Consider the following 72,089-nt stretch of genomic DNA (forward strand, 5'->3'; position numbering starts at 1 on the left):
GCACAGCTGATTTTGTAAAGAAAGAATGAGAGAAAGAGAGGAAGGGAGGGAGGGAGGGAGGGAGCAAGGGAGGAAGAAAATGTAATTTAATTTGCAAGTTTCATGTATCTGGTTATGTGAATTGAGCTACTAACTGAGCTATCCAGGAGCCCCTAACTTTCTGATTTTAAATTCCTTGTTTAAATCACTTAAAGCTGGGTGGCTTAGTCAGTTAAGCACCGGACTCTTGATTTCAGCTCTGGTCATGATCTCAGGGTCATTAGATCAAGCACTGCATGGGGCTTGGCGCTGGGTGTGGAGCCTGCTTAAGATTCTCTCTCTCCCTTGTACACTCACATGCTCTCTCTAGAAAGAAAGAAACAAAGAAAGAAAGATAGCAGTCTTTGACAAATTTAGTTAATTTATTCAAGTATTTTTAATCACTTATTATGTAAATGATACACAGATGCTATAGGGGATGTGGAGAAGATAGAATCTTTGTCAGATTTAAAATTTAATGAGAGATAATAAAAAATCAAAAGCTAAGTAGTAACATAATATGTGTATATTAAAATACCATCAGACCAAACACAGAGATTCCAACTGCAAGTGATTTATCTGTGCATAAAGTTTGAGAATCATTTTTTAATAAAGTGAAGTAACATGGTATTTCCAGATTATATCAGATAATTATGTAGTTTTCTGATAATTAAAATGCTTTCCTAAATAAGTATTTATTGCCATTAATAACATGTATTTTCCCAGGGATAGAATTTTTCCCAGTGGTGGAATTTCTAATAGGCTTGATTGGAACACAAGCCAGACTAGAATTCAATATTATGCACAGATGATCTTCATGCTAGTGGCATCTGATTCAACATCAGATAAATGGTCCAACAAAAAATTCAACAAAGGGGGCACCTGGGAGGCTCAGTCAGTTAAGCAACTGTCTTCAGCTCAGGTCAAGATCCCAGGGTCCTGGGATCGAGCCCCACATCAGGATCTCTGCACCTCCCTCTTCTCTGAGGGAGCCTGTTTCTCCCTCTCCCTCTGCCACTCTCTTCCTCTCTCTGTATTTTTCAAATAAATGAATTAAACAATCAAAAAATTTTTAAAAAATAAAAGAATTCAACAAAGAATTAAGTGAAGAAAGATGACTTCATGAATGTGTGATGGGGGAAGGCATCATAATAGATATGTACCATAAAGAATGATCTCATAGAAAGGAAAGGAGAGGACCTTCCAGGTAGGATAGTATAGGCCAAACCTTGAAGATGGGACTGCCCGATGGATATATGTGGAAGTATGCCATGGGGACATGGGATGGAGGTTAAGGAGGCATTAGGAAATAGAATTCCAGATTTGAGGAACTGCATGACACTTACAATACACAAAGCATGTACATACACATGCACATACATATGTATAATGTCTTCATTTATTTATGTCTGCAATGAAACTAGGCTACATCACTGATTTGCTAATGCATCAGGAGTAAGTAGGGAACTTGTTAAAATAATAGATTTCTAGGCCCTACTTTGTAGGTGATAACTGCTGGGAAGGGGTCTGTAATCTTATTTGGATATTGTTAAAATTTAATGAGTTCTTTGATATTTTCAGATTTTATGTTTGGGGAACCATAAGCAGAATGCTGGAACTGAAAATCTGACACAATTTTGATGAGATTAAAAAAGGTGGTTGAGGCAGGTTTATAAAATAAAACCAAGCTAAAACCAACTTTACTCTTGATCTTGGGGTATGAGTTCAAGCCCCACATTGGGTGTAGAGTTTACTAAAAAATAAACAAGTAAACCAAAAAAATAAGCCTAAGAGGTTGTATGTATTTTGGAACCTATAGAAAGCCAAATTCTGATAGAAATTCTATCATTCCTAATATACATTTTTATATAAGCATATAAAGTCAGGCTGCCTACTGTTTAAGATATGGGAGAAAAGAACATAATATAAAATTATGTTTATTTTGACTATTGGAGTGGACTACTTAATATTATCTGTCCAACTTGTGCATTTATATATAGCAATCAAGGGTATTGTGTTACATGCCATCCGAAACATTTTTTAAAATTTTATTTCAACACATTGGGTTGTAAGTTTTTTTGAAACCACTTAGCACATATCATGTGCATAATATTGTATCTATATATTTCCTAAAGACTTTCTGAGAGAAAATATATATGACAACTACCTCGAGTGCTTTGTAAACCATATTTTCCAAAGCTAGACATGATTTTGTCAGTGAAAATGTGGTTTAATGAGTGCTGTCTTCAAATGGCATTCTCAAGCGGATGTCATGGAGATATGCAAATGAAGTTAAAGACATTGTCCTCATTCTCAGGAAATTTACAATATAATAGGGGAACAAAATGCAGATGAAAAGATATAACAACACATGCAAAGATGACATGAAAACAGGTACAAATTAATGTAACACAAAACATCAGCGCTAAGAGAAATGGAATAATGGAATGATCAGTGTGGAGAAGAACTATTCAAGTGGACTTGATGAAGAAGATTTATTTTAACTAGATGCTTGATAGAGGCACAAATATGGATCAAGAAATGAGTAGTAAGAAGGATATCCTATTCAGAGTGCATGGCCAAGACCTTCGGAGAACAAAGGGTTAGAAGAAAGCAAGTAATTTGACTGCTTAAAGATACAAAACTTGAGCCCAAATAAAAATGTAACAAGTAACTCCCTTTTGTTCTGTTTAGCGTGGACCCTTATTCATCAAGTCACCTATTTTCCATTTTATGTAGGAGTAGGAGGCCTATTACCAAGGATTCCATGGGATTTTAATTGGTTTCAGCATTCATTGAAAACAAGTGGGTAAAAGGATATGCAAACATTGATAAAGTTTTGGAAAAAACAGGAACTGGAGTTTGGCCAAAGATGAATTCTTTTGAAGGTTTAATGTCCATTTATGGTATCTTAAAAATACAGCTCTTTTGCTGTTCCTCTTATAATTGGATCGCATTGCAGTGATCGGTTCTGAAAACATAGATAGTAGTTTTAAATTTAAAAGATTATTTCAAGGAAATTTCTGGAAATTCAATGCAAAGTATGAATATTCATGTTTAAAATTAATTTTTATTTTATTAAGAAATCAACACTCATTGTTTAAAAATAAAAAAGCATTGGAGACAGTTGAAGATTCAGCAATCTCATAGACACATATCCCACCCTAACTCCTCCTTTCCAATATATTGATTCTACAATTGTTCTGTGAAATCAGTCAAGGTTTACAGTGTTGTGACTTTGTAAATATTGTTTGTTGCCAAGTATACCACAATTACACTGGTATTTCACAGAATTCTTTTCCTAGTTAATAGTTTACTGTTTATTTATTTATTTATTTTGAGTTGGCCTGTTATGTGCCTATCTCCAATTTTCCCCAGATTCAGACAGACCTAGCAAAAAAAAAAAAAAAAAAAAAAAAATCTGAATTTTCTAGTACTTCAGAGAATCTGTCCTGGGGATGTCAGTCAGCTCCCCCATTCTCCTGTTCCAGCAGTTTGGATGCTCTCGGGATCCGGTACACAACCATCATCCTGATAATTCAATTCACAATGTCTTCCCCTCTTTTCAGGATTCTGCTTCTTCCTTTTTCTCGGTTTGTTTTCTCATTTTAGTAGAACAGATCCTCGAATCAATTCCCTAGGGTGGGAGGGATGAATGGGAGGTCACTCTTTGAGATCCTGAAAGTTTGCAAATATCTTTATCCTCACACTTAGCTGAGTGGGAATTTACTTTTCTTTAATTGTGTGGGGATGGCCCTATTTTCTTTACATTTCAGTTTTGCCTTTGTGGTGCTTAATGCCATTCTTATCTTTTATTCCATGACCTGTTTTACTTTAAGGAAGCCTTTAGGACTTTTTTTTTTCCTTATTCCTATTCTGAAAGTTTATGATGATATACCATGATGTGGATTTTCATGATGGTAAGCACTCTGCTTGGAAAGAAATTCAAATTTCACTACTTCAAAATGTTTTCTTAAGAGTCATTCAGAGTTTCCTTTACACGTTATTTCAGAAGGTCTAGAAATAAAAGAAATGATGAAGGATCCCATAGTTCGGTTTGAACTTTCACTAAATACTGTTTCAGCCCTACATCTCACCCTTATAACTCTTAAATGACAAGAGTACTGGATAAAACTCTCATCTCCTGAGACATGAGAAAGGGTATATTGATATCCTCCATAATACCTGGTACCTTTAGTTGATGAAGCTCTTATAGGTTCTGCATGGGCATTAGCTACATCAGTAGAACCCCAACTATAATTATTTAGATGGTAACTCAGCTAGTTCAATTACTACGCCTCCACCCAATTTCTACTTCCAAAAATTTATTGAAATGTCCCCTGTGTTACTATCCCATCTCCAATTCTTTTGTCTTTTGTTTTAATATTTTTCTGAACTTTGAACTAATTTGAGGGTTCTAGAAGAAAGAAGAAGAGGTGGTTAATCTCTCAAGAATACAGCAAAACAGTGGAAATGGCAAAAATAGTTAGATAGTCTCCAATACTTACCAATTTCTCCTTATGGTTTAAAGTTGTAGATTTTGGATTTTTGTGTCCTTATTAGTTCCCAAGTATAAAAGCTATTTAGAATCATGGAGTTATAGGACTAGAAGTGGACTTGGAAATTAATTTTACAGATGAGTGAGTGGCAGAAGCAGAAAGAATATTAGTGTAAGGATTCTCATTAATGGCATTATACATATTATCATATAATGTTTTATGGAGTAAAGTGAAGGAATGCTGGGTTATGATGCTGATATGATTGAGAAATTTAATTGCCTAAGCAGAATTTGAAGGCAAGTGAAATTATATACAACAAAGGACTATTAGCTTTAATGTATAAGGAGTAATTTCAAACCCATTTTGCACAAAAGAATAACTTTGCAATATAAATTCAGCAAATAACTCAAAACAAAATGAATTTATAAATCAGGGTGAAGGCTAGGCTGCTATAATAAATGGGCCCCAAAATACAGTGGTTTAAAGAACAAAGTTAATTTTTCTCTTTCACAGGAGTCATGGGTATTCTCAAGTGGGCCTCATAGTTTTGTTTCACACTACCACTCAGAAACCCCTTTTTTTCCATCTTGTAGTTCTGCCATTACCAAATATATCACCACAAGTTTGTTCCTGCCCCAGCTCAAAGACAGGGAAATAAAATATGGGAAAGCAGGCATTCGATATTTTAAGGCCAAAATCCGTAAGTAGCCCATGTCCTGCTCACAATACTGAGAGCCTAGCCACAGAGGGAAACCCACTGCAAGGGGTCGGGATAATGAGGCCCGTAGCTGAGCGGTCATGTGTCCAAGAGGGAAGTATGGATCCCTGCTGTGGAAGTAGGGAAGAAAGGATTTGGGTGGTCACTGACTGCCTCTGACTCAGTGAGATGCTATTTTTCATAATTCAAACAAATATCCCCAAATGATAGTATTCCATGTTAGCAACTGTGAGCTGAAATGAGCACATGCACATATGGCGGAAGGTTATGTGGTGCAATCTTTCTGAAAATCAACTTGGCAATGTTTACCAAAATCTTCAAAAATAATCGTGTCAGTTGAGCCAGTAATTAATCTTGGGAATTTGGAGCAATGGGGGAAAAAAAATCACCTCAAAGGATATTCATTTAAGAATTGTTTATAATAGTGAAAAATCTGGGAGATCATGAAGAAATTTGCTAGTTACCTTCATCTAAGATTACAAGCTCATGCATCATATAAATGTTTCTGGTCATAAGTTAGCAGCTGCTTTTGTGACTTCCACCTGCCAATCTAACCACCCCTTTGCTTTGAAGAAAAACTTGCAATGTAAATTCGAGTCTACTTGAACATCAACCATTGAGATTTATTTACCTAATAATGTAGCTTAAAAATATAGAAAACAAACAAACAAAAATCCCATAGAATCTCAAAGAGAATCTCAAAGAGTCCACAATTATGGTGGAAAATATGACTACCTCTCCTTCAAAAACCAATTGGATTATAACAATTGTTGATTTTTTTTGCACTTAAAAAAATGGTGACTTTAATAAGATAATTACTAAGCTTAATCTAATGTATATGTAGAACTTTTTCAAACACTAATAGAACATTTGTAAAGATTGTCCATGTGTTAGACTAGAAAATGTAAGCCAACTAAAATCAAGCTATATTATCCTTAGGAAACTTAGTTTAATACTTATTTTCTTTTGATTAAATAATTTGGAAAATAGAGAAAAGGCATAAAAGAGAAGATGAATCCCTCACACAATGTTCTAGCTTTCTAAAATGTACACATACATTACCCAAAAATACAAAAATACCAATTCAAAGAGATGCATGTACCCTGGTGTTTATAGCAGCATTATCTACAATAGTCAAATTAGGGAAACAACCCAAATGTCCCAAACTGATAAATGGATAAAGAAGATGAGGTATATATACATATTCAGCCATAAAAAGAATGAAATCTTGCCATTTGCAATGATGTGAATGGAGCTAGAGTGTATAATGCTAAGAAAAATAAGTCAGAGAAAGAAAAAGACCATATGATTTTACTCATATATGGAATTTAAGAAACAAAACAAGTGAGCAAGGGAAAAAGAGAGAGAGAGAGAGGCATACCAAGAAGCAGACTCTTAACTGTAGAGAACACAAAGATATTACCAGAAGGGAGGTGGGCCGGGAGGATGGGTTAAATCAGTGATGGGGATTAAGGAGCACACTTGTGTTGAGCACTAGGTCATGTATGGAAATTGAATCACTATGTTGTACACCTGAAATTAATATCACAGTGTATGTTAACTAACTGGAGTTTAAGTAAAAACTTAAATAAAATAAAAGGTACACATACATATTGATGTATTCCCTCCTCTAAATTAGAATCATACTGCAAGTTGACAGTTCTCTATGTGACAACGTGGTATCTGTCATTAAATACTTTCTGAAACTTTGATTTTTCAAAAATGTCTGCATAAAAGTCCATCATGTGGATGTATGGTATCATATATTAGCCATTTATTTTTGTAGACATGAAAATATTTCTAATTTCTGTACTTTATAAATAAATGACATGATCTTAAAAAGAAAAAAAGGCTCAGCAAATCCAAAAGCTAATACAAATAGAAATAAAAACAAAAGGTAAGGGTGCCTAGGTGGCTCAGTAGGTTAAACCGATGCCTCTTGATTTTGGCTCAGGTCATGATATCAGGGTCTTGAGATCAAGTCCTGCATCAGGGTCCACACTCAGTGTGGCAAGGAGTCTGCTTGAGGCCCTCTTTTTCCCGTTCCCTTTGTCCCCACCCCCTTCCAAATACATAAATAGATCTTAAAAAAAAAAAAAAAAACCCACAGCCTCCCTTCACAAGCCAACACACACACACTCCCCAAAAAAGAATCCTTTACATTCAGAAATGTTAAAAACTTCTAAAAATCAACACACTAAATAGAATATCAAAATGAAATTCTTAACAGAGTTATAACCAAACTAGAATCAAAGCACTTCATATTAAATGTATTGGAAGGGATTCCTGTTTGAAGATAGCAGCATTTATTTTGTCATTCCTTCCTCTCCTATACGTTGCTCAAAAGTAACAAGAAGGATGTGAAAGAGAAAACCCATCTTTACGAACTAAACAGTAGGCACTCCAAATGACAAAACTGATAGAAAGTCTGCAGAAAGCAGTGACAATCAGATAGGGAAGGGACTTCAGAGAAGAGGAGCCTATGGCGTGCTCTCAGCAGGGCTGATCCTATAGAGCTTTCTCAAAGCTGAAATACCTACTCCAAGATCCAAAATCAGATCCCTTTTTCTAATAGTGGGAAGAGGGAGTATGTGGGCTGGTGACAGGATCCTCCTTGGGCCAGATTCAGTGCCAGGAGCAGAAGAGGAACAGCTGAATGAGAGGTCAATTAAATAAGGCAATAGATCAGAAAGCAGTCTTTGCATAGCTGTTTCCCACCTCTCTCCTTTGCATACCCTTTTTCCCTTTGTATACCTTTCCCACCTCTCCATAGGCTGGCTAGGAAGGAAATGGCTGTGAGAACTCAAATTTATAACCTTTCCTTATATGAAAATCTCTTCTAGTCTGTTACATAGCACTATATTTTCCAATACACTAATCTTCTACAAATAGTAATCCAAGAGAAACCCGTATGAAAATATTTTAAAGTATAATGTAACATTATCAAAATATTACCCCAAAATGCCTGTCATATTACCAAAAGTCTAAACTAACCTATTAAAAGAAGAAAAATCTTTCAAAAATTTTGCTCCTGAATTTGTATTTTTCACTTTGGGTTATTCTTCAATTACACCTTTTTCAAAAAGTCTTACAAAGGTAGTACGGACATACCATGCTAAAAGCTATATAACATGGCAAGTGAAAGTATATGTGTATGTGCTTGTGTGTGTGTGTGTCTTTCTGTGGATACAAAAGGTCATGCTATGTGTGTGATATGACCTTTTTTATAATATTGTTTTTTGGACACAAGTAAATTTTGCTTAAGAACCATATATGTTCTTATGCTTGAGGGAGAAGACTTTGGCCTAGAAAATTGTCTCTGTTTTAAAATGAGCCATTTTGTATACTCCGCATTTTTATCCATGAGCTACATATTTTAAGAGCCAGTAGAATTTATTGCTGGTCATGGGAAAACTTTGGCAATAAGCTCTTTTGGGTAATATAGATGTGGCATTCAGAGAAGTATCTAAAGCCATGTTGGATGTGTATGGTCTGTATTGTCTGCCCTTAGTATCATGGCGCTGATTTTCATCATGGCAATAATCTTGGCCCATCATTCCTAGTATTCTTTATCAAATCTGGAAGATTAGTTCTCATGGGTAACTGAGCTCAGTCAAATGGCCCTGACTTTTGGCCTTTACGAATGCCAGGTGATTAATGTGAAATACCATTTAAAACAAAAAGTCCAAGTATTTCCTTTTTTTAAATTTTTTATTTAAATTCCAGTCAGTTAACTTACAGTGTAATACTGGGTTCAGGTATACAATATAGTGATTCAACACTTCCATACAGCACTGGATGCTTACTACAAGTGCACTCCTTAAACCCCATCACCTATTTATCCCATCCCCCCAAATATTCCCTTCTAATACCATCAGTTTGTTCTCTATAGTGAAGAACCTGTTTCTTGGTTTGCCTCTCTCTATCACCCTGATCACTCCAGATCTCATCTGATCTCAGAAGCTAAGCAGGGTCAGACCTGGTTAGTTACTAGTTAGTTACCCTTCTAAAGAGGCTTAGCTACATGAAGAAATCTTGGAGCGGCCCTGAGTTAATTTGCTCTGAAGATTTATTTCTTTTCCATTAAAAAGGCTGTGACAACACCATGTGGGTGGTAAAATTTGTTTTTTGCTTAATGGATCACTGATCCCTCATGGTCTTTGCAAATCCACAGCACCTGTCTACTTTTCAAAAACAGGTTCTCGAAACATCTGCATACAAATGCAAATGTGAACCTTCAAAGGAAAAAAGACAATAATTACAGAATTTCATGCCCCAAATGGGCATAAGAGTGAGGGAATGTAAGTCACAAATTGGAATTTGTGTCCAGGACCTATTTTATCCAGAGCTCTGATTCATGTTGCAATTATTTTTTCAGGAAAAAAAGTAATAAAGGTGCCTCGTATTAACATTTTTGACCCAGGTTTGTCATGTTAAAGAGCAGTATTTTATGGTTTTCTTAAAGAATATATAAATAGATAGGTCATCAGTATGAACAATTGAGCCATATCATGTGATTTTTTTTCCTGTCGTTGATAAAATTATGAGTATACTAGTGAAAAATACATATTGGCTTTATAATTAGATCAGCAGTAAGTTTTCCACCTTGAAACTTACACAGTTTTCTACCCTGTACTCATGTTTTATATTTGTACTTTCTGGACTTATCAAATAAGGATCTTTTATCTCATTTACTTCTTACACAGTCTTGTGAGGCCCACAGAGCCAATGTTATTTTCTGCTATTACCAGTGAGTTGGGGGGCGTCTGTCTCTCAGTGCTCTGGAGATAAAAGCAAGCTCCCTGAACCTTCCCACAAGTCCAGGAGCTTTGTTTCTCTCAAAGCTCATGTGCTTGCTAAGGTTTATCCAGAAAGTTAATACAGAGTACACGTTTGAAACAATTCTCAGGTCCCTCAGGAAAAAGGAGAAGCGAAGAAAAGCAAAATAAAGTATTGTTCCTGATCAAGAAGGAAATTCAGTACCAAAGAACCTTTGAAACACAGACTCTCATAGACAGAATCGTTTGTAACCTTGCCATCAATGGTATCCAGGCTACTTCCTGCTAAAAATCCACAGAGTGTGAATCATTGCAACTCACTGAGGGCTGTAGCATTTCTAGGCTGTTCACTTTATGCAGAAGGTGACGTAAAAGATCTAACCAGCGACAAACCTGCATCTACACATGAATATATAGGTGGTTGTTGAAATTTTCTGGCAGATACCTGAATACACATACTAAGACAGGTATATGGCTTGCACTTACAGCCTACCAAACATTTGTTTTGGTTTGCTTATTTTCAGTTCCAATTTCAGCTTCAGAATGGGGAAGTAAGGGGCACCTGGGTGGCTCAGTTGGTTAAGACCCTGCTTTCAGCTCAGGTCATGATCACAGACTCCTGGGATTGAGTCCCATATCGGGCTTCCCCTGCTCTGCAGGGAGCCTGCTTCTTCCTCTCCCTCTGCCTCTCCCCCTGCTTGTGTTCTCTCTCTCTCTGTCAAATAAATATATAAAATCTTAAAAAAAAAAAAAAAAGAATGGGGAAGTAAGATTTTCCTGTCAAATTATTATATCTAACTAACAATTCTGTATTTCTTTACTTTTATTTCCTATATTGACTTCCTATAAAAAAATGGCTTCAAGTTTATCAAACTGTTCAAATCAGGGTAACAGAGTGTCTATTAAGGTGAAGATTATATTAAATGCTAGTTGAGGGAGAAATTTTAAATTTAGAGCAGCTTCTCTTTTTTTTATTTAATTTATTTTTTTCGTTGTCCAAGGTTCATTGTTTATGCACCACACCAGAGCAGCCTCTCTTATGTCTAAGGATGAGAACTGGGGATCACATTTGACCAGACCTTCTTTGTTTTGGGTTGAGATATTTGAATGGCACATTGAGTACAGTGTGACCCTACCTTTTATCCTCCAGGACAGTTGTAACCAGACTATTTGTTCACTTAGTGTTTTAGGCCAAAGCTACCTCAGTAGAGTTGGTTACTAGGAAGAAGTAAATGAATTTGTGTGAAGAGGTTTCAGCTTCCTGGGACAGGAAAAAAAAAAAAAAAATGAAAAAATGAAGTTTCAACTCCTCCTGTCCCTGTTCTCAAAATTCAGAGTCGAGGAGGCTTGCTGGTAGAGAATACACCACAGTGGCACAGAGTATGGCCCAGCTGTAAGACTGATGAATGAATCAAGTAAAATAAATTTACACTGCGAAAAGCAGGATTCTGGACCAAAGACCAGAGCGCCACAAAATGGCCAAAGATTTTGTCAAGAAAAATCTGTCATGGGAAGCACTTTTGGATGATATTGGCAGCTTCGCTGTACATAGTCTAGCATGGTTTCTGGGCAGAACAGAGCAATGGCTGAGTGTGGGAATGTGAGTTGCCATGTTGAAGTTCAATGTGACAACAATGGCCTGGGAAGATCTGGATCAGCAAGGACCACCCAACAGCAGTGGACCCGCACCTGTTCAAGCCCATCTTTAACAATGACCGTTCTATGGCAGGAAGAAGTAAAAGCAAGAGAAGACTGATCAGACACCAGCTTTTCCTCCTTAACAACATCTGGAAGAGGACCGAGCTCTGATTGGGAAGGCAGCCTGGGAATTCTTGGACAATTCACGAATAGAAGGAGATGGGACAGAAACGCTTGAATCGGTGCAGAAAGACTGATTCATTACTAACTTTTAAAAATAAGAGTTTTCACATAAAATTCACTTAGAGAAAAAAAAAGTGCTCTTGAAATAAACATCTGAGACTCTGCAACACTGAGCGCACGTTCTGGGTATAAATAACAAGCAGAGTTAAATACCAGCTACACTCTTTCGACGTGGTGTGTATACTCTAGGTCCCCACACCGTGTTTCATTTTAGACTTTCAGCCAGAGGGACACTTGCCATTTTCATCACAAACTGTGTTTTTGATCATCATAGTGTCTTTTTTTGGGGGGGCACCCACTCCACTCGTTTATGTTTGCCTAGCACTGGAGCCAATGTGGTCTGTCCTCATCTCTGTCCCTCGACTGGTATTTGCAATCTCAATTCCTAATATATATTTTCTAGTTCTCAGCAGCAGAATGTCCTGCTGAATGAAGCCCATCTGGTTTCTTCTCTATTCTACTCCTCTTCTGTCTTCTACTCTAGTTTATAATTGTTACAACTGGGTAACTAACACGTAAGTGGTCCAGTGATTTTGAATGATCCCCCCAAATTCTGCAGAAACTACAAAGCTGAACAATATGAAGTAATTGTTGGAGAAGCCCAGGAAAAAGAGCTGCAAGTCTTCTCTTCAATTAAACACAGACTCTTATTTCCTTTCCTTGGCCATGCTCTGAAAGTGGGAGAGGACCCAAGAAATACCAATAGTAGTAGTTGAAATTTAACTTTTCACATTTTATTCTAATGCAGAGTAAAAATTTTCTTTTCTGTAAGAAGTTGTGACTTCAGGTTGAAGGATACTAAGGAGATGTGAGGACTAAATACAACACGGGATCTAGAATATATAATTGAAACAGGAAAAGGGTATTGATAGAGAAAATGGGGACATTTAACTAAGGCTTTTAGCTTAGTTAACATTAGCGTACTGTCACTTCCTGGTTTAGATCATTCCACTATGTTTATGTAAGATATTTCCTTTGAGGGAAGTTGAGCAAAGGTTATATAGGAACTCTGTACTGCTTTTGCAACTTTGTCTAAAATTATTTCAAAGTCAAATATTTTAAAAATTTTAAAGAATTTATGTATTTTTTCTTTTGATGCATCTATTAAAATATATATATTTATGATTAGGAAAAGAGTGAAGATACCAAATGTAAACCCCTATACAGCACTGCAATAATTAGGAAAAGACACCTGTACCTTTGTCTAGAAATCCTTCCATGACTGCCTATACCATTCTTGTGGCATGCATTTTGTTAAGAGTTGTCGGATCACCCATGGACTGACTGTCTGCCTGGATTTCCAAGTAGCTCTACAGTCTAACCACATGTTGGATGGTTGTATTACTCCATTTAATCTCCTACTATTGACTGTTTGCCAAGTCCTACGATGGCCAAGAGCTCTTGAACACCATGCCTTTTGTGTTCTGTAACTCTTGCCATGGGTGAGTTGCCCAAGCATCTGTGTCACCTTAATAGGAGGATGTAGCTGAGTCTGGCTGGTTTCATGTACATGACACTCTGAGGGACACTACTTTCCTCTAGGAGTCCTCACTCCACAGTTAGCCAAATCTCTTTGCTACCGACATTACCATCTGTTCCCCCTATGTCTTCATTCGCTCAACAAATACTTACTGAGCACCTATTATGTGTGATGCACTAGGCTAAGTAACGAGAATACAAAAGAAAGTATGGTAGATATTGATCTTGTTCTTAGGGAACACAGGCACCAAGTATGCATGTGTGCTCCATGAGTAAACAGTTGGCTATTTTTTCTCTCTTTCTTCCTTCTTTCCTTCCTTACTTCCATTTTTTTTTCTTTCATTTCAGATCTTAAGTGATAATTTCTATTTCCTAAAAATATTTTTAGGGATTTATTTCAGATCACTAAGTTATTATGTAAAAGAATCCTGATTGTAAACAAGGTCCACTCTGCTATATCAGTATCTATAACATTTATTCTTGAAAAGTATTGCATGGTCCACAAGTGCTATTTTATATATTTTGCCATCTAAAATGAAGGTTTGTATATTTATGAGGATTGGCATAAACATGCAAAGCCTTTGAGGCCTTGAGTCTTGCTCTTTTCAACAGCCGGCTTCCATGGCAACAGAGCCTATTAGAAGCAACCTTGTCACCACAACTGTAGGTCCAAATAATTTCACAGAAAGATAAAAAGGTATGTGGCAACTCTATCTTGCTCCATTTTTTACATAAAGTAATTTCTCAGAAATATGATCAGCATTTGATACAAGTGATTAAAAATTAAAAGGCCCTGAGAGAGAGAAAAAGTCTATTCATAACAAGGATTTTGAAAGCTTAATGAAAGGTGGAAGAAAATATTTTTTGCACAGCAAGCAATTGATCCAAAGTTGTAAAATGTGAAGATTTAGATCATCACTGGGAAACTAAAATGTTCATCCATAAGAGTTTGTACTTTGAGGCCTGTGATAAACAAAAAATGTTGATCTGTTCAAGTTGAAGAAATCCTATACTTATAGTGTCATTTATTACTTAGACCAGAAAATCAAACAGGAGTGCAAATACTTCATTATGTTTTTTGAACTTTGAACACTTTTCCCAAAACTGTTGTACTAACTTGCTAACAGCAAACAAAGGCAAATTATTTGACCAATGTGCTCCCTTCAGAGAGAAGGATAGAATAGTTTCTGTAAATGGGGCCCCTGGGTGGCTCAGTGGGTTAAAGCCTCTGCCTTCGGCTCAGGTCATGATCCCAGGGTCCTGGGATCGAGCCCCATATCGGGCTCTCCGCTCAGCAGGGAGCCTGCTTCCCCCTCCCACACTCTCTGCCTGCCTCTCCGCCTACTTGTGATTTCTGCCTGTCAAATAAAATAAATAAATAAATCTTTAAAAAAATAAAAATTAAAAAAATAAAATAGAAATTAAATAATAGGCAATTGACATCTAATATTGTCTGATGTCTACAGCAATATCCATACACATATGCAAATTTGTAAATTGTTTCTTATTCTGAAAAATTCATATTCATTTTAGGGAGCATTTAGGACTCTCTGTTTTTATTTTGTTACTTTCAAAATACATGAACAAATTTTAAGGAGTTCAAGTCTATAATAAACGAATAATTATTTAACATTTTTTGTGCACTAGGTGCAAAGCAGGGGAAGATGCAAAGACAGAAGAGAAAACTCATCTCATCTCTTACTGGCCTGTTTGGGGAGATGCCCTTGTAACCTAAAAATGAGGAGGTAAATAAGGGATAATGAATGCAGAGTGAATTGGTAGACTTAGGATTTAAAATTAGAGTATCAGGACTTAAACTTATAAGATTAGAACCAAAATTGCAGTACTTTTAAATTCTGCCCCAGCAGCCTAGTTCATGGTGAAGAGCTTTTAGTGGCAGAAAAATCTGTTTGTATTCTTATATTTTTTTAATAAATGTCTCCCCCCTCCCCACAGAATGTAAACTTCAGAAGCACAGAGACTGTGTCTGCATCTAACTTACCATAATAACTGGAAGAGAGTAAATATTCCATAAATAATTGTAGACTGGCTGAGGAGAATAAGCCAAGTGCAAGACCTACTTTTCTGTTAAATTTCTGTTAAATTGAAATTTGAGAATTTTTAAAACTTTCACTTTAAAATACTAGATTTACAAAATAGTTGCAAAAGTAGGACAAAGAATTCCCATACACCTTTTACCTATATTTTATAAATGTTATCTTATATAGCCACAGCACTATCATCAAAATTAAGAAATTAATGTTAAAAATTAGCTTTAATATTAGGTAAGACTATTATCTAATTTATAGAACTCATTCAAATATTATCAATTTACCCATAAATGTTCTTTAAGCCTTGAGGATCTAATCCACCATTACAAGATACAATTAGTTGTCATGTCATTTTACTCTCCCATAATCTGGAACAGTTCCTTAGTCTTTCTTTGCCTTTCATGACCTGGACGCTTGTAAGAATGCTAGCCAGTTGTTTCTTAGAATGTTGCTCAATTGGGATTTCCCTGATGTTTTTTCCTCAAGACTAAATCCAGAATATTCATTGTTGGTAAGAGTACCTACCACAGGAGTGATGTTGGGCCTTTTTCAGTGCATCATATCAGGAGGAGTATGATATCAACTTGCCTGATCATGGATGACATTAATTTTGATTGTGTGCTAAAGATAGAGAACAGCTACTTTTCTAGAAGAAAATCTACTGATTCTAGCAGAATTGGAGAGTCTTACCTAGGTCTAGAGACATGCTCTACTTAATTTTTCAGATTCCTCTGCAAACCTTTGAAAAAAAAAAAAGGCATGGTGCTTGCCATAGGATGATAGACTCATAAGTATTTACAGCAAGCTGTGAAAAGTACCTTGCCAAACATCTAAGATGATACAGGAGTAAAGAAGAAAGTATTTATGCCTTGATAGGAAAAATGATCAAGGAACATATCACTAAAGTGGTGACAATTGAAGAAGAGACTTGAAGGACAAATTAGCTTTTCTCTGGTGAAGGAGAGAATAGGAGTTGGCAGACTTTGGTAAGCAAGAATGAAGCAAGGTAATCATGAAAATATTTGCAGTAATCAAGGACTAATGAGAGGTTTGATGTAGCAATTGCATGTGAAAGAGTGACTAAAAGAAAGTAGAGTGAAGCCAGGAAGTCTTTCATGCTCTAATTATAAGTTTGGAGCTTACCACACAGATATTTGGTGAACTTTGGAAAAAGTGTTCATGGCAGGAGAATAAAGTTTTGGTGGTGGTCCTTGCTGTTGTTTTTAAGAAGAACGACCATGTTGGCAATGGAAAAAAAAACAGTCTACAAGGAAGACGAACAGGTGTTCGAGAATTTTCAAGATGTGGACCAATTGTAGTCATCCCAGTAAACAAAAAAGAGGTCCTCACCTGGAAAAGAGGCACCCTAGAATGAAAGGCAAACCACAAACCCATACATTTTCAAGGGGCAATTGCTGCTCCATTCAGAATCATCTCAGTCCCTGAAATTGGATTAACTGGCTAAACTGGTACCAAGAACTAACATAGTCTGATGGAAGTTGAAAATGTGAGAAAGAATAAAAAGTAACAAGACTGTATTTGAGTTGCTATCAGCGAGAACCATTCAAAGATAGGCTCCCTGTAGGTAGAGCTCAGTTTTTCTTCACAGACATAGTGGTAGCAATGGACTCCGTGCATCAACTAAAGGTGAGCAAACGGAGTCCTTCACTGTAAATGGTTAGGACTCATGTAACTGCTGATAATGTCCAGGAACATCTATTACTTTCTAATGAATTTCTTCTACTGAATAAACTATTACCAACTGAAATAATTCAGATAATTGTAGTTATTCTTGTCATTATTTATTAATAAATAAGGAAACTCCATGCTTTAATTGCATATTCATTTCCTAATAGTTAATGGGAGCATACCCAGTTTAGCTATTCAAAAGATGAATTATTAGCAAACTGTAAGCAATCCATTCTGTTTTAGGATATTCTGGTATTGTCACCCAAATAATGGGGAAAATAATATTATTTGAGAGAGAATAGAGAGGCTTTCTGCAAGCCTTGAGAAGTAAACTATCTTTTTTTTTTAATTTTTTATTTTTTCAGCATAACAGTATTCATTATTTTTGCACCACACCCAGTGCTCCATGCAATCCGTGCCCTCTACAATACCCACCACCTGGTGCCCCCAACCTCCCACCCCCCACCCCTTCAAAATTCTCAGATTGTTTTTCAGAGTCCATAGTCTCTCATGGTTCACCTCCCCTTCCAATTTCCCTCAACTCCCTTCTCCTCTCCATCTCCCCTTGTCCTCCATGCTATTTGTTATGCTCCACAAATAAGTGAAACCATATGATAATTGACTCTCTCTGCTTGACTTATTTCACTCAGCATAATCTCTTCCAGTCCCGTCCATGTTGCTACAAAACTTGGGTATTCATCCTTTCTTTTTTCTTTTTTTTTTTTTTTACAGCTTTATAGACATATATTTTTATCCCCAGGGGTACAGGTCTGCGAATCGCCAGGTTTACACACTTCACAGCACTCACCATAGCACATACCCTCCCCAATATCCATAACCCCACCCCCCTTTCCCAACCCCCTCCCCCCATCAACCCTCAGTTTGTTTTGTGAGATTAAGAGTCACTTATGGCTTGTCTCCCTCCCAATCCCATCTTGTTTCATTTACTCTTCTCCTACCCCCTCAACCCCCCATGTTGCATCTCCTCTCCCTCATATCAGGGAGATCATATGATAGTTGTCTTTCTCCGACTGATTTATTTCGCTAAGCTTGATACCCTCTAGTTCCATCCACGTCGTCGTAAATGGCAAGATTTCATTTCTTTTGATGGCTGCATAGTATTCCATTGTGTATATATACCACATCTTCTTTATCCATTCGTCTGTAGATGGACACCTAGGTTCTTTCCATAGTTTGGCTATTGTAGACATTGCTGCTATAAACATTCGGGTGCACGTGCCCCTTCGGATCACTACGTTTGTATCTTTAGGGTAAATACCCAGCAGTGCAATTGCAGGGTCATAGGGTAGCCATCTATGAAAAACCCACCGCAAATATCATTCTCAATGGAGAAAAACTGAAAGCTTTTCCGCTAAGGTCAGGAACATAGCAGGGATGTCCGTTATCACCACTGCTATTCAACATAGTACTAGAAGTCCTAGCCTCAGCAATCAGACAACAAAAGGAAATTAAAGGCATCCAAATCGGCAAAGAAGAAGTCAAACTATCACTCTTCGCAGATGATATGATACTCTATGTGGAAAACCCAAAAGACTCCACTCCAAAACTGCTAGAACTTGTACAGGAATTCAGTAAAGTGTCAGGATATAAAATCAATGCACAGAAATCAGTTTCATTTCTCTACAGCAACAACAAGACAGAAGAAAGAGAAATTAAGGAGTCCATCCCATTTACAATTGCACCCAAAACTATAAGATACCTAGGAATAAACCTAACCAAAGAGACTAAGAATCTATACTCAGAAAACTATAAAGTACTCATGAAAGAAATTGAGGAAGACACAAAGAAATGGAAAAATGTTCCATGCTCCTGGATTGGAAGAATAAATATTGTGAAAATGTCTATGCTACCTAAAGCAATCTACACATTTAATGCAATTCCTATCAAAGTACCATCCAATTTTTTCAAAGAAATGGAACAAATAATCCTAAAATTTATATGGAACCAGAAAAGACCTCGAATAGCCAAAGGAATATTGAAAAAGAAAGCCAAAGTTGGTGGCATCACAATTCCGGACTTCAAGCTCTATTACAAAGCTGTCATCATCAAGACAGCATGGTACTGGCACAAAAACAGACACATAGATCAATGGAACAGAATAGAGAGCCCAGAAATGAACCCTCAACTCTATGGTCAACTCATCTTCGACAAAGCAGGAAAGAATGTCCAATGGAAAAAAGACAGCCTCTTCAATAAATGGTGTTGGGAAAATTGGACAGCCACATGCAGAAAAATGAAATTGGATCATTTCCTTACACCACACACGAAAATAGACTCAAAATGGATGAAGGATCTCAATGTGAGAAAGGAATCCATCAAAATCCTCGAGGAGAACACAAGCAGCAACTTCTTTGACCTCAGCCGCAGCAACATCTTCCTAGGAACATCGCCAAAGGCAAGGGAAGCAAGGGCAAAAATGAACTTTTGGGATTTTATCAAGATCAAAAGCTTTTGCACAGCAAAGGAAACAGTTAACAAAACCAAAAGACAACTGACAGAATGGGAGAAGATATTTGCAAATGACATATCAGATAAAGGGCTAGTGTCCAAAATCTATAAAGAACTTAGCAAACTCAACACCCAAAGAACAAATAATCCAATCAAGAAATGGGCAGAGGACATGAACAGACATTTCTGCAAAGAAGACATCCAGATGGCCAACAGACACATGAAAAAGTGCTCCATATCACTCAGCATCAGGGAAATACAAATCAAAACCACCATGAGATATCACCTCACACCAGTCAGAATGGCTAAAATGAACAAGTCAGGAAATGACAGATGCTGGCGAGGATGCGGAGAAAGGGGAACCCTCCTACACTTTTGGTGGGAATGCAAGCTGGTGCAACCACTCTGGAAAACAGCATGGAGGTTCCTCAAAATGTTGAAAAAAGAGAAGTAAACTATCTTAAACTTTCCTAAGGAAAGGGCTGGGGGGGCCAAGCACTGTGGGCAGCCTCTAGGAACTGAAAGCAGCCTGACCAACAGTAGGAAAACGGGGAAGTCCACAGGCACGAGGACAAAAATCCCACCAACAACCTGAGGGAGTCTGGAGTGAATCTTTGCTTAGTCGAACCTGTGGTAAGACTGCAGCTCTGGTCAACAGATGGATTCCAGCTTGGTAGAACCTAGAGTAGAGGTTCTGGCCGTGCTCTCCCTGGACTCCTAATCCCTGGATACTATGAAGTAAGAGATATGTATTGTTTTAAGCTATCAGCCTATCATAATTTGTTACCCAGTATAGAAAATTGATACCTGGTGAAGTACAATGATACTGTTAGAAATACCCAACACAGCGGAGCGGCTTGCTTTGGAACTAGGCAGTCATGTCCTTGCAAACTGGAAAGAGGGAGAATCTGTGTAGTGGTCAGTTATTTAGTGATAGTCTCTGCAATTATATGGAAAACAGGAATTACAAGTAGTAAATTTGGTTATATAGTGAGGGAGACTTTCCAACAGACTGTTGAAGATAGTAGCTGGTTTCTTCTTACTACTTAGAGTAAGAGAAAAGAGATAGATTGAAGAAAGAAGTGTGAACAAAAAGGAGCCAGGTCTGGATGATTTGAAATGTTCGATCTCTCCAGATTGCAAAAGGTGCTAAAATTTTCACTGTCAGGAAAGCATGTTCTAGAAAAAAAGCTAAGGTTCTGACTCCACAACATTTTGCCAAAAACCTCAGATCAAAAAATCATAGTTATTCGGTCATGCTAAAGGCTATTTCAAGAAATTACTGTATGGTATCCCAAACAGAACCTCTCTGACCATATGGTCTCTAGGAAGCTTAAGGCCCTCGTCCCTTAGCCATAGGCATAGGAGGTAGAGAAAAGATTATCTGAAAAAGTTCTGTAGATATGACCTGTGTTTAGTGGTGAGAACTCCTTTAAGATCTAGAGAAGACCCGCTAAGTTCTTGAGAAAAGTATTTAAGCAGAAACACTTCCAGCTTAGACCAAAAGGGACAGAAAGTATAAAACAAAAGGAGGCTGTTAGATTCCTTGAATCCTCCTGCCACAAAGTAGGATGATGAAACAACCCAGCTACAAACATGTGCAACCTGTCATGAAAAAAGGGCAGGACCTTATTCAAAGGGCAGGACCAAGAAACCAGAGGATGGAGCCAAGAGCCAAGGAGGTCTGGAAACCCAAATCTTGAAGCCTTAACGAAGGAAATCTGGCTGGAGTTTGGCCATCTGGATTTCAGCGCTGCTTTGACCATGTCTCTTTTTTACCTCCACTGCCATTTTTTTGAACTGGAATGTCTTCAGTTGTTAGCTATGCTTATGCCACCATTGTATGTTCAGAGTGTCCAAGGCAGATAACATGATTGTGTCTTTAGTTTCACAGTCCCAGAGCTGGAGAAGAATTGTGCCCAGGAACTGTACTTAATGGATCACACAGGTCAGCCATACTTGCACCTAATTTCTCTGGACTTTGAGCTGAAGACATAATGGGATGAGATTCTTGGGAAACTTGGATAAGAGTGGACATACTTTAAATATGAGAAGGACATGAATTATTGGAAGCCAAAGGGACAATTATAATGGAGAGACCCAAGGGACCCCCCAGGTTGACATCCTGTAAATCATCTCTCCTTGAATGTGAGTGCTTGCTTCTAACCAGTAGGATATGACAGAGGTAATGGGGGAAAAAAGAAAAGTCACTTTCAGATTTCTTCTGTATGCTTGATTAAAAAAAAAAAAAAATCTGGGGCACCTGAGTGGCTCAGTGGATTAAAGCCTCTGCCTTCAGCTCAGGTCATGATCCCAGGGTCCTGAGATTGAGCCCTGCATCGGGCTCTCTGCTCAGTGGGGAGCCTGCTTCCCCCTCTCTCTCTGCCTGCCTCTCTGACTACTTGTGATCTCTGTCAAATAAATAAATAAAATATTTTTTTAAAAAATCTAAGAAGAAAAATTAACTTCTGAAAACTCCCCTATTCATTTGCTACTTATTTTGCTTTCATTTAAACCCTCTAATTTTATCTCACTAGATGATAGAGCCTATGTTCTTTATTTTTTTATATTCTCTTCTCCACTTTCAATGGTAGCCCCAAACTCTCTTCAATAGAAACAGGGTTGTGTAATCTTTTGTTAACATATACATTTTGACTAGGAAAATTCCTATGTGTGAAGGTATCTATAGACTCAATTAAATAAAGAAGGTCATGTAGCTATTGCTCTGCATACAGTTATGCCAAGTCAGAAAGCATCAAAATCTGGTAGGACATTCTACCTGATTTGATCTCATCTCTTCCTTTTCCCCTAAGCTAATAGAAAATCAGCTCAAAGATCTTCTTGGTGTTTTAACTGAACTTGAGTTCAGCTATACCTTTCATTTTATTGTTTATTTTCTGTTTTATATTCAAATACAACCCATCAATGTTCCATCTTTTTTTCCCCTGACTTCCTTATAAACATTCAGGCCCATGCCCTGGCAGACTTGAACTCACCAATAACCTGAAAAAGAGAAAAACTGACCTTCTTCAAAAGAGGCATATCTAGGGGAAACAAAGACCCCACATATCTGTACAAAGCAAATCCCTTGATTAATTATGTAATAAACAAATTATAGAAAGGAGAACACATTTTCCTTTGATGTATTCCAAAAACCCCATTCTAGAGGGGTTTTCTTCCATTGGAATAATATGTTAAAAAAATCCAACCTTTGATTGACTCATGTTTTGTGTATCTCCTGTGCCATTTTTCATCTTTTTTATCTTTTGTCTTCTTCCTCTTCGAGCAGTTTCATCCATCCTACTTTATTCCTCATTCAAAGATTTCTCTACAAAATGCAAATAATAGCAACTTGATACACCTAATTCACCCAACTTTCCTATTCCAGAATATAAATCTGCTCCTGCTTTTCAAACAGGCCTAAATTCCTTACGTGAAATAAAAGCACAATCCCCAGATCGAATCTTCTGAAACTCCCACAACAGTTTAGTAATCTTTTTTTTTTAAAGATTTTTATTTATTTATTTGACAGAGAGAGACAGCCAGAGAGGGAACACAAGCAAGGGGAGTGGGAGAGGGAGAAGGAGGCTCCCTGCAGGGAGCCCGATGCGGGACCCCAGCGGAAGGCAGTCGTTTAACAACTGAGCCACCCAGGTGCCCAACAGTTTAGTAATCTTATGCAGACCTAATTTCCACCACTATTTTAGGAGCAAACCAAAAAGATAAAGTAAAAAATAATAACTGTTACTAAGCATCAGTATGGGTAAGATCTTTACTTATATAATTTGCATACCTGAAGCATTCATAGTGAACAACATATTTTAAGTAATAAATGACCAAAAAAACCAAATGTATCAAAATCAGGTATATCAGCAATCTCAGATATTTTGATATTCTAATACTGTTATTTCAGATATCTCAAAATAGCATTTATACTCAACATTACTCTGAAATAATGATAGTTCTTAGATCTACCAATAGATCTGGTCATTTAAGGTGTTAATAAGGAAGCACATAAAATACTATAACAAATACTTTAATAATTGTATTCAATGTAATAATTTCCCACTGTAATCTTGTATATTTTTGCTTTATGCATAAATGCATTCTTATGCATTATTCTGAAAAGAACGGCTTCTCTTCACTGCCAAAGAAGGTGCTATCCTCTGAACATTTGTGTCCTTCCAAAATTCATATGTTAAAATCCTATTGCCTAGTCTGATAGTATCCGGAGGTAGGACCTTTGGCAGACAGTTAGTTTATGTGGGTAAACACTTCATGAACGGGATTAGTATCTTTGTAAAAGAGACCCCCAGAGAGAGATCCCTTGCCCTTCCTTGTGAGGATACAATGGGAAGTCTGCAACCCAAAAGAGAGTCCTCACCAAAATCTCATTGGCACCCTGATCTTTTTTTTTTTTTTTTTAAGGTTTTATTTATTTACTTGATTGGGGGCAGTCAGAGGGAGAGAGAATCTCAGATTCCCTGCTGAGTTCAGAGCCTCACACGGGGCTGCCAATGTGGTTCAGTTGAGAATATATATAGCTCTTCATGAAAAGCAGTCCTTTTTTTTTTTTTTTTTCTTCCAAAGTAGGCTCCACACAGGGTGTGGAGCCCGACTTGGTGCTCAATCTCATGATCCGGAAATCATGACCTGAGCCAAAATCAAGCACCAGGTGCTTAACCAACTGAACCACCCGGGTGCCCAGGCACCCTGGTCTTTGACTTCCAACCTCAGAACTGTGAGAAATAAATTTCTGTTTTTTATAGGCTACCCAGGCTGTAGCCTGGGTACAGCCTATTTTGTTCTAGCAGCCCAAACAGACAGAAATAAATTTCTGTTTTTTATAGGCTACCCAGGCTGTAGCCTGGGTATAGCCTATTTTGTTCTAGCAGCCCAGACAGACAGAAGGGGTCCATGGCACACACAACTACATCAAGACTCTCTGCTAAAATATGAAGTATGAAATTAAAAGAGGAAAAATATTATTTTTATAATCAATTGATAAATTCAGAAAAGTGTAGGGCTCTTCAGATTTTCTGTTTTATCTTGTGCAAGTTTTGGTAAGTTGTATTTTTCAAAAACTTTATCCACTTTAGAAGGTGTGGTGTATATACATATACATATATATATATATACACACACAGTGGAATACTATGCAGCCATCAAAAAATTGAAATCTTGCCATTTGCAATGATATGGATGGAACTAGAGTGTATTATGCTAAGCAAAATAAAATCAGAGAAAGACAATTATCATATGATCTCACTGGTATGTACCAGATGATCATAGGAGAAAAGAGGGAAAAAAATGAAACAAGGTGAAACCAGAGAGGGAGAAAAACCTTAAGAAAATCTTAATCTCAGGAAACAAACTGAGGGTTGCTGGAGAGGGCATGGGGGTGGGAGGGATGGGGTGGCTGGGGGATGGACATCGGGGAGCCTATGTGTTGTGCAGAGCTGTGTGTAAGACTGATAAAAAAGCTGTACCCCGAAACAAATAATACATTATTTGTTAATAATTAAAAAAATTATCCACTTCATCTAAGTTGTTAGATGAATTGGCATAAAGTTGTCCATATATTCTCTTATTTTCTTTTTAATGTCTTTATAGGATCTATAGTGATATTTCCTCTTTATCCCTATTATCATATAATTTATGTTCCCTCTCTTCATTTTTTGTTTTCTCTTGGTAGGAGCTTATCCATTTTGTTGCTCTTTTAAGATTTCTTTAAGATTTAGATTTCTCAACTGTGTCTCCACTTTCGTGGATATTAAACCTTTTTTCATATGAACACTTGCAATCTATAAATTTCCCTCTAAGCACTGTTAGCTGCATTGCACAATTTTTGTAACTCTGTGTTTTCTTTATTAGTTTAAAATATTTCCAGGGTGCTTGGGTGGCTCAGTGGGTTAAGCATCTGCCTTCAGCTCAGGTCATGATCTCAGGGTCCTGGAATCGAGCCCCGCATCGGACTCCCTGCTCAGCAGGAAGCCTGCTTCTCCCTCTCCCGCTTCCCCTGCTTGTGCTCTCTCTCTGTCAAATAAATTGATAAAATCTTTTTTAAAAATAAAATAAAATATTTCCTAAATTCACTGATGAGTTCTTCTTTCACCCATGGTTATCTATCAAAAAGACAAGAAATAAGTGTTAGCAAATGTTGAGAAAAGGGAATGAATTCTTGTGCACTGCTGGTAGAAATGTGAATTGGTATAGCCACCATGGAAAAACATTAGAAAGTTTTCTCAAAAAATTAAAAATAGAATACCATATGATCCAGCAGTTCTACTTCTGGTTATTTACCCCCCAAAATGAAAATACTAACGTGAAAAAAGGTCTGTACCCCAGGTTCATTACAACATTATTTACAACAGCCAAGATATGGAAACAAGTCTCCACTGATGGGTGGATGAATAAAGAAATTATGATATATACACCTTTTTTTCTAACTACTTTAATGAAAAAGAATTATTAGGGATTAACATTTTGCTTCATGTTAAATAATGTATATGAATTATATTATATTTAAGACTGTTATTTGCTCTCTAATATGCTCAGCATTTCTACTTCATTGCTTTGAAGTTCTTGCGTGCATGGTGTCTGATGAGTAAAATATTAATAATAGGAACACATTTATTACTTAATGTTCCAAATATTCCTCTAAGTTCTTTATATATATTACCTCAGTGAATTTTATTACGTACAACTTCCACAGTAGCTTTATAGATGAGTAATTCTCATTTTACAGATGACTAAACAGAGACCCAAGGAGCTTAAGTAACGTACACAAGTTACACAGGTAGTATATAGAGGAACGAAAGAACCCACACATATAACTCTTATGCTGTACTGCTTCTTAAAAATACTCGTCTTTGTCTCTGGCACTAGCTTGGATCATTACCACAAAAATAGTATTATTTACATAGTTACATGTGTCTAAGTTTGCCTTATTTTGAATGCATCATGTGAAGTTAATAGTAAATAGAAGTAAAAAATGTAATTATAGGATTTTATTAAATAGAAGAGCTTAATTTCAGAATCAAAGTTTATTTCATAATCTGTGATCTTTTCAGTATGTATGACTGACATATCAGAAATTCGTTATTGCTTAAAGAACTTGTACATTCTCCTTTTTTGTTGTTTCTTATCTGCAAGGCAAGAAGGCAAGAAATTAGATTCAAACTGATTAGCACATTCTCTGCAAATAGTTACATCATTTTTTATGTTATGACCTTAACTTTTATCATGGAAAAAAAATCCCTTTTTCTCCCTCCCTCCCCTCTCCGTGTCTCTATCTCAGCTGTTTGCTCTTATCATAAACATGACATGCTGTAAGACATGAACAAGTGTGTACTTAAGCAAAATAGTTATTTCCTTAACTTGACTCACCAAGGCACCCTAGAGATTAATACTCTTAGTGATTTCACAGGTCTCTTGTGCATGTGAATTTCCATGAGATTCTATTCAACTGGGGTAACTAAGAAGAAAGAACAATGTTCCTCTATACAAGGTGGGTTTTGCATTGTCCCACACATAGCCTGCTGATGGCCGTGGGATGGCAAAGTCATCTTCATTAGACGGAATTTAATAGTGAATCAAAGTTCTTGTGGAGAATAGACTGATCTAAACTTTAGCCTCCCTTGGGTCCTGCTGAAAGATTAGAGGGAAAGAGTAGGGCCTTAGTAAGTTGAATGTATCAGATTGTTTTTCACTAATAGTTCTCTTGTAAAACTCTGAAAACCACCCAGTTTAACCCTTAAAAAAAGGAAAAATCAAAAGGAGTGGGACAGGGGAGGGGAAAAACTCAGGCAGCATACCACAGGCATTGATTTCATGGATTTTTGAGATGTTCTGTTATCCCAGCAGCAAGCTCCACAGTTTGGAGTATGGGCAAATGACCAAAATCTGTCCACCAAAAGTAAAGCAGTTTTCTTGCTACATACAATAGCCCATGCCAAATGTCACAATGCTAGAATTTAATTAGGAGTTTACAAAATGTAATTGCCTTTTAGTTTTGTTCTGTGATTGGAGAGTCTAAGTCTCAATTCAAGACTGTTGTTCTTTGACAAAATCTTTTCATAAATATTCTGAATCCAGGAAGAGTTAAAGATAGAAGAAAAAAAAGAGAAGCAGCACAAGGAAAATGTATCAACCCAGCACCTGTATGGCAGGATCAGACATAGTTAACAAGAAAAAAGGAAGGAGAAACAAATGTGTTAGGTGATCTTTAGTTTAAAGAAATCTCTGTTGGGCAACTGGGCATTTTGCTCCTTGCCTTTTATTTCCAACTTCCTTTCAAAGAATTCGTTAAGTGAAAAGAGAGATGATGGCAGCTCAGTATATCAAAGCTCAGTTATCAGTTGGCTTATTCTAGTATCTTTGGTCTTTTGTGGATGCCTTATGATGTGTTGTGTGGTGACACTGGAAAGTCAATCTTAGACCAGTGATTGCCACATAAACATTAAGGAGGCTGGAAAAAAAAAAAATCACAAAATAGAAATAGTTGTTCTCTCAGGTATAAAGTGGCACTGATAAGAATTAATGTATCCAAAAAGATTTGGGTAGGTTTCTTTTTTCTTTTTTTGGAGGGGGGGAGGCGCGAAAGAGATTGACTTCGTTTTCAGTGGGGTGAGAAGGAAGGTCTAAGAGAATGAAAAAGGCATAATGGAGACTGTTCCATTGTCAACTCTGTCAGTATTGGCCATAAGCAGGTTGTCTTGATTATGGACCAAAGTAATTAAAAAGCTTACTACACTACGAAGAAATCTGTTTCCTTTTGTGTAATATCTTTATTTTTAAAAATTCACAGGAGCTATTAAAATTAAACTTTAAAATCAAAGTATGCCTTCAGGGGTATAAATGTACTTTTGCTGATTCTCTGAGAGGAAGGCTTTAAAAACTCTTGAAAGATGGCACACTAGTCAGGAGGAGACACTCTCACTGGGATCATGAAGAGAATTGAATAAAGGTACTATTCTCAGAGTTGCAAGTAGGATTAAAGGAACCAGTAATAGATGGTGAGTCAGCCAGGAAGTAGCAACAGCAGAAACCCATTATCACTGTAAGGCTTTTGGGCAAGGGGAAGAAACAGTGTTTCCAGACCAAGTGAGAAGTCATCTCCGTGAGAGGGACACAGCCCCAGAGCCAAAGCCAGAGGGGAGGGAAGAAATAACCTGACCTTCTCCTACTGTCCATTTATTTTCTGCCCTGTGTCTGGTAGCCAAACCCCTCCAGAAGCCTGAATGAGTTTAGTGCCACTATCTTTGAGAAGAAGAACCTCCTCTTTCACTGGCCTAGGGCACAGATCAAAGCAAAAACAAAAAGAAATTGATGGTGGGGTTAGCAGATGCATGACCAACTAAGATAGTGAAAGGAAAATCACTATAGGAGGAGCAAGAAAGCCAAGAGAGCCTGAATTACAGTCTTCAGTGCACGGGAAGTCAATTTCCTGTGGCTAAGACTTTCTTCCTGACTATAGCTTCAGTAAAAATCTTCCAGCTGTGATGAATTACAGGATTAATCCAATACACCTTTAGGAAAAAATGTTTTAGAAAGAAAATGTGAAAAACAAAAACAAGGAAACCCAAACAGGTTGTGTGAGAAGAACCTCTAGGATGATTTTATCTGTAACCATGACAGGTGTAATCTGTTTTATTCTAGTTAACCATACTAATTCTTATTTTCATTTTGGTTATCTATACAGTAGTGTCTTTATTCTGGCATACCTGTATGAGGTAGTATGACGTATTTTCTTCAAGATCACTTTGATTAACTCCTTGGAATGTTTTAACAATGAGCAGTGTTGTATATTGATTTTAGTCTGAAAATTTCTAACAGGAAAGAACACCGCAATGAAGTTAACATTTATGAAAGAGGTTCCTCGGGAGATAGAAGACACATCATGCATTATAACATTTTAGAGTTGAAAAGAACTTTTAATTTTTATTATTTTTTTAAGATTTTATTTACTTATTTGACAGACAGAGATCACAAGTAGACAGAGAAGCAGGCAGAGAGAGAGGAAGGGAGGCAGGCTCCCCGGTGAGCAGAGAACCCGATTGGGGGCTCAGTCCCAGGACCCTGGGATCATGACCTGAGCTGAAGGCAGAGGCTTTAACCCACTGAGCTACCCAGGCACCCCTGAAAAGAACTTTTAAAGATCAAATCTAAAACTTTTATTTTACAGGTGAGGACAAAGTCTAGGCATAGTTGTAGTCTCCCCTTAGCAACACATTGATAGTGTTCAGCCAAGTTAAGCTCAGAACCCAGGCTTCCTGACTCCCCCTATCTGTTTTGCCCACCTTCCCGTGGTATAGTTCCCATTTGGACTCCCATTATGAATTACTTCCCAAAACTGCCTTACAAAAATGCATTGAAAAGATGTACCTACCACCTTCATATTTCTCAGCCAAGATCTGAAGACACCATGCAGAGTAAGAAGGGTGTCCTTATGGATTGTCAGAAACCCTGAGAGCTGCCTGCACTCATTGTCTCTCAGTGGACCTAGCTTCTACCATAACCCCATAACCCAACTGTCCATTCAGAGGCTAAAGCTCCATTGCCCTCAAGTTTTCTCCAACAAATGGAGTTCATTATTATGCAAGACGTATAAATGAAAGAAATTATACCTTGCTGTGTTTCAACAGCATGAAAGAAACTGTCAGAGACTGCAGAGAATTCCCTGGATATAAATCAATTCATTTGACCCTTGGTCCTTTCTTATCCTTTCTCTATCACACTGTTATTACTTAATCTGATCATTTGCTATTCCTATTTCCTCTTTAATGACTATAATTTTTAATCTATGCCATCTTGCTTTATTATACTTCCCCATAGTAAGTAAAAAAGAGGGCCCAGCCTTTCAGGCAGGCGTATGCTTGCTGTGTGCTTACAGATAGGTCACTAAAAGTCCATGCAAATTAGAGTATGTCATGGAGCAGCAGAATTTCATCTGGAGTAGCAGGTGTGTTATAGAAGAGAACCATAAATGACTTGGTTTGAATGATGACTGTTGATGTTCTTCTATGCTTTATTCTCACAGTTCACTTCATGAGTCATGTTCTGACATCTGAACTCTACAAAAACGGTCACGGAAAACTCTTGTCTGATGTTGCACTAGATGAGGCATTGAGCTTTTTAAGATAAGAGAGTCACCAAGTGTTCCACCTCCATTTCTCCCAAAACAAAGATTTGAAAATTTTATAAATAAAATACTTATTCAAGAAATATAAGAATTTTAAGGTATTTGGCCTCTGGCAATAAGAGCTTAGGCAAGTTTTAGTCTTTTACTGTAAGAGATTATAAAAGTAAAACAGGCAGTATTTGACATGACTTAAAAAAAAAAAATCCCTGCAGTCAGAATAGTATTACATTTCTGGAGCACCTGGGTGGCCCAGTCGGTCAAGCATTTGACTTCAGCTCAGGTCATGATCTCAGGGTCCTGGGAAGGAACCTCCCTGCTGCAGGCTCTGTATTCAGCAGGGAGTCCGCTTGTCCCTCTGCCCCTCCTCCTGCTCATGCTCACTCCTTCTCTCTCTCAAATAAATAAATAAAATCTCTAAAAAAATAGTATTATATTTTTTTAAAGTACTCATAGATTTTAAGGAGTGAAATACACATCTACCTTTCTAGAATATCTTAACTTCTTGCTTTTTAAAAAATAGGTTGGAAAATCTGTAGTTCGCAACTGTTTATCCATGGAATAGGGCTAGTCTATGGCAAAGACTTGGTCAATATTGAAAAGAGAAAATAATATTAAGGACAAAAGTAGAGTGAGTGAGTGAGTGAGTGCGAGAGAGAGATGTTTGTAAAATGCCAACCTTCCTCTCCTGGGGTAAGACCCTACATTACTCTGGGATTTTGCCATTCCTACTCTAGGAGAGTCAAACCATTATGGTAATAGACAATAGCTGGTTTTTTAAATGTCCTTACTTAAAATACTTGGCAAATCCATGTCCATACTCTTCTCCACTTCCTTTTTGAAAATTGAAAACTGTTTACGGATCTATGAAATGTACGCATCTAAGAAGGTTCTTAATAAGCCCTATGATGCTGAAGCTGGTTCTCCAGAAGGGTCGATCAAATTTAGCTGACCCATTCTTTTTTTTTTTTTTTTAAGATTTTACTTATTTATTTGACAGAGAGAGAGAGAGAATCACAAACAGGCAGACAGGCAAGCAGAGAGAGGGTGGGGAAGCAGGCTCCCTGCCAAGCAGAGAGCCCGAAGTGGGGCTCGATCCCAGGACCCTGAGATCATGACCTGAACTGAAGTCAGAAGCTTAACACAATGAGCCACCGAGGTGCCCCTAGCTGACCTATTCTTTTTCTGATTCACCATAACTGTTGTGGCCAATTCTAAAAGCCACAGACAACTACAAGGTGTAAGTCCCTACCAACCTGAAAGAGAATTAGAAATTTTTGATCCTGTTAAAAAAAATACTCATATGTAGTTGGATTTTCATTGTTGTTCTCACTCTGATCTCATTATCTTTATTAACTTTCTTCTTGCTACTCAACATGCCTTCTCAGCTGTCTTTTCGATCAAATATTGGCATTGGAATTTTCCAAATGATTCCAAGTCAGCACACACTGCTTATATTTATATTACCCAACAGACCAATCTTTAAAAATTTTGAACAATCATCTCCAAACCTATTGCATTGGAGAACTGAAATTGTTGTAAAGGCTAACAACTCAGGGAAGCTGCTGGTGTGAGATAAGAAGGTAGTTTTTACTAATCATTAGGAGGAAAAGCACTGAGGCTCCTACATAAAAAATTATCTCCAATTTCTCTACTGTGCTGGAACACAATACCCTTGAGTCTTTTCACATAGATATTTCTAGAAAATTCCTGATGGCCAAAGAGAAGACGACCAAGTAGCTTCAGGCAGGATTTGCCTCTGCTCTCCCATCAGTGAAAGACCCTGAGTGTTTGTCTCCTGGGGCCTGAACAAGAGGAGTGAAAGCTTTGGATTGCCTTAATTCTTTGGGCTAAAAGCTCCTACAAGTAAATTCTGTACCCCCTCTGAGTCCTTGGATAGCCTACAGTGTGCCAGGAATAGGGTGAGGCAAATGAGGACGCACTCACTCTTAAGCCCCTGCAAGTTTAGGGGTGGAGGAGATGCCCTCTGAACCTGCCCCCTTAAGCTTTGCCCTTAAGGTGTGCCTCATCTGGTCCTGGGCATCAGCCCACACATTAATGGACTTGAGATCTCATAGCAGAATCACTGAACAGCAGCACGGGGTGGGAGAGGAGTATGAGCTTTACCTCTGCTCTACCTAAAGGGAAGGGAAGAATGAATTTAGGGGTGCTACCTGGTGAAAAAAGGATTTTCCCCACTAGTCAATGATGGGGACTCTTTAAAAAAAAGCTACACACTTTTCATGACTCTCAGGCATGTTTCACAGTATCTGCTTTTATACCATCTTTTTCTCATAGTCTTCATATTTGTCAGTATGTATAAAGACAACCTTTTTAAAAATGACTCGAGGGTGCCTGGGTGGCTCAGTGGGTTAAAGCCTCTGCCTTTGGATCAGGTCATGATCCCAGGGTCCTGGGATCGAGCCCCGCATTGGGCTCTCTGCTCAGCAGGGAGCCTGCTTCCTCCTCTCTCTCTGCCTGCCTCTCTGCCTACTTGTGATCTCTGTCTGTCAAATAAATAAAATCTTTAAAAAAAAAAAATGACTCGAAAGGTGCCATTTTTGAAAAATGTGCTTCCTTCAATCCCTTCCTCTCCGCTATTGAGGACCATTCGGCCATCATCAGCAAAGCCCCCTGGGCCTTAATCTGCAGGTCGCTGCTTGAACTAAAGCCCCTCCTCCTGGAGTCTGATCCTATGTCTGTCTTCTTCTAAGAAGCAAACCTACAATAGAATTAGAGGTATGATTTTCCTAGGGACAATGCCCCAGGTAAAAGAAAATGAGGAAGGAGCCAGAAAAGGCTGAGAGTCATGGGACTGTGACACAGGTCTGACATGAGTAAAGGGGGAGAAGAGGCAAGCTTACTTGATTGTTGTGCAGTCCAAGGATGGGTGACCTCTTCCAGGAGTCCCTGAGGCAAAAGCAGCCATCAAAGTGGACCCAGGTCTCCCGAGAGCCATCTTGCCTTAGCATTCCTGCCTCCCTTCCTGTTGGGGACAGCACGTGGGAAGCCTGGCCCAGGTGTCAGAGCCAGAAGCTTGGGCCCTTGGTTAGTGAACCTCCCTGGACTCAGGTCTGCAAGGCACATCCTCACAGCCACCACAACCTTTTTAATCTTTCACACGTTGTGGCTTTTTAATCTTTCACACGTCCTATACCTGAGAATTAGGACTGATATCTCTTCCTCCCCTGATAAGACTTTTGGACCATTCCTCCTCTGCTTTCTTTTTAAAACTACATAAAACCATAACAGGGCCAGCAGTTTTCAGGCTCACACCATTCAGCTAGTCTGTCTTCTGAGCACTCCCCCTCAGTCACTGAACTCTGCTATCTGGCTTGGTCTCCCTCACACTCATCCGTGCCAGTATATCAGGTAAATTCAAGAGACACCTGGGTGGCTCAGTCAGTTAAGCACCTGTCTTCAGCTCAGGTCATGATCCCATCTCTCTGATTTATCTTCTTCATTTATTTTCACCGAGAGACATAGTTAACTTGACTTTTACTTGTATTTTGGGATTTATTTTCATCATAAAACATTTTTAAAGAATGCATCCAGGACACCTGGGTGGCTCAGTCAGGTAAGCATGTGACTCTTGATTTCAGCTCAGGTCAGGGTCTCAGGGTGGTGGGACCCAGCCCCACACCCAACTCTCCACTCGCATGGAGCCCGCTTGGGATTCTCTCTCTCTTTATCCCTCTCCCTCCCCTCTGCGTGTGCAAGCCTGCAAGAACATGCACATGCTCTCTCTCTGTCTCTCAAATAAATAAATATATTAATTAATTAATTTTAAAGATCTTTTTTAAAAAGGATGCAAACATTTCCAATTTTTTTTTGCTTGCTTTTTGTTTTTGAGTTGTTAGACTTTGACTCCTGTTCCACGTTTATTTTGTTTTTTCAAGATTTAATTAAAATTAAGTCTTGGGCTATCTGGGTGTCTCAGTCAGTTGAGCCACAGACTCCTGATTTCAGCTCATGTGGTGATCTCAGGGTCAGGAGATGAAGCCCCATGTCCAGCTTCACACTCAGCCTGGAGTTCGTTTGAGATTCTCTACCTCTGCCCCTCCCCCTGCTCGTGCATTCTCTCCCTCTCTCTCTATAAAATAAAAAATAATTATTATTAATAATTATGTCTAAAGACTTAAAGGTAGGTTTTCTATAATTACTTCAGGATATGTTTTAAACGTGGGTGGAGAAGAAAACTAAAAAAAGAAAAGAGTACACTATTGTCAAAAATGCAGAAATAACAGAAGACCTGTAAATCACCAAAGTAGTAATTAGTAGAAATTGATTGTGAATACACTGAGAAGACAGTTTACAAAGCGCTAGTACTGAAACCAAGACATGGAATGAGGCTCAGGTATATTGGTTATAAAGCAACTTACATAGTGAAAAAGGAGTGTTTGCTTATTCTTCACAGTGACTAATTATTGCAGAATTTCTTAAATGATAGGGAATGATCAGTGGTTATTTCATATCAACCTTGGAAAACAGGTTTTTTTGCTTATGATTTTCAAAAGCATAAGCAAGAAAAGACCCACATCAAGTTAGGCTTGCAAAATAAACTAAACTAAGCTTTGTGTCTATGAGTCAACTGGTTTTATCTGCTCAGGGAATTTTCAAGGCTGGTCTCTGTTTGTTTGTTTGTTTTTTATTTTAACAGTATTTTAATTGGTTTTCCATATTTAATTTACATTTTCTTTTTGAAGTTATCTTTTTAACAGTTCAATTTACATATTAAATCAAAATCCTTAACTTTGAATGTCATATCAAAAATTATGCCTTTGAAGTAAGAGTGTTCTGATCTTTATTATTCTTGGAGTTCCCCCAGGTTTAATGATAAAATTATTGTTTTATCTTTCTATCTTATTTTAATCTATTTTCTCCTTTAATTTAGTCCAGCATTTCACAATGTTTTTGAACTTAGGACCTCTTTTTTTTTTTTTAAAGATTTTATTTATTTATTTGTCAGAGAGAGAGAGGGAGAGAAAGCAAGCACAGGCAGACAGAATGGCAGGCAGAGGCAGAGGGAGAAGCAGGCTCCCTGATGAGCAAGGAGCCCGATGTGGGACTCAATCCCAGGACGCTGGGATCATGGCCTGAGCCGAAGGCAGCTGCTTACCAACTGAGCCACCCAGGCATCCTGAACTTAGGACCTCTTTATGCTCTTAAAAAGCACTGATGATCTCAAAGATCTTTTGATTATGTGAGCTATATCTATCCATATTTACAATATTAGAAATTAAAACTGAGAAACATTTATATATTCATTCTTTTAAACATAACAACAAACCCTGTATATGTTAACATTTATAATTATTTTAATAAAAATGAGCAATATTTGGGGCACTGGGGTGACTCAGTTGGTTAAGCATCCAATTCTTGATTTCAGCTCAGGTCATGATTTCATGGTCATGGGACTGAGCCCTGTTCAGTGTATTACAATACATATAATATTGTATTATAGGCTTGAGATTCTCTATCTCTCCTCTCTCTCCTCTCTCTCTCCCCAGCTGTCACTCAGCTTGTGGCTCAGTCAGCTGGACTTTGTGTGTTATTTGAGGTTAATTAAAATCAGTGATGAATTATAAATTGAGGTGTAAAAATCAGGGTGGCAATGAATGAGAAAATTTAAAAACAGTTGAATGCAGCTTATGGGACACCAAAAAAATATTAGGCATTGTCAAAAATAAGAGCAGAGCCTTGTGGGAATCAATAATAAATAAATAATTTTTTTAAAGATTTTATTTATTTATTTGACAGACAGAGATCACAAGTAGACGGAGAGGCAGGCAGAGAAAGAGAGAGAGAGAGAGAGAGGAGGAAGCAGGCTCCCTGCTGAGCAGAGAGCCCGATGCGGGACTCGATCCCAGGACCCTGAGATCATGACCTGAGCCGAAGGCAGCGGCTTAATCCACTGAGCCACCCAGGTGCCCCTAAATAAATAATTTTTTAATGAGTTAAATAATAATAAATAATCTTCTTTAATCTTTTTAAAAACGAGTTATATTTTCCAAAACAACAAATAGTGAGAATGGTATCATTGATTTACATATTTAAAAATTTAAAAATACAAAACATCTGTCTCAAGAGACTAGCCTGGTGGTTATGAGGTGCTTAGACGTAAGGGGAAATGAGAAATATTTGGTCAAAGAGTACAAACTTCAAGTTATAAGATGAATAAGTTCCAGGAATTTAATGTACAGCATAGTAATAATATTGTACTATATACCTGCAAGTTGCTAAAGAGCACCACTTTTGTGGGGAGATGTTCTCCCCACAAAAAAAGAAATGATAATTAGGTGTCACAATGGGGGAATTAGCTATAAAGTTATGGTGGTGATCATTCTGCAATATGTAAGTATATCAAATCAACACACTTCCAACTTGCACAATGTTGCACAATGTGTCAATTATATCTCAATTAAGCTGGGGAAAACAAAAAATAAAAAATTTTTAAAAGTCACTAATGTTGGGAGATGAAGAGAAGTGAGTTGGGGGAAATTGGAGGAGGAGACGAACCATGGGAGACTGTGGACTCTGAGAAACAAACTGAGGGTTTGGGAGGGGAGGGGGGTAAGGGTTGGGTGAGCCTGGTGGTGGGTATTATGGAGGGCACGTAATGCATGGAGCACTGGGTGTGGTGCATAAACAATGAATCTTGAAACACTGAAAAGAAATAAAATAAAATTTTTTAATAGTCACTATGTTAAAAAAAAGAATACAGATGTTTCAAATCATGCTAAAGGACAAGCAAAATGAGAAATAAACATTGACCATTGAATTTAGCAACGTGATCCTGGGTCACACTGGTAATTCCTCATTCCCTTCTCCCAAGCAATTAAATTTTCAGTTAGGCATGTCAAAAATGTAGGAGTTGTTTTGATCCAACATAATCCATATGCCATAATAATCTTGAGGGTGGTCTGACCTCATTTATATCTTATCTCACACAGGAACACTAAGTCAGAAGGAAAAAAAGCGGCAAGCCATCTAATTACCAAACATCCAGATAGTTCTAAATTTCTTATAACATTATCCTATTCTTGCCCAACTCTCCTAGAGAGGTTATTCCTAAACTCTTAGTTCCTTTTCTCCTACCTATAACTAGTAGTGCATTTTCATTGAGGCACAAAGATGAATGAACTTTTGATATGAGACTTTCAGGTTATCAACCTTATGAATGATTTCTTTACAGATCATCATAAAACATAAAGATTACATTACCCTTACATTTGTTCAATAACAAGATACCTCTACAAACAATTATTTTAAGTACTCAGTTGATATATTTTTCTAAAGTAAGCAAAAATAAGAAAAGTTTTAAACTCACTTTATCACTTTTAAGAAAATGTTTTCAACGATGTATTAATAAGCATCCAATTTACCAATAAGTTGCAAATAATTTAAAGCTCATCAAGGTTATGAAATACAAAATAAAACTGTATGCAATTATTTTAACTTCGTAATTATTTTATTTATAGAACTATTTTACAGTCCTGGGGTGCCTGGCTGACTTAATCAAAGAGCATGCCACTCTTGAGCTCACAGTCGTGAATTCAAGCCCCACGTTGGGCATGGAGCCTATTTTTAAAAATAATAAAATAATATAAAATAAAATCATTTTATAGTCTTTAAATATTTATATAGAAAGATGTCCACAATGTATTATTGAGCCCCCAAAAAGCAGGTTATAGAATAGTATGATTAGCATTATCCCATTCAGGACTATAAACATATATGTTTGTTTATAATATATGGGAGAAAACTGGGAAAATATATGTCAAATTATTGGCATTATTTATAGTCCAAGGGATTAAGAAAAGGGACTGTGTTTTATACACTTCTGTTTGGAATTTTCCACTAATAAATACTACTTTATATTTTTAAAAATACATTTGATTGTCAGAAATAGTTTCTGCTTTTATTTTGGCAAAGTATTTATATTAGTATATACATATTTATAAATTAAACTATACATAATTTTTATATATTAGAATACATACTAGTAAATCTTATTTTGATAAGAAAAAGGTTTCTATTTTTAACAAATTAGAATCAAATTTTAGGACTTTGATTCTCTGGATTTTTAAATGATTACAGTGGCAGACGTGCAAAAGCCACAAGACTTTGAATCAAGACTGATCACTAGAGACAGGCTGCATATTTCTCTTAATATAAAATTCTGTTATGTAATAATACTCTGTGGCTCTCAGAAAATTGAAAGAAAATCTAGTTGCAACAATTTAAGTTTTATAAGGTTTTTTTAGTCAATTGCGTTTTCCAGACTTCTTATTAGTTGGATTGAAGTAAATCAAGATTTTGTTCCACTGCTTTTAGTTCTACATGTTCATTTCCCAATATGTTGCTATTGGGATGCTGAGGAAAGAAAGACTTAATGTCTAGTGCCACTTTGTTCTCAAAAATGATCCTCACTGTCATAAATATACATTAAATATATATAAATATATATAAATATAAATATATAGAGACTGTTTTCTCAACTTTTTTCAAAAATACTGTTATGTAAAAAGCAAGATACATGGCTGACAGTCTATGTTCACCAGGATAGAGCAGCATCTCCCAGAAAACTTTACCTGTACAAACTCTACTTGCTGTCCATTCACCCTTGAGAAGAAAGAGTCAAACTACCTGATGCAAGAAATCTAACAGGATCAAAAACCAAGCACAAATAGAAACATAGCAAAGAAAAAGCATGCAATCAGCTGTAACTAAACATCTTTTCAAAGAAGAGTTACTTTGAATTCCAATCAAGACAGCTCTGTCTTGTAGACTGAGGGGCGATTTTGAAGGGTGGGATCATGGGAGTATTACTAACCCTCTAACTCACCATGCTGCACCTCAATGGACTAGCCTTCTATACCGCAGGGCTCTGACTAAGCCATAGTCAAATTGCTTATTGTGTTTCAAGCTATTTAAAGTAAGTTTGCAGCAGCAATTTTACTGAAATCCTACCTAATCTAAAGCAAAAAGAAATCGTAATATGCCATTTTCCTTACCTAATGGATAGGAACCAAGGCCATTTCTAGATATGCCATAGTGCTCAGTACATTGATTATGCTCCACAAGCCAAATAATAAATATCTTCTAAATTATTTCACACAAAGAACATTGCTCACACACACCAGAACTCACTGAAAAGAAGCAAGGCGCTTTTTATTTTTTCTTTACAGTTAAATCAGTAAACATTCTTTATAGTTAAATCAGTAAATATTTACTAAATACCTATGATACACAGAACACTGCTAGCTATTGAATTTAGGTTGAGGATAGGAAATATTTATGGTTTCAAATATTTTTATCAGTATTTTTTCAGTTCAACATAGCCTAGGTTGTGTTTAAAAACATTATTTGTCTTGCAAATAATTTCTTGTATAAAAAGAAAATACATTCTTCTTATAAGTCACCTAATGAAAACCTGAGATATCTTCATCTTTCTCCTTCTTTTATGGGGGAGGATTTCTTCCTTCTATTCTGGAGATACTCATTCATATCATTTTCTAATTGGTGAAACTCTGATTTTAAATATTTGATCACATCAAAGCCAGAAATGAATTTACTAAAAGGTACCCTGTTGCCTATTTCCTTCTCAAAATGTGTCAGTAGGAGTTTCATTCAGGAAATCAGAATGGGAAATGGGAAAGCAGAAACACCTCGAAGTATTTCAATGAGGAAGCAGGTCATTCTTGGGGCGGGGGGAGGCTCAGAGGAGACCGCTGCAAAATCTCTCATCTATAGAAGCCCATGTGCCAGCCTGTTGCCACCAAAGAAGGAAAACATGGCTCCCGCTTCTCTAGCACCTTGCGGATCCGATGTGAACGCATCTCCTAGAGGCTCCTAACACAGAACGTGGTGTCAGAGATTCTGGGAATGTAGTCCTCAAGTGTCTTGCCACCCCCCAACAAAAGAGAACATAGAAGTGGGGAAATGATGTTAAGTTCCTAACAGATAATGTGTAGGATTGAGGCACATTTTGTCCCAGAGATACCGTCCAAAGAGGCTTGACCTGTGATTGAACAGCCTATGCTTACAATTACTGAGGTGAATGATAGTTGTAGTAAAATCCACTCTGTTACCCTTTTAGAAAATTTTGTTATTTGTTCCTCCTACTTTTATTTCCTTGACCCCTTGGATAGGAAATTTTAATTTCCCAAATACTGATTTCAATGATTTCACAGATAAAAATATATATATTAAAGTACTGTATACTGTATCTGCATTACTGTATATCTGTGGAGTGCAGCATCATTCAGGAAGTCACTGTGTGAGGTGCAAAGATGGTCCCTGCCTTTCAAGTGTTCCCAATTATTAGGAGGCAAAATGAAAATACAATCAATATGACTCAAGGCAGATTGTGTGCAATTAACGAAGGGCAGAGGAAGAGTTGGAGGAGAAGAGACTTCTAGGAGGCGATGATGAGTGAGTGAAGAGAGCCATGGGGAGGAAATGCTCTTCCAGGTGTAAGGATTCTGACAGATGGAAATGGAGTGAGGGGCACGGCGAGAAAAGAGGCCAGAGTGAGCAGAGGGAAGAGGTTGAAGAACTTGCCAGAATTAGACCAGAAGCAGATATCAAAAACTCAGATGACAGAGGGGCCAGCAGTACAGCAAATGAAGCAGCCCACGTGGGGACTTCAGCCAACAAAAGAATAATACACAAGCCTCATCAGATGGTGTCCCTGGTGAGACCGTTGGCCGGTGTTACCAAAGCTTCCAGTTGTTCAAAAGAAGGTGAAAATCCATGTTCTAAGGTAAAAACTCCTATTTTAAAATGTTAGCAACTAATTTAAAAAAGTAAAAACAGAACTAAAGCCATGTCTGAATCAAAGAAAACACATCACTAGCCCATATATGGCCCAATGGCCAGCTACTTGCAACTTCTAGAAGATGCTTTCCCAAGGTCCTATCCAAGCAATTCTAGTTTCAATAGTGAACCCCATTCTCATTGATTAAGAATTGAATAATACATATTCATTGAATTGAATAATACATATTCATCTTTTAGAATTATGCCTGCTAAGCATTACCTCAGAAATTTTCTTCCTATGAAATGTATGTCCTTAAGTCTCTTCATAAAGAACTATAGAGCTCTTAAGACTTTCATTTGCAAAAGGCCTAGAGTGAAAAGAAGGGACAAGAAAGGGGACACAGAAAGACCATCAGAAATGCCAAGGCTGTAGACAATTACCAGGGCAAGGAATCTTTATCCATCTTGGAGATTGAAGACTACTGTTTTTGTTTCTTTTTACTAACAAGGAAATGACAGTGAAAAATATCTGTAGTTGAGGAAGTGTTGACTTTTCTGGAATAATAATTATTAGCTATCTTAACAAATAATATACCCAATTTGTATGGTTATTCAATATTCAGTGTACTGTAATGGACAAAATAGCCCCTTATAGTTGTGGCTATTTTTTTTTTTTCATTTTCTCAAAATTGCTTATCCACTAATTACTTCTCAAAAACTGTGTGGTCATATCCTTTAACACAACAGGAAAAAGGATAATGATAACAGGGCACAAGTCAAGAAGTAAAACGAATGCCTAAGAAGTAGCCTCAGTGCTATCTTGTTTTACAAGCAATCTTAAACTGAGTTGAACACTGAACCAGTGAAAAATCTTGGGTCTAAGTTCTGCAAGAAATTTACAAAATAAGCAAATAATAATTACCTAAAGAAAGCTTGTACTTTCAAACAGGCCAATGTTAATACTGAATGATCTAGATTAATACTTCTGATCACATACGTCTTATGGGTGCGATCTGCCACCAGGGGCCGTCACATTCATCTATTCCCAGGCAGGGTAGGGTTCCTCAGGAGAATCTCCTTTACTATGGTCGTTATGTACCCTTAGAAAACATTTCAAACTAGAAACTTGGAGAGCTATTTAAACTGAGCTTTTCCCCATAGTGGTGCTTTTTCAATAACACAGTAGAGTACCTAATGGAACATAATGAAAAAAGATCAACAATGAAATTGACAATTTCGGAAAAAGAAGAAAACCCACCTGACAATGTTCTCTTTGCTTATGAGTTACCATTTCACAGAGCAAGCACTATAGAGTGCATGTGAGCACACGTGGTTTCAGCCTCAGAACAAAGAATACAAGTCTAAAAAGGTAAAAATGAAAATGTGTGCTGCTCTGCTACCGTATAGCTGAGAGTTATAAAGGCCCTGTGAACAATATTGAGTTTGTGGTGGCACAATCACATCACAAAAGATTTACCTTCACTCTGCAAACTCAATATAGGGCAATAACAGTCTATTACAAGCAGAGCAATACAACATCAAAGGAATGTTTAAAAGAACTAGACAGAACCTTTAAATCAACACAATTGAGTTATCTACCCCCAAAGGAAGCACCATGGGAGAGATCATAGCAGGGTTTTTCAAGAGGTATTACTAATTTACCATAAGTTATATTTAATACACTTTTTAAACGTGGTTTGTAATCTCTCTCCACTTTTTAAAACACAGAGCAATAAATTAAAAGAGAAACGGTCCCCAAAGAGCAAGAGACGGGGAGAAAAAACAATGACAATCGTTTTCTTTCGGGGAGGAGGGTTAACATTTCAAATAATTCTTCCACAGCTGAAAAGCCTGTATTGGATCTGTCCTTTCCCAATTTCAAGGAGATTATTCAGATCTGAACTTAGAGGAATAATAGAAATTTTTATTATTTATATTTATAAAACTAATCAATATTCAAATACTGTTAAAAACAGGAATATTCATTATAACATTTTAGAAGAATGGTGAGAAATTCTTTTTAACAACTCCAATTGAGAAGTAAGCAATTTTATTTCACCTTCTAATGGCTAAAAGGAACATCTGAAAAGTTGAATTTCTTGTCGGGGTCATGTCAGAAAGGGTAGTAGGATTACTACCCACATTACTTCACAGTAATGCGAAGTAGTACTGCTCATTATTGGCCGGTCTTAAACATTTTCTTAGCATTTTACTATTTCTCCATAGGTTTCTATTTTTAATTTACATAATAATGTATCTAGTTTAATGAAGTTTTGACATTTTTTTTTTACATATAAAAAGCTGTTACTTATCTTCATGTATTGCAAGGTTTATTGTTACAAATTTTCACCTAAATCCATGCATTTGTATTTCCCATGAAGGTAAATGGAACTATTGGGTATCATCAAAACTTCTCACCATCTATTAATGTCTGAGATTTGCATACATAAAATCATAAATTTCTATATGATGCTAATAGAACTGTTCTTCTGATTCTTTCAAAAGTTGTAACCTTTTTTGCCTTCTGTTTAGCATTCTTGTTTTGGCTTATGTTATCTTGATTTATGCCAGACGTATGTATTCAAAAATCTTTTAATGCTGGATAATTTGTATCTATAATGACTTTCCAATACACTAATTTTTTTAGTGCTGAAAACACACCCACAACAGGTGCATGAAACTGCCTGTAACACATGCCATATGGGGAAAGTACTAGGGTTTGTCCCTTTTGATATAGAATGGTTTTATTGGTGTCATGCTGTAAGCTTTTATAATAAATCAGATCATATATGGATTTATACTTATGTATCTGGCGTTAGAAAATATTTAATTCATGTTTACAATGCTTTTAATTTTATAACCAGCTTCCTAAATTTCTTTACAGTTAACCATTATGTCAAGATAATTTCATTTGAAATTGCCCATTACCAGATAATCTCATTCAGATATTTGAATTGTACTGCTCTTTTTATTTTTTGGAGCATGTTCTTTTTTCCAAGTCCATCCAACTTCTTCATACTAATATTGTTAACTTAAAAAACAAAATTCTGATTCATTGGTAATTACCTATTCTTGGTGAGTTTTTGTGGAGTTTCATTATTTGAAACAATTGTTGTAAATGTGATAGAATTTCTGTATTTTATAGTCATGTGCTTAGAATAGGTGATCCCAACATGTGTTTTCAGGGTCTATCAAGGTTAGCTTGTTTATAATTATAAGATTCAAATCACAACAAAGAATTCTCATTTTTCCCCTATCCATTCAACCTCCATTAATTGTATCACTAAGATCCAATACCCAACAAGAAGTTCATATCATATGTTGTTCTAATATCATAAAAACACCACACTGATGTTTTTCCACTGGTTGATGTCAACATAGTAGTTAAAACAATAAGTACTCTGGAGCCAAACCTGACTTTGAAATTCTGCTTATCTAGTTAATAGTTATGCGACTGTGCCTCCGTTTCTCTTCTATAAAGCAGAGATAATAATAATGTTTATAGGTTACTATAAAGATTAAACCAAATGCCATTTATAAATGCCTAGAACAATGACATACAGTATATATCCAAGAAATGTCAGCTATTCTTATTGGAAATATATGTTCAGAAATGCCCTAATGCTTTCCAATTAGTATCAAGACTATTATAAAGTTTTATCCAGCCAAGGAACCCACTGGCTGTGATAAAACCAAATAAGAAAGTTTACTCTTGTGCAGAGATTAGAGAACCAACACCTGTTGCCTAACAGTAGTGGGACTCATACCAGAAATCAATGAATGAGTAACCACCCTAAACAGCCATCAGAGTCATAAGACAGTTGGTTCTACAGTCTAGACCTGCTTAAGAATTCAAGAAAGTCACCTGCTGACTATAATATCCACTCATAAGAGTGATATAAAATTTAATGTTAGTGATTATCTACTATGATATGACATCGTGTGTATATTGCTTCCCTAGTCTTGCTTGAGGACATTTTAGCAATGATACCTCAGAGTGTTTCAATATTAGGGGTTAAGTACCATCAATTTTTATTAAATCTTGGCCCATAAAAAAAAAAAACTAAAATTCGATGGTACCTAGGTCATAAGTACTTTTAAGCAAGGCAGAGGAGAGAATATGACTATTGTCAGAAGGACACAATTCATAGCAAAGAGAGCTTGTCAGAAATGTTTTAAAAATAGGAAGATCATATCTTTCAACAGTGAAGGTGAAACAAAAATTTACAATAAATATCTTACTTAAATTGTATTAACTTTCTTTCAACATTTGGTATTAATTCGCCAATATTGTGCCTAAGATTTATTTGGAAATATTGTCACTTCTGGACTAGTATATCCCTTTTTGTCCTTAACCACTTCCTATAAAGTGGCTGAAGTAGACAATCCTTTCACTATTTCCGGGTGGAGTGCCATGACTATCTTAAAAAACACGCTTCCCTCCTAAGACAATCCTATGAGAGGCGCAGAAATAGCTCAAAGTTAACACTATCTTGGTAGGTACACTTGCAGGTCATTTAATATGTATTTATTTATTTCACCTGTGACTACAGGTATTTATTTGGGCTTACACCAAGTCTACAATTTTCCTTTAAATTTTCTGTAAACAGAATTGATGTTTTCCACCTTCTTTTCCCTATTTCCTCAGTACATGGTACAGTGCTCTTCCAAAACACTTAAATATGGCATACTATGTTCTCAAGAACCTAACAAAGGATAAGCTTGTCTAAGATCCATTAAAAGATCAAGAGATCTTTGGGACACCTGGGTGACTCAGTCAGTTAAGCGCCCAACTCTTGATTTCAGCTCAGGTCATGATCTCAGGGTCAGAGATTGAGCCTTGTGTGGGGCTCTGCACTGGGTATGGAACCTGCTTGGCATTCTCTGTTTCCCTCTCCTTCTGCCCCTCACCCCCAACCCCTGCTCACTTTCTCAATCTCGCTCTTAAAAAAAAAAAAAAAAAGGTGGAAGATGTCTTTAATGGCTTAAGTAATTTAATTTCCTACTTCATTTATTATTATTATTACTATTATTGTTGTTATTATTACAGGGATTGAGGCCTTTACCTAAAGAATTGGTAACACTTCACCATTTTTTAGATATTGCACAGCAAGTATGAATAAGTAAAGAATTAATGCATGAGGACAGATAGGAGAGTTCCAATTTCTATAAATTATAGCCAATTAATGCAAACTAAGACTTTCTAGTCATTAAAACTTTCTGGCCTCCTTAAATATAAAATGAAATGTAAGTATTACATTACCTTATATCTCAAAGGAAATTGATATGCAAGGTGAAGTTTCCACTTATTCCCAACCTAGAAACTGTGCTGATCATAAAACAAGTCCAAGGACTTCAGTGAAATGTGACCAGTTTCTTCAAAGAACCAGTTCTGGGTCTAGAACTCTTGGGTCTGAGAGTTATATGGGATTCTGGATGTGTTGGAGGAGTACCTCAGTCTGGGGATTAATCCCACTGAAACCCCCAGTATTCCTTAAGATTAATTTTGGGTAGGATGCCAAGATTTTTCAGATTAGGGCCCGACTAATGCCAGACCATTCTCACTGCTCCCACTGCCTAAGTTGCCAGCCACAAAGTGGCACACAAGGGTATATGGCAGACTGTTCAAGTCACCTCTCATATCCTACCTCCTGTCTTCTGCTACCCCTCCTAACAAAATTCTCGGCATTCTTCAAGATATGGCTTTTTCAATTCTTTCAGGAGTCATTTCCAAACTTTACCATTCACATTCCCATCACCTCCTTCATGAGTTTAACCATTTGTTTACTCAACAAATATTTTTTGGGCATCTATCATGCATCAGACACCTGTGTATTTGGTCTGAGCCAAGGAGATGAAGATTCCTGCCATTGCGATGCCTAACTTCTGATGAAAGATGAATTAACTATTCCTTCTATCTTCTCTTATTACTTTATTATTGCATTTGTCACATTTATTGTAGGTAATTGTTTTTGTGTATCTCTTACTGGATAGCAAGGCCCAGATAACATTTATCTTTTCCATTTTTATCACCAGTAGCCAGAACATTGCCTTGCACCATGACATAGGAAAAAGGCAAAGCAAACTTTAGTGTGGAGGCTCCCTAATACATTTAAATTTACTCGGCATTTATGTTTTGGTTATCTATTGTTGCTTAAGAAGTTAACTGAAAACTTAGTTTTGTAGTTCAGAAATTTGGGAAAGGCTTGGCAGGATAATTCATGTCTGTTTCACATGGCTTCATCTACAGCTATGGGGACTGAAGCCAGAGAATCCTCTTCCAGAATACCTTCTTTATTCACATTTTCAGTACCTTGCAGCAATTTGCACTGTCTCTTACTCCCTCCCGCCTTTCCTTCCTTCCTTTTTTCTGTATTTCCTTCTCTTCTCCCCGCCACCCCCTCAATCTCTCTCTCTCTGTCTTTGTCTGTCTGTCTCCCTCCTCATAAGTTCTCATCCTTCAGGGCCGCTCCATGAGATACAGGTTTCCACACCATGGTGTCTCAGTGTTACACTTCTTACATGGCGGACGGTTTTCTAAGAGGCAGGAAGCAGAAACTGGCAGACAATTAAAACTACACCAGGACCTGGAACTGCGTCATTCTACCATGCTGTAATGGCCAAAACAGCCATGAAAACTGCCCAGATTTAAGGAGATAGAGAAGTAAATATCACGTCTTGATAGTGGAATAGCAGTAGTACAGAAGGACAGTTGAATTGGTGATATTTTTGTGGCCATCTTTGAAAAATGCCATAATTCATGATAGCTGTCTAATATGTCTAATCAGTCATAATGTGCCTAGGGGAAGCAGATCAGCACTGACATAAATCTTAAATTGTTATTAAACAAACAAACAAAAAACCCCTATTCCTATGACAAACATTTTATTTTGAAATGATAAATGGGTGGTGATTAAAAACACTCAGCAGGAGTGATGTGGCTGGAGTTTGAGGCGCGCAGGGCCGGAGATGCCGCAGACCGGGGACCTGGAGCAGCTTGGAGGTGGTGAATAATAGCTCTTCAAGTCTGCAATAACAAAATGGCCTCCAATAAAACTACATTGCAAAAAATGGGAAAGAAACAGAATGGAAAGAGTAAAAAAGTAGAAGAGGCAGAGCCTGAAGAATTTGTGGTGGAAAAAGTACTGGACCGACGTGTAGTGAATGGGAAGGTGGAGTATTTCCTGAAGTGGAAGGGTTTTACAGATGCTGACAATACTTGGGAACCTGAAGAAAATCTAGATTGTCCAGAGTTAATTGAAGCGTTTCTTAACTCTCAAAAAGCTGGTAAAGAAAAAGATGGTACAAAAAGAAAATCTTTATCTGACAGTGAATCTGATGATAGCAAATCAAAGAAGAAGAGAGATGCTGCTGATAAACCAAGAGGCTTTGCCAGAGGTCTTGACCCTGAACGAATAATTGGTGCCACAGACAGCAGTGGAGAATTAATGTTTCTCATGAAATGGAAAGATTCAGATGAGGCAGTCTTGGTGCGGGCAAAAGAGGCAAACATGAAGTGTCCTCAAATTGTAATTGCTTTTTATGAAGAGAGACTAACTTGGCATTCTTGTCCAGAAGATGAAGCTAAATAATTGTTTGCATTGCTATATATATATATATATATATATATATATATATATATATATATATATATAAAATCTGAGTCTTTGTTTTTTGATTTATTAGTGTGAAGAAATAACATTCTAATGAAAATCAAGTTTGATATGTTTGTTTTGAAGTAGTATTGGGGGAGTTGTTGGGGTTTTGCATCTATAGCACTGGTTACTTTAAACAAATAAAAGTTTTCTGTAGTTGCTTCCTTTATCAGAAAAGAATATTTGAGACCATGATATATTATCCCCCTGCATTAGAGAACCTTTTCTAAATGTTTGGGGAAATCTTCATAGTCTTTACTCAGTCAGAATTTGTGTTTAACTCCTATATGCCTAAGGACCATTCTGGGTTTTTTGTTTATTTAGGGGGTTTTTTGTGTGTATACTTAAAATGCATACATAAGTGGTTTTTGTTTTTAACCTTCACCAAAACAAAAACAGCATTTTATAACCATGGATAAGCCCATGTTTCCGGGATGCTACCATTTTCAGCATTTTAAGAAATAAGTCACTTAAACTGAAGTTTTTTCCTGAGGCCTTAACCTTTCAAATTTTGTAATTAATTGGACCATTTAAATATAATGTAAACAACTTAAATTGGACAATTTAAAAGCAGCCATATCAGAATCCATATCCTTCTCTACAGCCATATAAACGCAAGTTTATTTGCAAGATCCCTGAAGGGAATATTTTATCACCACCACCAACCTCCCCACCCAAATGACAAAACTAGACAAGTCCTGGTGTGTTTTACTTAGGTAAGCAATACTTTAGTTAAATGGACATTTAAAGGTTCCTTCTAGTGAACCATTCCTTTTTAAGAAGTTGAAATTCTCTGTGCTGTATTGACTAAAAGGTCATGATTCATGGACTGTCTACAACTTCCTTCATGGAAACTAATCATAATCAGATGGTTAGAGATGTTGGCAGTTTAGCACCTGCTGGAGTAAATGGGTGGACAGGCTTCTATAATCCAAACTCTTCACCTGCATGTTTTTTCTTTACCCCAGTTCATTCCTGACATGTAGGCTCAGTCTTTTCAGTATTTGAGTTACTGGTTCAGCACAAACCAGGAAAAACAGTAACTTTGTAGTCAGAATGTTATTCAACTGTATATTGTTTACTTTATTGTAAATACTGGTAAACAGTGGTCAATAAATAGTTTTATATTCAAAAAAAAAACCACTCAGCAGGCAAGAATTCTTAAAACTTCTAATGTCAATATATTTTTTTAAATATGTCAGCTATTAATGAGGATCTGCTAAGTTTTTGAGATGCAAAATCTTTGATAGTTAAATCATGCTTCTTCTAAAACTTACACAATTTTGAGTTATTTCTCAGTTATGTGTTTCTCTTTAATATTTAATACAACTTTACAGTTTTTAGGTAAGATAATACTTGATTTTTGGGCTAATGTGAGAAGTTCCCCAATTCAATCCCAATAGTACAAAGCCCAAGCTAATGTCACTTCATTTTCTACACTCCTTTCCTGGTGTAGCATATAATATGCCCTGGTCTTTTTTCCAGTGATTTACAGCCCATTGGAGAACTCGACTATTTCTTTTTTTTTTTTTTTTAAAGATTTTATTTATTTATTTGACAGAGAGAGATCACAAGTAGACGGAGAGGCAGGCAGAGAGAGAGAGAGAGGGAAGCAGGCTTCCTGCTGAGCAGAGAGCCCGATGTGGGACTCGATCCCAGGACCCTGAGATCATGACCTGAGCCGAAGGCAGCGGCTTAACCCACTGAGCCACCCAGGCGCCCTCAACTATTTCTTAAAGGAAAATTGTCCACATGATAGAAGGCTAAATAATTGTGTTTCCTGAGAGATTATGGGTGTGTATATCCATTGTGGTTCTGTGAATGTATTCATATTTGAAGTATTTTACTTTAAATCATCAACTTTGCATTATGTTTGCACAGCAAATTGTTCCCTACACTTTGTACTTCTATCCATGTTATAGTATTTATAAAATAACACTTCATATTAAAATCAATATCTAAATAAAATAAAATAAAATAAAATCAATATCTACTTGGTTTTAGTAATCCAGAATGGCATTTATAATTTTGTCGTGCTCTGAATTCGTATGAATTTACTTAAATGATCAACACTGTTAACATAAGGCAAGGCATTGCCATAATGCAGATATAAAACTCTGGTTTATTACTGGAGGTAGAAAGGCCCTTTCTTTATCATTCACTTTAATACACAGTCAAATTGAAAATAAGCCAAGTTCTCCTAGAAAGCTACTGAAATGCCTCTCCAAAGAAGAAAATCTACTACTGAAAGCAAACTTTTCTAAGAATCAAATTAAAGAGCTTTGGCCAGAAAAAAGGCAGCGTGTATTTGCAAGTCAAATTAGACCAAGGAGCTGGTGAAATAACCCTGAGAAAATCCTGTTCACCCTGGAGCGTTTGCAACACTATGGGATGTCCTGCCCTGCTGATAGGCCACTCCTACACTCCTACACACAGGCAGAATCCTGTGTGTCATTGTTTCTGAAGGTGCCCGACATAAATGGACATTGTTACAAACCAAACCAATAACTTTACAATACCACTGAGCTTCCCAATGATGGCTGTACCATTATAATGAATCAAATCCGGGGTGTCACTGCTAAACTCTTTCTCTTACCCTGCTTTATAAGGTATTAAACAAAATAATCAAAAAGCTATCTAAACTAGCTATACATTTATTTCAACTTCAGTATTTTAAAATCTAAGCTTTAAGTTTTTTTTGTACATTTAGAATAATCAAGTTAAAATGATTTAAGGATATTACAGCTCAGTAAGTGAAATCTCACAATATCTTCCATCTTATGAGTCTTTTAAAAATAGCCATCTTGGGGGGTACCTTGGGTGGCTCAGTCTGTTAAGCATCTGCCTTCGGCGCAGGTGATGATCCTAGGCTGAGATCAAGCCACACATCAGGTTCCCTGCTCAGTGGAGAACCTACTTCTCCTTCTATACTTAGTATACTTAGTGTCCAGATCCTGGTCTCTAATACTATTCCCCACTAAAAGGAATCAGGACTCCTTGGAAATGGCTGAGGCCAGAAATGGAACAGGAAATATGCAAGATAAGCCCAGAACATTTTGTCAGACCAGAAGTGAGGAGGTATTCAAAATAAATAAACAAGGGGTGCCTGGGTGGCTCAGTGGGGTAAGCCTCTGCCTTCAGCTCAGGTCATGATCTCAGGGTCCTGGAATCGAGTCCCACATCGAGCTCTCTGCTCAGCAGGGAGCCTGCTTCCCTTTCTCTCTGCCTGCCTCTCTGCCTACTGTGATATCTGTCAAGTGAATAAATAAAATTTTAATTAATTAATTAATTATTAATGAATAGAAATATTTTATATATTTTATATATAAATAAATGTAAATATAAATAATAAAGAAATAAATAAGATCCTTTAAAATAAGTAAATAATGAACCAGGTTACAAGACTTAGGAGACAGCTTGAGGTAGTCACTGGTCAGATCAAGAATAACTTGAACACACTAACATGATAAAGAATTCCAAAAAACTGGAATTCATGAGTTCATATCAATAAGAAATAAATTTTTAAAAAAAGAAACAAACGGGAAAGGAGATTATATTAGATTATATTAAAATGTTAAATGCCAACTGGCAAATGAGAAGGGAGTACAAGAGTTGGAAAATCAGCATTTGTAATCGTCATACTAACAACTGGATCATACAAGAATCATCAATGGATAATGTATCTGGGGAAAAGTTTTGAGGAAGAGCACACCATTTGCGTAGTCTGAAAGTATCTCTCCACAGATTGCTTATTAGTTGCAAGGGGAAAATGGTACTTAGAGAGTGGAGAAATCAAATAATACATTGACTGGGTGATCTAAATTAACATTATCAAGAGGAGCGTATGGACATAGTGTGCATTCAGACAAGCTCTCCTGAGAAAGCCATAATATCACTCATGTAGTATTCTGAACAAAAATATATAATGAAAATCTAAGCATAAGTTGATATTAAATAAATGCCAAGTGCAACAAACATTCTTTAAAAAAAAATGATGGGAGATTGTAGTCTTTAAAAATGTCAACGTTGTAAAAGACAAAGATTGTGGAAATGTTCTGGATTTAAAAAGACAACAAATGGGGCACCTGAGTGGCTCAGCTGGTTAAGCATCTATCTTCAGCTGAGGTCATGATCCCAGGGTCCTAAGATCTAGTCCCACACTGGGCTCACTGCTCCTTGGGGAGCCTGCTTCCCCCTCTGCCTCTGCCTCTCTCTGTCTCTCTCTTTCTCTCTGTCTCTCATGAAAAAATAAATAAAATCTTATAAAAACAACTAACAAATAAATAAAACAACTACAAAGACATGACAACTAAATATAATACCAGGGGCGCCTGGGTGGCTCAGTGGGTTAAGCCGCTGCCTTCGGCTCAGGTCATGATCTCAGGGTCCTGGGATCGAGTCCCACATCGGGCTCTCTGCTCAGCAGGAAGCCTGCTTCCCTCTCTCTCTCTCTCTGCCTGCCTCTCCGTCTACTTGTGATCTCTCTCTGTCAAATAAATAAATAAAATCTTTTTAAAAAAAAAATAAGTAAATAAATAAATAAATATAATACCATACTCTAGAGTGGCCCCTTACCTAAAGTCAAAAAAGGTATTGAAGCAGCTCTGAAAATTGAAATTATAAAAATAATGGATCTGTTATGGACACTGAGGAGGGTATGTGCTATGGTGAGTGCTGTGAAATGTGTAAGCCTGATGATTCATAGACTGTACCCCTGGATAAATAATACATTATATGTTAATAAAAAAATAAATACAAAATACAAAAAAATTAAATAATAGATCTGACAAAAGGTATTCTCTCAGTCTTAAATTTCTGAAGTTGTTAACTGAACTACAGTTATAGAAGGAAATATCCTATTATTAAGAAATATCCAGGGGGTGCCTGGGTGGCTCAGTGGGTTAAGCCTCTGCCTTCGGCTCAGGTCATGATCTCAGGGTCCTGGGGTGGAGCCCCGCATCAGGCTCTCTGCTCAGCAAGGAACCTGCTTCCCCCTCTCTCTCTGCCTCTCTGCCTACTTGTGGTCTCTGTCTGTCAAAAAAATAAATAAAATCTTTAAAAAAAAAAAAAAAAGAAATATCCAGGACCCCTGGGCAGTTCAGTTGGTTGAGTATCCAACTCTTGATTGCAGCCAGGATCATGATCTCAGGGTTATGGACTCAGCTCAAGAGGCTGCTTGTCCTTCTCCTTCCCTCGCTGACCCTCCCCCTTCGGAAATAAACAAATACATCTAAAAAAAAAAAAAAGAAAGAAAAGAAAGAGCAACAGAAGTATTAAGGGGTAAAGGACCGTGATATATGTAGTTTACCATGAAGTGATTCTAAATATATTACGCATGCATGTGCAGAGAGAGAGAAAGAATTTGAGCCAACAGTAAACCAAAGTGGGTAAGTGAATCTGGGGAATGAATATCAGGACGTTATTTGAACTCTACTTATTCTTACAACTTTTCTGAAGGTCTGAAATTATTGCCAAATAAAAAGTTAAGAAATATAAAAGCAGCTCTGCAAACGAAGCAGCATGGACAAGAAGAAAAACATTGCTGTTTCCCACTGGCAGGCACTCCAGCATGTAATGGAGTATGCCCAAAGCCATTATGCAGAAAACTAGGAATTATTGTGTGCCCACATCTCAGGTGAACTTGATTCCGATTCATGTAGTGGGCAGGCTCGGTAGTTAACTCAACTGCCTTCAAATCAAAGGCAGTGTAGTACAGGTCATGGGATTGGGTTAACTGTAAAAAGCCTCGTTCTTAAGTCCCTAGGTGATACCTGACACACTCAAGCACTAACTTTGTAGGCTTGGGTACAGAAGATAAGCAAAAAGTCACACAGTGGTTCCTTTGCATTTGGCCGAGTAGCCAAGTTGAAAAGGACGAACAGGCTGTACTGCATAGAAGGTGAAATGCTTAAATGTCAGAGCAGCATTGTTAGGAGCTGTCTGTCTGCACAGCAACTATCATGTGTACCAAAAAGAAGAGACTACATTTCACGAAGGGAAATGAGAATAAAAGACTGTATCCTGTTTGACCATTCCCAGAAGACTCAGAAAAAAATCTTTTGACAATTTCAATGTTGTTGACTCTCCTGACCTATGTATTGTACCAACCTCAAAACCAAGGGAAAATATACAAAGTGCTTACCTATTTCTCATGTGGGGGCACAAAAGGGAAGCCAATCAGCTTTAGTGTTCACTTGTGAAGGGGGCATCTACTTGCTAATAAATTTCAGTACCTCACTGACAGCTATAAATCCTGACTGATTCTTTTGCCTTACTTAAGGCTTTTATGAAAGGCTGGTGAAAGATTTATTTCGTCTACAAGACAGGCCAAACAGTTTTTGTTTGTTTTTGTTTGTTTGTAGGGTTTTGGTTTTTTGGGGTTTTGTTTGTTTGTCTTTTGCTCCCTGACAAGATGATTTTTTTCTCTTTACTTTTTTTTTAACTTCGTCTTTTAAAAGTATATCTCCTGTTCAAATGGAATTACTTAGCTAAAATTATTGGTCAAGTAAATTGATTATTTGTTATACAGTGATGAATAAGTGATTCTTTAACATTTCTCAAGTACTGGAGACTCTCGGCATGAGAAGCTGTTCAAACTGCAGAGGAATTAGCGAGGAAAAGTTTTAAATGACTGAGTTGAAGTCCTGCAGGAAAGGGGATGAAGAATGCTGACACTCAGAGGAGGGGAGTTCTCAGGCTTGCTTGGATCAGGTAGCTCAGCACTGTCACACAATCTTAGGGGCCCCTCTGTCCAAGTTCTGAAGCATTCCCCCACTTTATAAAGTGCTTTGAAATGGCAGTTTCTTTCTGTATCATCTTCTGATTTTTGTTTTGTTTTGTTTTGAGTAAGAAGATGGCAGTTTGGTTCGTTCAGTGAAGCAGAAATGGAAGGGAGAGGGAAGAAAAAGCAGGGTCTTAAATTGCAATCCTTAAATTATAACGGAGGGGAGGTGGGTGTGCCCTAAGGGCAAATCATTTCATTTCTTTAGGATAGTTATCTCTTATTTAAAACTTGTGAAATATAAAAAATTAAATTGTTGGGAGAGTTGAAAACATTTTACTTAAGTTCTAATAGGTTTATCATTAATAAATTACTTAACAATTATATAATAAATATATACAAATAATTATTAATAAGTAACAATTTAATGTTTATTGTTAATAAGTTTAATAATAAGTAAATCCTGAGAAATGCAGATCTCTGAGTCAGAACCCCCACCTTTGTAATTAAATCCCCTTCCTTCATTAAGTCCCAGTTTCTTAGTTTGTAAAATGATGATAATACAAATACCTGCTTTATATGTTACTGAAAAGACTAATTGAGATAACGAACAAGGCCTGATAAGTACTAAGTGTTAGCTGATCTTAGTCATGGGCAATTTCATTACAATTATATGAAGATCATCCTGTTGACTGCCCATCAGTCACGGTGATAGATCTTCTCACTCTATTTGAACTGTCCTTTCAAGACCCTTTGTCCCATTATTATGTTCTCGTCTTCCCTGGCTGCTATTACAGATCTCTAATAACTGTGGGAATTATAAATTTACATGTCTGACTCTTCCTATGGGATAACAAGCTCCTTTAGTGGAGAGGTGGCATCTGTTTCAACTCTGGATCTCACAGGTTGAGCCTGCACTCAACCCAGAACTTGCTAACGTTCAGGGGGCACTAACCAGTGCCGGGTCCTGCTGTGAGCGCCTCACCTGTCTTGTCGCATTCTCACTCATTCTACCTCTCTGGGGTAGGGAGGATTACAGCATGATCTTAATTTTACAGATGAGGAAACTGAGAAGTTGAAAACTTCTTGAAAGTCACCCAGTAAGAGTTGGGGCTGGTGATCTGACACCAGGCTATCCTTCCAGAGAAAATGTATCATTATCCATCTTGCATATTGACTTTTGGGGAATGTGTAATATATATAAACATACAGACATGGTCCCATTCTTCTTAGGCAAATGATAAGATCAAGGACATATGTTATAAGCAATAAACCAAGAGAAACTAGCGAGGGCATACGTTTGTACCTTGCTCTAATAAGAGTAAGAGGAAAGGATGCTCTTCTCATTAGATAAAGTATGGAGTAATTCTTAATTGTAAAAGAGAAAAACTGAGACTCAAGCATGAAGCTACCTACTTGATTCAAGTAACCAAGTAATCAAGGCTACTTGATTCAAGCTAACCATCCCCTGATCCAGGGGTTCTCAAAACTCTAAAATGCAACGGGATTCCAAAGAGATACAAAGGGACAAAGAGATATGAAGACACAGATATGGAGACCCCATTCTCAGAGTTTCTTATTCAGTGTATCTAGGGTATTTGCATTTTTAGTAATTTCCTCATAATGTTGGTCTAGAGACCACACTGAGAATCACTGTTCTAGTCAAAACTCAACTTACAGTCTTATATTTTGTGCCTCCTTGATTCCTTGGCTCATTACCTGAAGTCATACAATATTTGTGAATTGTTTTTTATGCACAATCATGCAGCCCAGAGTCACAGATAACAAATCATAATTTCCATTCACAAATTTAAGAAATGATGTTTCAGAAACATCTCCAGTTATACAACAGAGGAATTTTCCATGTGTCCATCAACATTACAAAATGAGTCAAGTTCTCCCTGACATCAAGGAGAATAAATTCTGATAGGGATATACGAATTTGCTCTCTCACATTCCTGGATTTACTCCATGAACATTGTATGGATTATACATTATATGTGTAGGCATTATTCTGAGTAAAAAACAACAACGTAGCACTGCTGGCAGAAAAATATTTTTGAGCTATAAATGACTTTTGGTCCCCACGTGCTTGTTCCCCCTGTTCCTTTCCCCTCTCCAAGCAGATGGTCTATTCTCAATTCTCTTCTATTCCCAAAGAGAGATTGGGTCATAATGAAAAAATAGTTACGAATCAATCTTACTACTTTGATTTCCTAAAATAGTATCCATTGAGACAATGTAAGATGCCTCCAAGGCAAAATAGGGAGGACTTTCTCCAAGACTTTAAAAAGATTCCCTCTGAGGATGAAACATAACAGGCTATGAGTGCATAGGGAAGGTAGTCAATGGCATTGTTTTTTGGTGTTGTATAGCATTGTGTGGTGACAGAAGGTAGCTACACTTGTGATGAACATAGTATATCATAGACTTGTTGAATCAATCCCTATGTTGTACACCTGAAATTTATGTGACATCATGGGTGAACTAGACTTCAATTTAAGAGAGAGAGAGGATTATGAGGGCAGTGGGTCATGGGTGGTGGAGAGAATCACCTGCACTCTGTCCCTGGCCAGATCCCTGTGAAGCCAGGGAAGAAATGCCGCACAGAACATTTAAGAAGATTTGTCACAAACAGCCTCAGATTTCTATTCTCATGCGGCCTAAAGTACCAGAAACATTAAAGCACCACGTGGCAAAGCATAGTGGAAAGTGGATAGGGATTGCCACCCAGTTTGATAGGGGCCATGACATGAGAAACAAGGGATGTCTAAGTGAATAGCAACCTATGTAGGGATGAGAGAAGATACCTTCAAGACAAAGGATTCCTTGGTCAAATGCATACTACTCCAATGCTTTGCACAACATGACCCCATCCAACTCAAGCACGTCCCCCTCAAGACAACAGGGCACCACAGGCTGACCAAGATTAATTACCCAGAGCCATTGAAATTAGCTTGCAGGGGCACCTGGGTGGCTCAGTGGGTTAAAGCCTCTGCCTTCAGCTCAGGTCATGATCCCAGGGTCCTGGGATCGAGCTCCGTATCGGGCTCTCTGCTCAGTGGGGAGCCTGCTTCCTCCTCTCTCTCTCTCTCTGCCTGCCTCTTCGCCTACTTGTGATCTCTCTATATATATTTATTTTATTAAATAAATTATTAATAATTTATATAATTATTAATAATAATAATATAATATTATATTATAATATAATATATTAATAATAATATAATATAAATTATTAAATAAATAAAATCTTTTAAAAAAAAAGAAAAGAAATTAGCTTGCACAACTGCATATATGAACTGGGAATTAAGTTCAATAACAAACTGAACAGGAAAGCCTAAGTCCTTATACTTAGTAAGGAGTCCCAGGTAGTATTTACCATCTAGGGGTGGGGGGGGGAGCAGTTAGGAATTTCAGAAAATATTCCAAGAAGCCAGCATACTGCTAGAAACAAAAGTAGTTTAAATTCTAGAGGAAACCCATTAGATGGATGGCAATATCAGCATCAGATGTAGTTTTTCCTTCTGCATGTCAAAAAATCTTTCCCATTTACATCAACATTTAATTCTTAGAAAATAACAGAGACATTCTAAGTGGTAATTTTAAAAATAGTGTCTTTTGGGGGTGCCTGGGTGGCTCAGTGGGTTAAAGCCTCTGCCTTCGGCTCGGGTCATGATCTCAGGGTCCTGGGATCGAGCCCCGCATCAGGCTCTCTGCTCAGTGGGGAGGCTGCTTCCTCCTCTCTCTCTCTGCCTGCCTCTCTGCCTACTTATAATTTCTGTCTGTCAAATAAATAAATAAAATCTTTAAAATAAAATAAAAATAGTGTCTCTCGATATCATTTTACTACTCTTCTCCATTTTCTTATATTTGTTCCCAATATAATACCAGGGTGTAATTAGCACTGTACTTAGAGAATAATACATCCCAAGGGGGTATATAAAATCATATCAAGTTTTTAACATTTGTGTTTAATTATTTTTATTAACATATAATGTATTATTTGCCCCAGGGGTACAGGTCTGTGAATCATCAGACTTACACACATTTCACAGCACTCAGCATAGCACATACCCTCCCCAGTGTCCATCACCCAAGTGTTCTTAACATTTTTATTATTAAGGGCAGTGATCCAATTTCTTTGCTAAGGCACATGCTTATTAATCCTTGTACAAAATAATATAGTCCATTTAGTCCTTTCATTTTTAAAGGCTGTGAATTTTATTTATCACAAAATGCCATCGGTATTTACTGTTCCTTCTGGGGTACAAATTAAGCTTCCTCTCTAACTTTTCAGCTAATTACTGTCTTCTCCTTGTTGATTGGAGGACTGAAAAGACAGCTACTGTCGGGGCTCCCTAACATCCAGGTAGACATCTTGGGAACACTGATGAAACTGATAACAGTCCATTTTATAGGGACTTAAAAGCTACTCAAGAAATGAACAAGGTCCATTAGACTTTCTGTCATGCATATGATGGGGAAAAATATACCACCATAAGATCCACTCAATTGTCCTGCTGTGACAGCAGCATCTATTGTGTGAGAGGTTTGGGGAAGGTGGCTCTACCTTGGTGTTTATGCTCTGCTGGCTAGTGGGAGTCTCAGGTACGGCATCCTAACAGAAGGGGCTTTGTGATAGGCTATCAGTGACAAACAAGAACGACAACGTGCAGCCCAGTGGTTTGACAAGAAGGAGAAGCTCAACAAAGGAGAATGACCTCCTTCAGTTTCCCATTTCAGTCTGACATTTACTTCCTCACACAAAGCTTAGCCTGGTGTGTTGGTGTCCAAGTCACATTTGAACCTTGTACAGAGTGAGGAGAGTCAAGATGAGATATTTTAAGTGGCTTTCTTTTCTTTGTAGCCTGCTTTGAACTGCTTTTAAACCCAAGATGTTTGGCAAAGCTGTCCAAACTGAGAAGCTGAGAAAGAGAAACATGGAAAGTATGTGCCCAGATTAATGTTTTGCTTTTACATATATGGGTGGGTGTGTCTCTGCATGCGTGTCTGTGTGAGTATGTGTGTGTGTTAAATATGTCCTACAGCCCAGTCTTTGATCTGCAGATAAATGAGATCCTAATAGTTGAGCTTCCTTTTTTTCTCATAAAAAGGACTTCTTTTTCAGGGCACCTGGGTGGTTCAGTCAGTTGAGCGTCTGACTCTTGATCTGGACTGAGGTCTTGATCTCACAGTCATGAGTTCGAGCTCCACATTGGACTCCATGCTAGGTGTAGAGCATACTTTAAAAAAAGAAAAGAAGAAAGGACTGCTTTTTCATGAAAAGCTATATATATTCTCAATTCAATAAATAGTTATTGAGCACCTACTACTCAATATTACACTGCCTCTTGGTGGAAGAGACAAATGCAAAGATAGCCAACACATGGCATGGTAATTTGGTAATTTGTCCTTGGTAAGGAAAGTGAGACTTGTAGCCAAATAATTATAAGTCATGATATATTGTTAATGTTCCCTATCGAGACACTTTCAAGTTTTTCCTATGTTTCTTAACTGGCTGATTCTACCTTCTGACCTTCTCACCTTCTTACTTCTCACCTGAGAAAAGCCAACATGAGAAAAGTCACTTCACCTATCATTACATAGAAGTTGTTGGGGTTTTTTGGGGGTTTTTTTTTGTTGTTTGTTTTTTAAGAATTTATTTATTTATTTGACAGAGAGAGAGAGATCACAAGTAGGCAGAGAGGCAGGTGGGGGGGGGGGAGGCAGGCTCCCTGCTGAGCAGAGGGCCCGATGCAGGACCGATCCCAGAACCCTGGGATCATGACCTGAGCCAAAGGCAGAGGCTTAACTCTCTGAACCATCCAGGCGCCCCTAGAAGTTGTTTTAATAAAGATAAAAATGTGTTCAAGAAGCAGCGTAGGTGCCTGTTCAAAAGGAAACTAACAAGAGCGCCTGGGTGGCTCAGTCAGTTACACGTCTGTCTTTAGCTCAGGACCTGATCCCTGGGTCCTGGGATTGAGCCCTGCTAGGCAGGGAGTCTGCATCTTCTTCTCCCTTTGCCCTTCAGCCCTCTCACGTTTGCTCTCTCTCTCTAAGTAAATCAATAAAATCCTACCAAAAAAAAAAAAAAAAGGAACCTAACAGAACCAAATGAAACTAGGGCTAGTCCTCAGTTTTAAGGTTAAAACTTGAATTCAGTACTACATCGACACGTGATCAGTCTTTTGTGTTCTTCTTAATTTCTCCCATCACTTATTCAGACTTCTACTTTATTTTTATATTCTCTAGAAAGGGCCAATAAAGAAAGCTAACCTGTTGTGTCATACTCTTTATTTACACCAGTCTCTGTGCTACCATTTAATAGTGTGTCTCATTTAATCCTCACCACACCCTCTGAGGCCAGTGGTATGCTCTTCGTGCAGTGGAGGACACTGAGGCTCAGCAAGATCTCACAGCTAGGTAGGACTCGAACCCATGTCTGCCTGAATGTCATGTTCTCTCTGCAGCACACTGACCCTCTGACACTCTGCGCATCTGGCATCTTCCATTGTACATGGGATAGGAAAGGAGTCAGGAAGGAAGGTAGCTGCTCATGAATTACATCAAGTATTTCACACCATTATAATTAACACAGGGTCAAGCATTCCTTTTTGACAAGCGATCTTTAAAAAGTAGTCGATCTACTGTTCTACATCAATCCATACTTACACTGCCAATTTTTATTTTTATTTTTATATGATTTTATTTACTTATTTGAAAGAAAGAGAGAGAGAGGGTGCACAAGCAGAGGGGAGGGGCAGAGGGAGAGGGAGAAGCAGGTTCCACTGCTAAGCAGGGGAGCCCGATGAGGGACTCAATCCCAGGACCCTGGGATCACGACCTGAGCTGAAGGCAGATACTTAACTGACTGAGCCACCCAGGTATCCCCCAAGTTTTATTTTTTAATAATATATAGACTTTTTAAAGTACAGTTTTATATTTATAAAATAATTAGAAAACAATACATAACATTCCTTATAGCAACCCCTATTCCCCAAACCGCCACACACAGCTTCCTTTACGTTTAATATTTTGTATTAAGGGAGTTGATATGTTCAAATTGATGAACCATTATGGACATTGGGGAGGGTATGTGCTATGGTGAGTGCTGTGAAGTGTGTAAGCCTGACGATTCACAGACCTGTACCTCTGGGCCTAATAATACATTATATGTTAATAAAAATTTAAAAAAATATTTTAAAAATATTTTTTAAAAATTGATGAACCAATACTAATACATTATTAACTATAGAACATATTTTACATTCGTGTTCTCTCTTGGTGTGGTACAGTTCTGTGGGTTTTAACAAGTGAATAATGACAGGTATCCATCGTCTTAATACCACACAGAATAGTGTCTCCCCCGTGAAAGTCTCCTGTGCTTCACCGACTCATTCCTTCTTCCCCCGAGGCCCCCGCGCCAACCCCCGGAAATCACTGATGTTCTCACTGTTTGTCTTTTCCAAAACGTTATATAGTTGGAATCATACAGTATGTAGCCTTTTCAAAGTTGTTTCTTCCACTAAGCAATCTGCTTTTAAGGTTCCTCCATGTCTTTTCGGGGCTTGATAGTGCATTCCTTTTTATTCTCTAAGTATCTTTTTTTTTTTTTTTTCAACACGAAGTTGTGGTACCTATAATAGGTCAGACCCCATGAGGAGCACCGAGGACACAGAGAGGAATAGGACGCAACTCCTCCTCTGAAGGACCTTGCTGCCTCGGGGTGCCTGGGTGGCTCGGTGGGTTCAAGGACATTGCAGCCTAGCGTTAGAAGGAAGGCACAAAACCAAAAGTAATAACATTTTATAGGCTCCATAATAGAACTTTCTAGGGGTACAAAAGGGGGGCAAAGTGGGGAGAATCCAATTTCACTCTGGAACAGGGAGTCAGTTGTGACTCTCTGTTCCAGAGTGAAATTGGAGAGTCACAACTGACAGAGAGTCAGAGAGTCAGTCAGAGAGTCACAACTGACTCCCTACAGGATTTGGAATTGCCTTGGGACCAGTAAGGGCCACGGAGAGCGCTGGGAGCCACGTTGAAAAGCGTTAGGTGGGACAGCAGGACGTGTCCTAAGAAACGCATGAAGCTCAGGCAGAAGCTGAAAATGCTAACTTTTGAAGTCCCATCTAGAGCTTGTGTTCTCTCTCACTTCCTTCATGTCACTTTTCAAACATCACATCACCTCATCAGAGGTCGACCCAGAAGACCCTAGAGAAAAGACACCACCCCCTTCTTACCTCACACCTTTTCTCTTTACCCTCCTTCCTTTCCTCATAGCAATTACCCACTGTAATATGCTAAATATATATTTGGTATGGTCTCCCCCCTCCCACCAAAATGTACAGCCCGGGAGGTAGGGACTTTAGCTGTATTCATGCCTCACCCACAGTAGGCCTACAATAAACATTTGCTGAGTGAGGAGTACACAAAGCAGTTTTATCAGTTCCTGAAATCCTTCCTGTTAGGATAAAGCACTATAAAAGGACATATTAACTCTTCCTGGTAAACAGGGGAACATTCTAATCCTAATTTACATTTTTCCAACAACTGCTACTAAATCTACAATACTCTAATTCCCCAGATTCTAATATTGTTTTCTTTTTCTTTTTCTTTTTTTTTTGGAATTATTTATTTACTTATTTACTGGACAGACAGAGATCACAAGTAGGCAGAGAGGCAGGCAGAAAGAGAGAGAGGGAAGCATGTTCCTCGCTGAGCAGAGAGCCCAATGCAGGGCTCGATCCCAGGACCCTGAGATCATGACCTGAGCTTAAGGCAGAGGCTTTAACCCACTGAGCCACCCAGGTGCCCAAATATTGCTTTATTTTTCTACCCTATATTGGGAGACAGAAAAAAAGAATCTCAAGAGCCTTCAAAAATGTCAGATAACTTTGATATTCTCATACTGTAATTTTTTTAAAGGTTTTATTTATTTATTTGACAGACAGAGAGATCACAAGTAGGCAGAGAGGCAGGCAGAGAGGCGGGGGGAAGCAGGCTCCCCACTGAACAGAGAGCCCGATGCGGGGCTCGATCCCAGGACCCTGAGATCATGACCTGAGCCGAAGGCAGAGGCTTTAAGCCACTGAGCCACCCAGGCACCCCTCATACTGTAATTTTAACAAAATCTTTTTTTCCAGTACTATTCAAGGCCTGCTCTGGTAAATGCCCCTTGCTACAAACTACCACAGCCTGGCAGTTACTCAAATGAGAACACATTCAGTGTAATACTTAAATAATTACCCTAGAGAAAAACGGAAAATTGGTACTCAATCCTTTATTTTTATATAGTGCGTCTCGTGACCTTCAGGGTTTCAAATTTTAAAATTTTCTCTCCTTTTGTTAAGACTTAAGGACTATAATTGGCAGCTTTCCACTGGGAATGCCTTCTTGCAGGGCTGGGTGTGAAGAAGCCACATGCTCTGAGCGTGGCTGTGTGCAACGTGATTCACATGGCACTGCCTCAAGCCGTGGCTAAAGCCCCAAGCACTGATCTCAACGATGAAAGACATTGTGGAAAATGATGGGGAAGAGAAAATTCTGCTGAGTGGTCAGAGTGACTGTTTGAGTTTTGGACAGAACTGCCCCAGGATGTTTTTATTTCGCTCAGGAGCATTTTACTTAATTTTTCTTAATCCCTTGCCTTCTCAGTTCTTAGAACCTCTCTCCAATCTCTTTCTTCTTGTAACCCCAATCATCGTGTCCAGTGCTGTAACTCTGGATCTTGGCACGGCTAATAAATATACCACAGCAGAAAAAGTCTCAATGTCAAGCTCCCACCTTTTAGGCCTGCGTCCCTTCCCTGCTCCTCCCTTTCCCACCTCCAGTGCCAGCAATTATTCAGCCGAGTGGGGAAAAGCAAAGCTTCTTCCATTCCCATCATCTCACACCCTCAGTTCTCACCTCTCCCAGTCTAGATTCCGTGGATGATTATTACCATCAACTTGTCTTTAAATCTGTTTTCTTTCTCACCCTCTTTCCCATTTAGTTACATGCCAGTGCTGGTTAAACTCAGTTGTCCACTTCTCTGCACCTCCGCCCCAGAAGCTGAATGTTCCTGGAGAAAATCAACAACCACACAGATTGATCTTTCTCTAAATTTATAAAGAATGCTCACCAGTGCCCAGGAATCCTACTGCATTTCCCATTTGAGACAAGATTCAGATCTTCTTTCTCTCCAAGCCCCCCTCCCCTCCACAGCTCATGAACGTGCCTCATTCTTTCCTGAGAAAAGAGCAGCAATCAGATGGGAACTCCCTCAACTTCTCACCACCAACTTTATTAACTTATCTGTATCAACAGCCACATTCTCTGCCTTCCTCTTATTACAATGAAAAAAAAAAAAAAGTTCCCCAGCGCCTAAAAATTCCAACCCCTCCTCTTTCTGGATTTCGTCCCCCGTTCCCATGTTCAAGAAATTCAAGCCTGTGATTATCCTGTGATTCTCCACAAATCATTAGACGAGGTCTACTAGGTAATTCCAGCAAACATACAAACCATTTAAAAAAAAGAAAACCCTCCTTTGAACTTATTCAAATTCCAATTATTACCTCAGTTCTACTGACTTCTTTTTATCATCTCACCTGTATCCTCAACCCACCCCTGTGAAATTTATCTCCTCTCCGGCCACTGAAATTGTACTTGTCAAGGGAACAATAATGTCCATGACGTGAAACTAATGGTCACTTTTCTGTCCTCATCGGACTTGACCTTGCAGCAATTTCCTTCCTTCCCAAAACACCTTATTCCCTTTAATTCCATCTCACAACATTGTCCCTATTTTTCTCCATAGAAGTGGACCCTCTTCTCAGCCTCTTTTGCTGGCCGGGTGCTGGGCTTCCTTTATTTCTTTTCTTTCTTTCCTTTTTTTTTTTTTTTTTTTAATTCACATCTTTATCTAGACTCTCTGCTGAGATCCCATCCAGTTATCTGTGTACTGTGCTCTTGATGCCTGATTTTGAATCTCTAGCTCTGAACTCTCATCCCGAGCTCCTGAATTTGTTTCTCTCCTTGTCTTCCCTCACTAACAAAGGGCATTGCTTCTAATCGTGTGTTCAAGCAAAATTCCTGGAAGACATCTTTGACTTCCTTCTATCCCTTACCCCTCCCACATCGCCTGCACACATACTTTCTCACCTGGCCAGCTCTACCTCCCCCACAAAGACCCTCTTTATCTGTCCCCTTCCCTCCAGCTCTGCTGTGACCACTAGTGTCCATGTCATTGTCATCTTTTGCTGATAGTACTAAAGTAGCCTCTCAATATTCTTCTTTTTTCTCTAGAACCCCTAAAATCTATTCTTCATACAGCAATCCAAGTGATCCTCCTACAATGTAAAACAGATCACGTTAAATCCCTTAAAACTCACCAGTGGCTTCCCTTTGTATGTAGAACCATTTGCAAACATCTCTCTTTCTTGCCTAAATGGCGTCTTACCATCTGTGCCTGTCTATTTCTTTTTTTTTTTAAGATTTTATTTATTTATTTGACAGACAGAGATCACAAGTAGGCAGAGAGGCAGGCAGAGAGAGAGAGAGGAGGAGGAAGCAGGCTCCCTGATGAGCAGAGAGCCCGATGCAGGACTCGATCCCAAGACCCTGGGATCATGACCTGAGCCGAAGGCAGAGGCTTTAACCCACTGAGCTACCCAGGCGCCCCTATGCCCATCTATTTCTCCAGCCTCAGCCCATCTCACTCCTATTTGTCTCTGTGATCCAGCCACACAAACTGGCCTACTTTGTATTCTTCAAGTTCACCAAACTCCTTCCCAGTTCAAAGCTTTTGAACGTTTTATTCAGGTTTTAGCTCTACAACAAGAAATACCATCACTAAACACCTTATCTAACATGAATCTCCTCTCTAGTCACTATTTTCAAATGATTACGTTTTATTTCTCATAGCACTTATCATTATCTAAAATTATATGATAGCTTTAATTTACTATCTGTCTTCCTCCCTTCAGATTATGAGCCTTATAACACATGGATCTTGAATGAGTTGCTCTCCTGTATAACTTATTTTAAAAGATTGAAATCTAGTGTTTGGGGTGTGACATAAGACTCTATTTCAGGATTCCCAAGAAGATTCACTGCAACAAAAACATACATTGCAAATTAGTTTTTACATTAAAATAAACATGCACACCATTGATTGACATATATTAAAAATAGGAAATTGTGTATGTAATAATCTACAAGAACAATTAAAGCTAATCCTCAGTACTTGGTAATCTTTCTATTATCCTTATCCCAACTACTGTAAATTCTCCAGAATCACCGTAGTTTGCAGATTCCAAAATTATAAAATGCCAGAATTTTCACAGGAAATAGGCCCCAAGATTCATAAGATCCTGCCAACATGGTGCTGAAGCTGAACAAGATGGTTTGAAGCCATCATTTTCCCTTAGAGTTTTCATCTATGTCAACTTGACTTCAGGAATATTTCTTTTTTTTTTTTTTTTTTTTAGGAATATTTTAACCTTACTGTTTTAGCTCCAGGATCTGCTCTATGTTTCATTAACACCACCACCATTTTGGTAGTCTCTGCATTCAGTAGTCACAAGTAGTGAAGAATTAGTGTAACGTTGTAATATTCCAGACACCAGAAATAGAAAAACTGAGAAAAATCCAGAGGGAATTGCTTGCAATTTTTCATGGATTAGTTGAGAAATAACTGCAAACTAACTTTTATGAATTTTAAAATACTGTACCTTAGATAATGATAATAAATGCAAAGTTAAACTAATAACGATTTAATCTATACAAAAGAAAAATTTGATCTATAAATCTTTACAAATTTAATTTGATAAAAATTACTGAATAAAGTTTATTACTAAAATTGATATCATTTCTGATACTGCACAGCATTGTGAATATACTAAATTTCACTGAATTGTACTTTTAAGGTAGTTAAAATGGCAGATTTCACCGCAGTTTTAAGTACTATATTGGGTAAACCAAAGTAAACAGTCCAGAATCATACCAAACTTTTAAATTATAGGGAAACCCTTAGATTAACTAGTCCTCTGCTCCAACTTCATTCTTCACAAAAATACTTTTCAAAAAATTGATATCAGACTCTAAAAAGAAGAAACAAACCTTCCCTGAAAACTTGAAGTGGAAAAGACTTATACCTGTGAAATGATTTCAGCATAATAAAGCTAAAATGTAAAATAGAGGATATACTTAATCTCTTCACTTAAAAAAATGATAAAATAATTTGGCTTACTTGAATTTGCTTCATAAAATACTTACATTGCTAATTTATTAATGTCTTTGTTTTTTACTAAATACAGTCAAGCATTCTTAGGGTCAGAATGGTCAAAACAGAGACCAAATTATCCTATACCCAAATGTAACTTATCCTTCAGGCAAGAACCAGGAAAGAGCTCACCCCCGACCACTCAGGTTTTCCTCCCCCCAGGCATATTTCTCAATACAGCCAAAGAAAAGATATTTCTAAAACATAAATTTGGTTGTTTCATATCCATGCTTGTTTTGCAAGGATGCAAAGGATCTTATTCTTTTTTTCTTAAAGATTATTTATATATTTATTTTAGAGAGAGTGAAAGAACATGTAAGTCAAGGAAGGGGCAGAGGAAGAGAATACCAAGAATATCCAAGCAGACTCCTGCTGAGCACGGGTGGAGCAGATGGTGGGTCTCCATCCCATGACCCATGAGATTATGACCTGAGCCAAAACCAAGAATCAAATGTTTTAACTGCCTGAGCCACCCAGAAACCCCTACAAGGACCCTTTTCAAATGCAGAAGAAAAGTCAATAGTGTTTGGAATAGGAGAAAGAGGGAGCAAATGTCCTTTGTTTTCCCTTCCCACATCTGCTTCTCCCTAACCTACAGCCATCCCCTTCATCATCATTACCCTAAAGAATTATCAAAGACAAAATAATCAAATTAACCAGAAAGAAGGAACCTGGTTCCATCCTAGATGACATAAGTCACACAAGCAACTCAAAACCTTGTACAATGCATGGAGCAACTAAAGAAATCAGAACTCAAAGTACCACTGAACTAGATTTGAATTTTCCATTTCTTTTTTCTTCCAGTATTTTCTGTCTTGGGTATGTATCCAGAAACCCAGGACTGAACACTTGGCGGGGGCAGGGAGTGGGTGTGAGGTGCCAGGCTGGCTCAGTCAGAAGTAACAAATGACTCTTAATCTCTGGGTCATGAATTCGAGCCCCACATCACGTGTAGAGATTACTTAAATAAATAAAACTTTTTAAAAAATGCATACTGAGGGCAAACAGAAAGAGTTCCAAGAGATTTCAAGTTCTGGTCCAAGGAAATAAAAAGGGCATCTCCACTGGTAAAGAAGTGGGGAAAATGTGCTAGTATTTTCCCCATTCTCTCCCTTGGCCATGGGGGCAGACAAGTGTGGAAATGTGCAGCAGTACATGTAACTAAAACCCAGTATTCTAGCAAAGTAACCAAGAAAGGTAAACTCTAGAAACTGAATGTGATGCGGAGCTGGAGAAGGGAAAAGAGCTCAAGAAAGTAACCCACATTATCTGGAGCTGCACATGTATGGATCTGACCTTAAGCAGAATACCAGGCTGTGAGAAATGAACTACAAGGTAGACGACTGCCCACATAACGGACAGTCATTGAAAATAGAAAAGGTAGCATTTCTTAACTGCTTTTTTTTCTTAAGTTTTTAAGGGGTGCCTGGCCAGCTCAGTCAATGGAGCTTGCGACTCTTTGTCGCTCCACCACCCAAAAATGGGAACATTTTGCCAAAAAAGTCTCATGATGGCAAATAACACACAAGAGTATGTTCAACATCACTAGTCATCAAGCACATGCAAAATAAACCTGTAATAAGATACCACTAAACACATATCAGAACTCCTTAAAAAAATGACCATACCAAGTGTAGGCAATGATGCCGATTAAATGAAAGTCTCATATATTGCCGATGGCAAGGCAGGTATAGCCACTCTGGAAAACAGTTTGGCATTGTCTTAAAAACCAAATACACAGTAACTGTATGACCCAGAAATGACACTTCTGGGCGTTTATCCCAGAGGAATGAAAACATATCCACGCAAAAACCTATACATAAATATCCCTAGTGAACTACTAGAAAATCTCAAATTATATACATGGTTTGCATTCATTTGCTATCAGATGGTGCGACTGTAGATTCCCATATTCAACTACCTGCTAAACGCCTCCTGGATGTCCTATGAGCTTCTCAAACTCAATTTGATTCAACATGTCAGTATGTCCCAAATTCAACTCACTGTCTTATCCCTAAAACCCCTTTCCAATTTTCTTCCCTGATTACTAGCACCATGACATATTTGTTCAGACAAAACTCTTAGTAGTCATCCTAGACTCTTAAATCACTCATCAATCATCCCAATCATCCCATATTTTTCTACCTTAATCACTCCCAAATCTATATGGCAGTCCCCATTTTTACTACTGCCTCTTTATTTCATTTCGTACTCTCATAGTCCCAGTCTAGCCCCCTAACCTTCCCTCACACCTCCCCAACTTCCACCCCGCTCAGTATATCATCCACTCTGATGGCGGACTAATTTTTAGACAATTCAATATCAATTGTGTCACTCTCTAACTCAAATTCTTTTTAGAGCTTCTTTGAAACTCTAAAACAAATTCAGACTCCATAGCTTGACCTAGATAAATCTTATGATCTTGTTTCTTGCTCCTGTGCTTTTAGACTGCTTTTTAAGTTGGCTGGACTGTAACTCCCCAACTTCATTTTAGCTCACTTATTAGTTATCTCAAATTTTACCTCCCAGGGAAATTCCTTTTAAATGCCACTCTCCAAACACCCTTTATGTATCTTCATCTGCTAGCACTTGAACTAGCTGCCGCCTATTTCATTTACCAATATGTCCTGCTAGACTAGATTCTCTGAAATCAGGGTCATTGTTTTGCTGTTACTTTACACATCCAAACCTGCCACTTAAAGGATACTTTATAAATGTCTATTAAATTAATGAGGAAGGGGATCTCCCTCTATCTTTCCTTCTTTTTTCCATTCATACCTCTGGAGAATACAATTAATATTCTGATTAAAGTACTAGGCATGTGAAAATAATTATGTCAATTTAATAAGTGCTAAAGGAAGAAGAAGTGATAGTTTTAAAGAAGTTATTGACATGTTTTCTACATAAAACTTAGAACTGAGCTTTCCTTTTTTAAAGAACTTTAAACATAATTTCCAATGAAA

At 37.7% G+C, this 72,089-nt stretch overlaps 1 protein-coding gene across 1 annotated transcript; it reads left to right on the forward strand.

Moving 5' to 3' along the window:
* The first annotated feature begins 48,498 nt into the window (after positions 1-48,498).
* LOC125093185 (chromobox protein homolog 3-like) lies at positions 48,499-49,949 on the forward strand. Its single transcript, XM_047717996.1, has 2 exons — positions 48,499-49,102; positions 49,135-49,949. The coding sequence occupies exon 1, from the start codon at positions 48,527-48,529 to the stop codon at positions 49,076-49,078; it is 552 nt and encodes a 183-aa protein (XP_047573952.1). The 5' UTR covers positions 48,499-48,526; the 3' UTR covers positions 49,079-49,102; positions 49,135-49,949.
* The last annotated feature ends 22,140 nt before the right edge of the window (positions 49,950-72,089 follow it).

Source organism: Lutra lutra, chromosome 2, assembly GCF_902655055.1.
Source record: "Lutra lutra chromosome 2, mLutLut1.2, whole genome shotgun sequence".
Lineage (NCBI taxonomy): Eukaryota > Metazoa > Chordata > Mammalia > Carnivora > Mustelidae > Lutra > Lutra lutra.

Coding starts and splice junctions, on each gene's coding strand:
- LOC125093185 (XM_047717996.1), top strand. CDS start 48,527: ATGGCCTCCAATAAAACTACATTGCAAAAAATGGGAAAGAAACAGAAT.